Raw genomic sequence first — 72089 nt, forward strand, 5'->3', positions numbered from 1 at the left:
TTTTTAAAAGGATCTTCCTCAAGATTCTCAACCACCCATTCATCCAGAATAATGTCAGGAATGTCATCAATAGGGGTGTTTGGATCATGCAGAATGGGTTGGTCATCTTTCTCATGAATGGTCAAATTGGCATTGACATCACTAGGGACATAGGGTTCTATATGATCATTAGCTAAAGCTTATGATTTAATAGTAACTTTAGTTCCATACCTAGTCCTAAAAAACATATGTGACTAGTCAATTGACCTTGAGATTTTGACTAGTACGAGGCCTGGTAGGGAGCTTGGAAAGGAATTTGGTAAGGTGGTTGAGTTTGGGCTTTCTTGATATTAACCAACTCATTAACAAAATTTTGCCGTCTTTTGTAGGTTAGCGTTTTTCTCCTTAATACTTATTATCTCCTGCAAATGACTAGGGACAACATGCTCCTAAGCTATAACTTGAGCATTATATGCTATAAATGAAGGTACATCAGCTATAACAGGTGGAACTACAGGGATAATGGGTTGTATATCAGCAAAAAGTAACATGGGAGGCCTAGGTGCTATCTTCCCTGCTTGAATAAGACTTTCTCAACCCTAACAACAACATCAAATGCTACTGGTAAAGTATTTCCCCCCCTAGACTGTATCATGAGTGAAATATCACTATTCAAAGCCTTTAGGTAAAACAAAAAAGCATAATCATTAGATGGTTTTACTGATGCTGGAATCTGATTCCAAGTCCTTTGAAACTGGTAGTTGAAATCCATCACATGTTCATGTGGAGCTCTTTTGATGGTAGTGAGCTACTCCACCAATGAAAGATGATCTAACTTGTCTTCAAAATGCCGATTTAAAAGTTGTCCTAGCTCATCCCACATAACTATTGAGTTCACAAGCAGGCCCCTAAAACACTGAAGGGATTTCCCTTTGAAAGAGGCTGCCAAAAGCCTCAAAGCAACATTTTTTGCAATAATGTGATGCACTCCACACAAGGAAGCCACATCCCTAATAAGTTCAATAGTTGTTGTTTGATCCTCTCTAGGGAAAAATGGCAAACTCTTAAGTGCTACAACTGGTATGTCATCATGTTGAACCAAATTTAAAGGACTACCCTAATTAAAAGGGACAAATGGATGAACCCTAGGGGGTTGATTAAGAGCCATATTTGGTGTATTCTGACTAGAAGAACTTGCAAACAGTGGATTGTTATAAGCTGTAATAATAGGGTAAGAATTAGAATTAACATGCAGCACACCAACTGCTGGATTTAGAACTTTGTTAGCTACCCTAGCTCTCCTTTTTGGGGGTGATAGCTAGGTATGATTGACTGAGGCTACACTTTGCCTAGTTTGGTATTTTCAAATAAGCTAGGAAGGTTGGACTACTAAAATACCAAAGATTTGAGTCGCCAGGTGTGAAAAATAATTTGTTGTTGCACACACCAAGACAACACACAATGGCCTTCTATAAACTATAAAGTCCAACAGTCCCACTGGGCATGCCAAACACTGTTGTCACATGGATTTGAACCTGATGCAAGCTTGAAATTCTTGCAATCCAGTGACACGTTGGACTGCTCTTAGGGTGTGGGTATCCTATTATGAGAGAAGATCTCTAGATTATAGGCCGGCTTCCTATTTGATCACCTAAAAAACTTAATTGAATTTCTAAGAAAAGGGAAGAAGGATATGCATAAAATGAAACTATAGATAAAAAGGTGATCCACCAATGACTAAAATTGACTTGCAAATGCTTACAAACCTCACAAAATAATTAGATAATGAATCTTTGTAATCTCACAACTCAAATATGCATGCTTGCAAAAATGATAAATATGAAAGGTTTAAACTTTTATATGTTTGCAGGAGGAAAATACTGATATTTTCACAACTTCAAATATTAAAATAACAACACATTCACTAACCTGCACTATAACATGTTGTATATGATCATAACACTGAGGCAACACGATGAAAAAAAGGATTCTATAAAAAATCACAAAAATTCACTCTAAGAACTCACACACAATGCTTGAACAACACAAATCTGAGAAGGAAAATGGACTTCTTTATTGATCAATAGGAGGTATTTGCATTACAAATCTTGAAAACTCATAAGAAATGAGTTACAAGAGCATGCATATCTTCTGCTACCCAATCTCCAAACTCCAGAACTCTCAAAAAAAAAGTGAAAAACAATGACTTATACAAAATCTTGCAAAAATTCAAAATTTGAATTTTTTGGCTCCAAGATGGATCAGTTGTCATCAAATCTAAGCCTTTCCTCAAAATCAAGGGCTTAAGTGAGAGAGAAACTCCTCCAAAACTACAAAAAGAGTAGCCAGATTGAACACAACTTCATGTCATTTCACGCTGAGTTCACCTGGACGGATAGTTTACAACTTGCACACCTTCTTATCGGGTTATTGACGTAGCGTAAAAAGACTCCCGCTGATATTTGATGGTGCGCTCCCAAAAGTGTGATATTTGATGGCACGCTCCCAATAGTATGATATCCAATGGCGCACTCCCAACAGTATACTTTCCTATTGGGTTACCGAGCAACACAAAAACTAGTCTTGCCGATACCTGATGGCGTGCTTTGCCACACTCCGACTCGCTCCAATCCACTAGTGACCTCATCAGGATATCGGGGTAGGTGGAAAATGCTTCCACTGATATCCGATAGCTCCTTTTTGGCCTTATGTAAACTTATCAGGCATTGGGGTAGGGTGAAACTGGTTGTTTTGATAGCCGATAGTAGCACTCCACATAATTCTTTGTTGGGCCCCACCATTTGGTTTGTTCTCGTATCTGGCTAGCCACCATCTAACTTGCCATGTGTCCACCATCTCACCTTAGGCCAGACCCACTACTGGATTTACTCTTTCTTTGTTGCTGATCCATGATAGGTAACTATTGACCATATTTGCATTGTGGAACAATGATAACCATTGGATTGGCTCCAACCTGTTCGCTCCTTAACTCATTGTCCATCCATGCCATGTCAACCTCTGTTTCACCCATGGATCCACCTAATCACCACTTGGTCCTGCCACTAGATCTGGGCCTGCCTTAGTTCTTCTATGCTCTATCACGTGGCATATCTCGATTCATTCTGAGCCCACCTAGACGGCCACCTGATCTGCCACCTTGCTAGTGGCTATGTCGCAGCGATAACTGGGCATGCAACTTTTCCTTGTACCTTAGCAATAGATGTCAGATCATTCTTGATCACGGTTGATCTCTCTTAATTTGCTCGACCTTAAGCCTCTCTGAGTGGCTCTCTCTTATGCCACAGTGTCACCATGTGTCAGCCACTGGTTCACTCACGGGTCCATATTGTCTACCATCTTGACCTCCATCTCAACCTGCCACGTCGCTAGTCGCTATGTCACAGGGGATAACTATCGAGCATCTTCATCTTGTGGTATAGCGATGGCCGTTGATCTTCCTTCAAACCGCTCAATCCTTAGCACCTGATTCGCTCACCTTTTCAGCATGTGCTTTATTGCCAAGTCATGGAGATAACTAGTGAGCTTCTTTCTATAGTGGTATAGCGACCGCTGTTAGATCTCTCACATCACCATTGATCTTTCTTGATCTACATGCCCATTAACCCCAGCTGATCTGCTCCCCTCTACTGCATGTCACCATGTGGCACCCTCTGGTTCGCCCATGAGATCTGCCTAGGCACCACCTGTTTGTCGGGTCTGCCACGCATCAGCCTATGACCTACTCGCAGATCCACCTAGACTGTCATGTCGCTAGTGGTTTTGTTGGATATCATTCTTTCAGCCAAACTACTCTCTCGACAAATAGTTTTCATGTCTCATCGAAAGTGCATTTTCATTGATGCCTCTTATTTCGATGAACCCGATGCCTTCGGCAAAACTTTTTAGTGATTCATTGCGGCCAAGGTCTGCTTCATATTCATTTTGATGACATGCCACCTATTTTGTCGCGTTATCACCACTAGACCTTCCACCTCTTCTACCAACTGTGTCATGTGTTAGTCTGTGATTTGCCACCTAATCCACCTGAGCACGGCCTCATCCACCACCTCAATGCCACCAAACCCACTATTTTACTTTGGTTTGTTCAGAATCAATCTTTCAGACAAACTTCCTCCTTCGGTGACTATAGTTTCATTGATACCTCTTATTTCGACAAAACTGATGCCTTTGGTGAATCTATTTAGAGATCCATTGATGCCAAGATCTCTTCAATAGGTCACTCTTTGGTTTGACTGCACATCTAGCTGGCCACCATCTGAGGGCCACCTCATCAGTTGCTAAGTCACGGAGATTCACAGTTGAGCACTTTCACGTAGCGGTATAGCGATGGCTGTCAGATCCTTTGCAACCTGCTCGCTTGTTAATTTTCCCTTTTACTGCAAAATTTGGCCACTTTGAGATGCACACACATGTGGAGGGCCCACCAATGCTAAGTTGCAACTTGTCAAAATCCCTTAAGCTTTGACACTAAGGATATATGGGCCCTTGCATATAAATGTGATAAATTTCCTCCGTGCGGCCAATGTGGGATAAATGGTCTATGCCTAGGCCTTCCCATCAAGTCATTGGGATAACATGAAACCACTCCCCTTTAGTTGATGACAACATTCCATGCTCCAAACTACTCATCAGGTCATCTTGTTGATCGGGGTAGGTCGTACCGATAAGGCAAAAATTCAAAAAACAACTGCAAAGAAACACCCATCTCCATCAGCATGATGGGCTCAACCCTTGTGGGAGCCACATTTTATGCCACATGCTATAATTCAATGAACAAAAGTTATTTTCCCTATGTCTGCACATGAAGCAAACAAGTTAGACAAAAACATGTATTCTTTTCATACTTAGCACTTGTTTCTCCTTTGGAGGCATATTGATCTGATATCTCCTGCATCTTTCTGCCATGAAAATGATATTGCAATCTTTTGTCTTTCTTTTCAAGTAATCATGAATGCAATTTAGCAGAATAAATATGCACCTTCTTGCTCATGTAAAATATCACAACTCTACCTGATTGAGCTAGTAGCAAAAATAGGTAACAGGAACTTCACACCCCTTGGAGAACCCATTGAATCCGCACTGAAGAAGTTGATAAAGAGAAATTCTATAAATTTACTAGAAGCTAGGGCATATGAACTAGGTCCATTTAAGACTTCTTGGTGGAATGACAATGACTTCTGCAAATATCACCATAATAAGGGCCACAAGAAAGCTTCCTGCTACAAATTGAAGAACCTCATCCAAGATCTCATAAATCAAGATAAGGTTATAGTGGATAATAAAGAAACAAAAATAAATCATACCATTTTCAAAGATCCTTTTGTCAAACATGACAAGAGAAAGGCTTCCAGTTCTAATACACAAGACAATTCAACCAATTATACCAACATAGCATTTGACTATGCCATTAACACACTAAATGAAGGACATGAAATGGTAGCTATAATGACAGTGAATCCTAGAAGAAGAGATTGTGCCATCATTACAAGAAGATTGAAAGTAACATTGCAAGGAGTACCACCAAACCAGCCTTCAATAGCTAGCAACTATAATATGGTGGAACAATTAAAGAAAACTCCAGCCCAAATTTCATTATTTGAGTTGTTGCGCATATCACCAGCCCATAAAGCAGTCCTGGATAAAACCTTACAAGATTTAGTTTTTGCTAGGGACATTGATGAGAACACATTTCAATCAATGGTGGGAAACTTGTTATCCTCAAAGGTCACATTCACTGAATGGGATGTTCCTGCAAACTGACTCATGCATAATGATCCGTTGCCCTTAGAAGCTTTCATTGACCGATAAGAGGTTTGAAGAGTACTAATAGATGGTGGTGCGGGCCTCAACATTTGCACTCTACATTTGATCAAAGATCTAGGATATTTTGAATATTATATTGACTCTACTAAGAGAATCAATATAAAAGCCTATGATGATGATGAACACCCTTCCAAAGGTATGGTGACTTTACCAGTACAAGTGGGACCGACTATAACAAATATCACCTTCCAAGTACTAGATAGAGAACTGGGGTACAATATGTTGTTAGGTCGCCCATGGATACATACAATGCAAGCAGTACCATCAACCACCAATGTCTAAAGTTCCCATATAATGGTATAGAGATCACTATCCATGGTGACCTGAACCCTTTTCAAGATTGTAATCATTTAAGGGCAAGCTCAGACAATCAAGTACCGAACAATCAGGAAGCTCCTATTCACCTACAAATGGAAACATTATCAATTAAAGAAACAGAGAAAAATACACCAACTACATCTTCTTTGCATATTAAAGATGTTAGTAATGGAGAATATTCCATTTCAAGCACATCAGATGGCACAATCATCATTTTCTCCAAAGTCCTTTGGGAAGCCTCAGAACACAACAATGAAACAAGATAAAGGCAAAGAAATACTAAAATATTCAAATTCTTGTTCCTTCATTGAATGGGGAGGTCTATAAGAAGAATATTTAAATGAAGATATTAATCACTAAATATATAGAGAGGAGGATGACATGGTAGTAACCAGGATACCTCTACATCAATATGGAAATGACTTCAAGATGTTACAAAAACATGGATAAGATGGCACCACAGGATTAGGGCTACAAAAGCAAAGAATATTAGAACCTGTTTTGCCAAATGAAAAACCAAAGAATCAAGGCTTGGGATATAAATATGTGCCACCAATTACATAAGCTAGACAATGAACATTGGATATATTGAACAGGCCAAAGGTACCCTCAGATTTCATACTTATAAGCCAAATAGATTTCTTTCCACCTCAGAAAAGAAAGAAACTACCAACATCACCTATCATAGAATAAGATGATGAAGACATGAGGCAACTTTTGTAGGAACCTAACATAGAGACAACTAGTAGTATAGTACATGAATCATCTACACAAGTAAACATGGCAAAAGATACAAGCTTAACACCAGCAGATGAACCAAATCCTTGGTTATTGTCAATACTCTTGTCAAGAGAAACAACTTCAACACCTCCATTTGAATCAGATGAAGAAAGAATGCAAAGACTAATACCAGGCTTAAGAAGGGAATCCATAATGAAAAGGAGCCCTACTCATTTACTAGAACAAGAGCAGATAAGTGGTATAGGAATCATAAAGTTAAATGTACATAGAAAGCATCACAAATTCTCATGAATATGAATTTCCATCTGACAATGAAGACAACTCGTCACTAATATATGATGAAGAAAAAATAGATCATAATCAAGTATGTATGATATCTAGATCCTCTAAAATGACAAGAGACAAATATTTACCCCTCATACATCCATGTTTGATTGACTTGGGGCAAGAAGGAGAGCCATAATTAGATTGGTTCCAAAATGACGAAGCTATAGCCGAATTCTTAGGTGCAAGGGATGGATTCCCTTATAATGATCACAAAGATGGCTATGTAGTAGATCTAGACAGAACTACATATTTTCGAGAGGCAAGCTCTTCTCTTAATCATGATACTGATGATAAAGTTGAACACATAATAACTACCCTACCCATTGGTAAAGAACGATCAACATTACTGGTAGAAGAAACTGAGGAAATCAACATCGGTGATGTTGAGAAGGTTCATAACATTCACCTAGTAAAATCCCTTGATCCAGTGGAAAAAGAGAAATTTATCAACTTCTTTAAGCAAAGACCCATAAATTTTGCATGTTCTTATGAAGATATGCCTGGATTAGACCCAGAATTAGTCTTACATCACTTGCCTTTACTTCCAGGGGTAAAGCCATACAAACAAAAGCTCAAGAAAATGCACCCTCACATAGCCTTGTTAGTAAAAAATGAGTTACAAAAATTGTTAGATGTGGGTTTCATCAGACCTATAGACTATGCTTAATGGATTTCAAATCTAGTCCCGGTATCCAAGCATACTGGAGGTATCAGGATCTACACCAACTTCAGAGATCTTAACAAGGCTTGTCCCAAAGATGACTTTCCGCTCCCTAATATAGACATCATGGTGGACTTAACAAATGGAAGTGAAATACTATCACTCATGGATGGTTTTTTTGGTTACAATCAAATCAAAATTGCACCAGAAGATCAACCAAAGACAACATTTACTTGCACATGGGGAACCTATTGCTGGAATGTGATGTCATTTGGCCTTAAGAATGTATGTTCCACTTATCAAACATCAATGACCACCTTGTTTCATGATATGATACACACAATAATGGAAGATTATGTAGATGACTTGCTAGAAAAATCCAAAACAAGGGATAGTCACTTAAGCATATTGGCTAAGATCTTTGATAGAATGGAGCAATACAATGTAATACTAAATCCAAAAAAATGTGTCTTTGGGGTAACCTCTGGTAAACTCTTGGGACTCATTATATCCAATCGCAGAATTGAGATAGATCTAGAGAAAGTTAAAGCTATTTTAGACATGCCATCACCTGCTACACTCAAATAACTTAGAATTCTACAAGGGAGATTACAATCCATAAGGTGCTTCATAGCCTAATTGGTAGAAAAGTGCCAACTGTTTCAACTTCTTCTAAAGAAAGATGTTACATTTAAATGGACACCACAATGCCAAGAGGCATTGGAAAAATTAAAAGAATATCTATTGTCCACTCCAATATTGGTTCCGCTAGTACATGGGAAACCATTACTACTATACATAGCTGCAACAAATTCTTCCTTAGGCGCTCTCCTAGCACAACATGATGAACAAGGAAAAGAGAGAGCCGTGTACTACATTAGTAGAACACTCATTGGATATGAACTCAACTACACACATATAGAAAGAGTGTGTCTTGCAGTAGTCTTTGCATCACAAAAACTGAGACATTATATGTTGAGTCATAAAATATAGTTGGTTACACAATTTGATCCACTCAAATACTTGATGAATAGAGCAAAACTAACTAGAAGACTTGCTAAATGGGTCATGATACTCAGTGAATTAGACATTGAATACATTAGTAGAAAGGATATAAAGGGACAAATCATAGAAGACCAACTTGTAGAAGAACCTTTACAAGACAACCATCCAATGGTGATAGATTTTCCAGATGAATGAGTATTTGTACTATCAACACAGACACAATGGAGATTATTCTTTCATGGTTCACATACAAATCATAGAGCGGGAGAAAGAATTATATTCATAACTCCTCAAGGAGATTCAATTCCCAAATCATTTAGAATTAGCTTCCCTTGTACCAATAACATTGTTGAATACAAAGCCCTGATGGTAGGACTACACACTACACCACAATGGAATATCAAAGATCTACAAGTCTTTGGAGACTCAAAACTCATCATTAATCAAGTCAAAGATGATTATAATATAAAATATGATAAGTTACAACCATACAAACAATTGGTAGAAGAATACAAGAAACACTTCACCAACATCACATTTGAATAGATTCTGAGAGTGCAAAATAGGGTAGCAAATGCAATGGCAATAGTAGGATCTCTCTTAGATATGCCAAATGATGGAGATCACTTTTAATTTCAAGTGGAACAACTCATTGTCTCCATGGTACAAAGATATATACGCATACCTGATAACTCAATGATGAACGATGAGTACCAAACTAGTACTGAGAGGGGGGGGGGTGAATCAGTACAGGCACAAACAAAAAACTTCTCCTGAACTGGTTTGATTGCAGACTATAAACTACTGGCAATCTCCAACACCGGTCCAAACTAGACTACTGCCGGTTAAACATAGTGTAGCTATGAAAGACATATACCAATCAATCTTCTTAGCTTTCCACACAACCTACTCCCTTATTTCCACTTTGTCCTTATGCATATACAGATAATCTATCATCAAAAATATAATAACTTGCTAGATCAACATGATTCACTGCTTGATAGAAAACAACAAAGCATCACATGAAAAAGACATCACATATGACACACATATTTTTCACATGGAAACCCAACTGAGAAAAAACATGGTGGGGATGAATACCCACAAGCTATTTTTGACCTCTTTAGAAGTCCACTCTGTTAGGAGCCTAGTCTGGTTAAAGATTGTTACAACCAGTTCTGTTAGGAACCGATCCTATTAGGGATCACTCGGTTAAGGGATGGCTAGAATACTTAGTTAAGGGTTAAACCTTGTTAGAGGATTTTATGAACTTAATGGCTTTGAGTCACCATGTTAAAGGATTTACAACAAGCTAGTTAAAGCTACCCGGTCAAGGGATTTTCCAACTGTTGAATTAGTTAAAGATCAATAGGTATTACAATGATCTGGTAATAGCACTCAATGCCAATGCAGATCTGCTTTAGTTCCTTCCTTCTACACACATACTAGGCAGGTATCAATCCTCTTATCTGGTCTGGCAAGAATCATGTATCTCTACACTTATATATACACACAACATTTGCCAACAACTTTAACATGAAACACAACATCGACCTTATAGAACATAGATAGGTCGGCAACATAAACCCTAAACCCTAAACACTTAGTGTAAAGCGGAAAAATCGCGATCGAACCCTAGTTGCTCTCCCCTCTTCCAACTCCAAGGAGAGAGAAGGGAGGTTCGCTAGGATTCGATGGTTTTCACTTAGGGGGGAGACTTTACATTCAAAAGAGGGGTTGAAACCTACAAGATCCAATCCCACGCAATGCAAGGTTGGATGCTAAATGAATTTCAAGGGTTAAGACAGCAAGGCTACCCTCTTTTGTAAAGAATGTGCATAGGAGAATTAAGCTAGGAATGCATAGAAAGTGACAAAGATTCACTTATAAACTGAGATAGGAATATAGTATGAAGCTGCGGACCTGGAATTAGCAGTAAAATGTCGATATGGCGCTGTCCTGCAAATTTGAGCAAAAGTTGTGGGGACGATGGCGCCTGGCTCCACGGTCCTCCGAAAAATCCGCGAAACGAAAGGAGATCTGTTCATCTCTGCACAAGGATTCCAGATCTTCAATTTCAGCCGCGTACCTGCAACCTACACACAGAAAAGTGAAGACGATTGGGGGGTTAGGGATTAGGGGTTTGCCTTTAGGTCAAACCTCAGTTTTGGAATTAACCAAGAAATGAGCAAGAGCTGTAAATGTAAATGACTATAAAACAAGTACTAATACCTTGTTCTAAGGATGTTTGTATCCTTATGTGCGAAGGTTTAGATGTTGTATGTTGTATGTTGTAGTAGTATGTGATCTCCTCTTCAATGGTTGAATCCTTGTCTTGAATGCAACACTTAGCCTTGAATGGAGACTTAGAAGGAATGCTTGAATGCTTGAATGCTTGAGTATAGTTTCCACGCTTTGTACACATATCTCCTTTTCTTCTCTTACAAATGAGAGAGAAAAATGTAGTTTATATACTTGTCAATTAGGGCTGATAGACTGATTTTCCCGACCTTAGGCCGACTAGGAAAGTTAATTTCCAAATTGCAAACAAAAAGACCCGAGACCCCTTAGGAGACCGGGCCCAAAATAGGACCCAGGGACCAGGGCGCTGGGCGCCCTGGTCCTAAGGGACCAGGGCACTGGGCGCTCTGGTCCCACCTCCCGGGACATCAGGGTGCAAGGAGGTTCAGGCCAGGGTACTTGAAAAATGCAGTTTTTGGTTTCGTGAGCAAGTTTCGGGGTCTCCATTCAGGTTGCGTGTTGCGTCGCCATCGTGAAGACTGAAGTGCAGTCGAAATTGCAAGTGTCGCAATTTTAGGACGCTACATTTAGCCCCCACTTTAGCGGGAGTATGTATGCTCATACTTCCGGTAAAGTACAAGGAAACAACATTGAAAAACTTTCACCACGTCAAGGAGGCAAGACACACCAAGCCCCCAGTGGACTAAGGATCTTACGACTTCGATTGACAAAGTAAAAGGGAAGATCACGAAGGAGAACCATGACTGTCAGTAGTAAGGTTCCCTCACTATGAGTCATGCAAGAAAGATATCAAGAATTTTCAAGGCAAAGCTAAATTTGCCAAGAAATTCCCAAGTATCTTGAAAAGATATGAACGGGATGTATGCCCCCCTACGTTAAAGCGATCGCACACGCCTCACCGGGGGTGATTGTTTTAACGTAGTGATACACATAAGAACGAGAAAGGAAAGGAGCACGTTATCGCAAGGATTTAGCCCCCAAGTGTGAGATAAGCCCAAGGATAATAGACACAAAACACAAAGCACAAGGTGACTTCGCTTTCCTTAGGGTCAGTATGCTGTATGATAAGTCATGTATATATCATATGTATGTATGCATAATTGTTCTTCATTCCCCAATCAAGGAAGGTCACCTAGAAGAAGGGAACACATGTGTCTTTTGAGTCAACATGAGAGAGATCGAGAGATCTCAATGCTTTGCATCGTCCTCAAGTAGACAACACTAAGGACAACAAATAGAAGAATGAGAATAACATATAGAAGAAGTAACACAAGAGAGGAGGAGAGAATCTGCTATGCTAATGTAACTAGTCTAGCACGTCATCTACCCCCCGATCTTGCTGATCAATGTTTTGGGAAGGCAGGGAACACGCTAGAGGAGGAACATTCAACACGGCAGATGGAGCTATCACAAGATCCAAACAAGGGCTATGTTCATGTTCCGAGCCACATTGTTCTTGTCTAGGAGCTAGGATAAGTGCTTTAGAAAATTCATTAGATAAATGGTTATCAACATCAACAAGTTCATATTCACTATCAGAAGCAAGAGAAGTGATATTTTCATCATGAATAACATTTTCATCTATATCATCATCAAGATTTATAAAAATAGGATCTTTAACTCGCACAGGATCAAGACCATCATGTATCTTATGTTTAGGAGATTTAGGCTCAATGTCCGGCTGAGGAGAAAATGGAATAATGCTCGTTGAAGGTGTTTTTGGAGATTTCAAAGTTTGAGAAGCAGCTGCTTGAGCTCTAAGACGACGCTTTTGTCGGCGTTCATGTGCAGAACGATTTCGTCTAGTCTTAGTAGGAAGTGAAGACGATTGAGGAGGAGGAATGTTCTCATCCCTATCACTTGGGTGTTTAGGTTGTGGTCTCTTAGGCTGGATAATAGGAGAAGAAGAAAGTCTCTTCTCTCTATAAAAGGAAGGAGGAGGAACTGCTCCATATAAAGGAGGAATTTTTGGTTTAGGAAGGAGACCAAGTCCATCATGACTAGGAGGTATAGGTCTACTTGTAGGAAGTTTATTAGACATAGTCACATCCATAGGGATGGGTTGGGAATCTTCTTGAGGAAAGACATTAGTTTTATCTTTCAAAGGAAGCACTTCCTTCTCAAGAATGATAGGAATGTCAAGTTTAGGTGTTCTAGGTTCACTTAAAGATAGGATCATATCTGTTTTCCACTTTTGATAAGATTTGAAAAGATGATCACTTCGCGGAGGAAGGGATTGGAATTGTTTAGGCCAAAAGTAATCAAGAGGAACACTAGAGGTTCTTTCAGCTGGTTTAAAGAGGCTATGATTGACAGTAACAACTTCACCATTATGGGGAAATTTCAAACACTTATGAATAGGAGAAGCAATAGCTTTCATGGAAGATAGCCAAGGATAGCCCAGCTTCACATGAAATTGTTCGGAAGATGGAATAATAGCAAAGTTCACATCAAGGGATTTGTTATGGACCTCAATAGGCAATGTAATAGAACCAATTGCAGGAGAAGAAAATGCATCAAATAGTTTCACAATCACATCTGTTTAGTCATAAATCACTTGATTCAATTGCAAAGTAAAAAGAAATTCTTCAGTAATAACATTAACCATGCACGAAGGATCAATAAGCACTCCACGGCAAGGTGTATTCTTGACTTTTGCAACTATGTATAAAGGACCATCAGGTTCCCTAATGGTTTCACTGGAATCAAATGTGATGGAAGGTTCTTTAGGGTTTTCTTGCTGCTCTACAAAGTTAATCACATTTGGAGTCATAGACACAAGACCATCAGATGAAAGAGAGGAATCATTAGTCTCAACCGCATTAGAGGTATGAGAAGGTAATGGATCAGTGAAAATCTGAAGATTTTGATTAGGAGGAGCTACAGATGTATTGCCTTTATCATTCACTCCAGAAACAGAAATAGTATTATTATCAATCAAATCTTGAATTTTACCCTTTAAAGAAAAACATTTTTCAGTATCATGCCCAGGCTGACGATGAAATTGACAAAAGGCTTTGTTATCAAAATAAGGTGAAGTAATCTTTGCAGGATCAATTTGTCTTATAGGAGGAAGAGTAAGCACATTTTGTTCCAATAATTTATTCATAATACTATGCAATGATTCATTCAAAGGAGTATACTTTCTTTATTTCTTGAAAAATTTAGAAATAGGAGGCACACCTGATGCTGCATTCACATTGTTGTTGATGATGTTTTCATTGAATTTGATGGAGTCTCTATTTGGTTTAAACTTCCCAAATGGTTGTTGACTGCTATCACCCTTATCACTCGGAGCCATAGGATGTGATTGTTCCATTTGACTCACAGTCAGTTGATAATTGTGAAGAGTGGCACACAACTGTTGGAAAGAAGTAAACTCAGAAAATAGAAGTTTTTCTCGAATATCTTTTTGTAAATTAGAAATAAAGATTCTTTGAATATCATTGTCAGGCACTGGAAAAGAAATTTGAGCATACAAATGCTTATATCTACCAATGAAATCAGTCACTTTTTCTTTAACACCTTGTTTACAATGCATTAAATCAATCAAAGTAACTTTAGGACTTATATTGTTTTGAAATTGTTGAATGAAAGCATTTGCAAGTTGTTCGAAAGAAGTAATAGAATAGGAAGGCAACGAGCCATACCATTGTAGGGCTTTGTCTCTTAATGTTCTCGTAAACAATTTTGCAAGCAACCTTGGGTCATAAGCAAAATCAGTACATATTGTTTGAAAAGTCTTAACATGTGTTAGAGGATCACCTTTACCATTATAAAGTTCCAAATGTGGAATTTCAACATGTTTAGGGGGAATAGCTCGAACAATGTCAAGAGAAAGTGGGCTCACAACATCAAATCTGGGCACACTAAACTTAGATTGATTCATAGAGGCAATTTGTTGCTGTAAAGAAGAGATAGTTTGTGCAAGATTGTTAATGGTCGCTTCAGTCGAAGAGTTCATATTAGATGTGTTAGATTGAGATGGAGGTGTTATGTTATTGAAAGGAGGTAAAGAGTAAGGTGGTGGGACCCTATGATAATTAGTCATAGGAGATGATTGGACAGGAGGAACACTACAAGGAGGAATGGAATGATTAAATGAATTGCCCCCTTGCGTCATGTTCATTTGTGAAGATGTAATAGGAACACTCATTGAAGGAGTGAATGAAGAAGTCAGATTGAATGAAGGAAGAGGGTTAATTGAAAAGGAAGGATTGCCCCCATGACTAGTGATCACAGGAGGAATGTCTTGTGTAGAAGTAGCCATTATGTTTGATGTAAAGGTAGGTATGCTAGCAATAGAAGTCATCAAAGGAATAGAATGATTGACTTGTGTAGGAGGTTGTGTATAACCTAAAGTTTCGGCACAACTCTTCATAGGCATCACGTTCGAATTCACAATGTGTGAAATACCACGCAAAATATCAATTCCATTCTTATCACTTTGAAGCATACATTTTAGACCCTCAATTAAAGGAAGAGCTTGGCTATCAGGGTACTCATGAGACATCCATTGGTGAAAATCGTCAAATTGGTTATCCAATTTCGAAATTTGTTCTTCAGAAACCTCATGGAGAGCTTCTTCATCATTAGGAGGATTAGAGGAATTACCCATGTCCTCGTTAAAAAGGCTATTCAAATTAGGTTCCATCTCCTCAGTAGTGTAACGGGAATAGTGTAAGTAGGACTTATTGTTGTAAAACTCATGCACTAGAGAAGGAGAGAAAATTTTGATTTTAGAGGTAGCAATTTTCAGTAAAATCAGCCAATCTTCTGGATTTAAGCTGTTAAATGCAATCACAACAGTCTCCCGAAATTTTGGAAAAAATGTCCGGGACCATGGCGCTCGGAGTGCAAAACGGTCCTTGCAACTTTTTTCGAAATTTGCAGGGATGAAAGGTATGATGATTTTAGAGCTAATCTAAAAAAATTGAGTGATTTTACGATCTGTAGATAGGCCAAATTAAAGTTGCAATCTCAAAATTGAACCCTACCCAGATTGTCGAAAAATGCAAAATTTGAATTTTGAAAAAGAGAGGGAAACTAAAATTTTGAATTTTATGATTTTAGAGGGAATGTCAAGAGCAATGCAAATTTTGAAATTCAAAAATTGACTCAATTTCATGCAAAATTCAATTTTGAAAGCGGAAATCAAAGTTGTTGTAATTAAGCACTTAATTTCAAAAGTCACAAAATGCAAGAATTTGAATAAAGCACTGAAATTTTTAATGAATGCAAACACACTTTTCAGATTTAGGACAGTAAGAACACAATTTTGACACAAAATTTCAGTTTCAATGATTTTTGAATGTTTAAAAGTCTTAATCCAAGCAATCACAAGACCAACTTTGACTGTAATTTTGAAGGTGTTAAAATTGATAAAATCAGCCAAAATTCTGGATTTTAGCAGAAAAATACAGTAAGATCTCGCTCCCAAAATTTCGGAAAAAATGTCGGGGACGATGGCGCTCGGCGCCACGGTCCTCGCAACTTTTTTCCAAATTTTCAGGGATGAAAGATATTGTGATTTTATTGCGGAATCCAAAGTTACAGCTGATTTGGAGATGTTTTGATCAGTGAAATTGTCGAACAAAGGTTGAATCAAGAGGGTTTCAAAAATTAGGGTTTTGACACTTAACCACTTAATTTTCAAAATTAAAGCATAGATATGAATTGATAATTTGTAATAGAAGGACAGATCTGAAACAAGCATTAACAATTAAAAATTTCACAAGTTTAATTACTAAAAAGAAATTTTAGGGTTTTTATGCAATCACCTCTAAAATTTTGCAAAAGATCAAACATGGAAATGTAATCAATTTTTTCAGATCTAAGCATGAAAAATCAGAAAGGATGTTCACGTCGGGTTCACCAAAATGTAAAGCGGAAAAATCGCGATCGAACCCTAGTTGCTCTCCCCTCTTCCAACTCCAAGGAGAGAGAAGGGAGGTTCGCTAGGATTCGATGGTTTTCACTTAGGGGGGAGACTTTACATTCAAAAGAGGGGTTGAAACCCACAAGATCCAATCCCACGCAATGCAAGATTGGATGCTAAATGAATTTCAAGGGTTAAGACAGCAAGGCTACCCTCTTTTGTAAAGAATGTGCATAGGAGAATTAAGCTAGGAATGCATAGAAAGTGACAAAGATTCGCTTATAAACTGAGATAGGAATACAGTATGAAGCTGCGGACCTGGAATTAGCAGTAAAATGTCGATACGGCACTATCCTGCAAATTTGAGCAAAAGTTGTCAGGACGATGGCGCCCGGCGCCACGGTCCTCCGAAAAATCCGGGAAACGAAAGGGGATCTGTTCGTCTCTACACAAGGATTCCAGATCTTCAATTTCAGCCGCGTACCTGCAACCTACACACAGAAAAGTGAAGATGATTGGGGGGTTAGGGATTAGGGGTTTTCCTTTAGGTCAAACCCCGGTTTTGGAATTAACCAAGAAATGAGCAAGAGCTGTAAATGTAAATGACTGTAAAACAAGTACTAATACCTTGTTCTAAGGATGTTTGTATCCTTATGTGCGAAGGTTTAGATGTTGTATGTTGTATGTTGTAGTAGTATGTGATCTCCTCTTCAATGGTTGAATCCTTGTCTTGAATGCAACACTTAGCCTTGAATGGAGACTTAGAAGGAATGCTTGAATGCTTGAATGCTTGAGTATAGTTTCCACGCTTTGTACACATATCTCCTTTTCTTCTCTTACAAATGAGAGAGAAAAATGTAGTTTATATACTTGTCAATTAGGGTTGATAGACTGATTTTCCCGACCTTAGGCCGACCAGGAAAGTTAATTTCCAAATTGCAAACAAAAAGACCCGAGACCCCTTAGGAGACCGGGCCCAAAATAGGACCCAGGGACCAGGGCGCTGGGCGCCATGGTCCTAGGGACCAGGGCGCCGGGTGCCCTGGTCCTAAGGGACCAGGGCGCTGGGCGCTCTGGTCCCACCTCCCAGGACATCAGGGTGCAAGGAGGTTCAGGCCAGGGTACTTGAAAAATGCAGTTTTTGGTGTCGTGAGCAAGTTTCGGGGTCTCCATTCAGGTTGCGTGTTGCGTTGCCATCGTGAAGACCGAAATGCAGTGAAAATTGCAAGTGTCACAATTTTAGGACACTACACTTAGGTTAAGCAATTGATCGGTTCAATCCTGACCATTGAGCCCTTTGCATTTGAATACAATGGTCTTGAATAGATCTCAAGACATTCTCCATTGTTTGTTCTTCACCGCTTCATGGAGGTGATAACCCATCACGCATTCTCCACTATTTGCAAAGACTTCACACATTCCCGAGGTAGATAGGATCAGTCTCCTTCATGCAAGATCCTTCACATGCACAAGGCTGATGTGGCAACACGATGTGATCTCCATTGCAATGCTAACTCATCACACAATATCATCAGTTGAATCACACAGGCTTGGAACACTTCAACCAGAGACCCTGAAGCTAAGACTACCAATCGGTAGTCCTACCACATTCTATACCGGTTCTCATCCCGACATATCGATTCTGGTTCACAACATCATACCGTTCACTTGGACAAGCATACCACTTCACTTATTGCACATATACTGGTTTACACCACCATACCGGTTCTCTTTGCCAGTTGCTTAACTTCAATATACTGGTTCACTTCTCAGCATATTGACATCAATGACAACATACAATATCACCATGTCATCATACTCTTGCACATATGCCAACAATCTCCCCCTTTGGCATTGATGGCAATATACAAAGATATCACTCATCATCACATCTTCTCCCTATTGCTACAGATATCTTCCTCACTTCACATCTTCTCCCCCTTTGACAACAATGCCAAAGTGGAGGCACAAGCTTCCCTGTTCCACTATGTTGCTCCCCCTGAGGAGTAGCATCCTTCAACACATCAATCATGAAAAAGATTAGATACCATGACCCATAGTCAATAGTTCCTTTTAGATATCTAAGAATCCACTTGACTGCTACCAAGTGGGATTCTCTTGGGCTTTGCTGAAACCAAGCAGTAATACCCACTGCATGTGCAATGTCCGGTCCGCTATGCACTACATAATGCAACTTACCAATCATTGATCGGTATTCCTTCTCATTTACTAGTGCTGAGTCATCTTCTTTCGATAGTTTACAACCGGTCACCATTGGTGTACCAACCGGTTTACTGTCTTCCATGCCAAAGGTCCTCAACACCTCTTTGACATACTTGGACTAAGTAATAAAGATTCCATCTTTCATTTGTTGAATCTACAGTCCAATGAAGAACTTAATCTCCCCTATGAGTGACATCTCAAATTCCTTCTTCATCTCATCGACAAAATAATGACTCATCTTGTCATCTCCTCCAAAGATGATGTCATCAACAAATACTTCACAGATCAGAATTTGATCTCCTTCTGATTTCAAGTAGATATGTCTATCTTCACTTGTTCTTTCAAATCCAATCTTCACAAGATGGGAGTGCAAGTGTTCATACCAAGCTCTAGGTGCCTGCTTTAGTCCATACAAGGCTTTATGTAGCCTACACACCATGTCACTATCTTCTGATAGGGAAAAACCATCTGGTTGCTCTATATACACCTCCTCTTCAAGTATTCCATTTAGGAATGCAAATTTTACATCTATTTGGTATACCTTGAATCCTTTAAAAGCTGCATATGCAAGAAGCATATGAACTCCTTCCAATCTGGCTACTAGAGCAAAGGTTTCTCCATAGTCTTCTCCTTCTTCTTGAGCATACCCCTTACACATCAGTCTAGCTTTATTTCTTATCACTGTCCCATCTTCATTCAACTTATTTCTGAAAACCCATTTGGTACCAATGACATTTTTATGCTTCGGTCTAGGTACCAAGGACCATGTACCATTCTTTTCTATCTAATCAAGTTCCTCTTCCATTTCCTTGATCCAATCTTCATCTTTATGTGCCTCTTTGAATGATTTAGGCTCAAATTTAGAGATCATACATGAGTTTTCTCTAACCTTTCTTCTTGTAAGGATTCCTACATCCTTGTCTCCTATGATTTGCTTTGGATCATGATTGAGTTTGACATACCTAGGTATATTCTTAACAGATTCCTCTTGCTTTTCTTCATCATCCTCATCTTCATCAGCATCTATGGGTGTAGTAGCATAGTTGCTGGTACTGGGAAAATTTGCAACCAATTCCTAGAAGGTTACTATCGGTTCATCTCCTACATGCTCTCTGCTAGTTTCCTCAGATTTCTTAGAGTTTTCATCAACCCTAACATTGATGCTTTCAACAATTCTCTAAGTCCTATTGTTGAAACATTTGAGAGCTTTTCTCTTAGTAGAATACCCTAAGAATATTCCCTCATCACATTTAGCATCAAACTTGCTTTAATGTTCACTCCTCTTGATGTAACATTTACTACCAAACACTCTAAAGTAGCTTACCACTAGTGTCTTACCAGTCCAATACTCATAAGGAGTCTTATCCTTTCCCTTTTTGATGAGTACCCAGTTCATTGTGTAGACTGTAGTGCTCACCGCTTCTCTCCAAAAGGTGTGAGCAACTTTTCCTTGGATCAACATAGTTCTAGCTGCTTTAACCATAGTCCGATTGTTCCTCTCTGCTAAGCCATTCTGCCATGGAGTCCGAGGGGCAGACATTTGCCTCTTGATGCCATTCTCTTCACAATATTTGTTGAATTCACTAGAACTGGATTCCCCTCCTTGATCAGTTCTAAGGCATTTGATTCTTCTACCACTTTCCTTTTCTACCAGTGCTTTGAAGGCTTTGAACTTTCCAAAAGCTTCAGATTTATCCTTCAAGAATGTGACCCAGATCATTCTTGAGCAATCATCTATTAGAATCATAAAATACCTATCTCCCTGCACACTCCTAGTTTTCATAGGACCACACAAATCAGTATGCACAAGATCAAGTAAATTGTCAGCAGTGAAAGATTTACCTTTGAAGGTTGAGGAAGACATTTTCCCCAGTTGACACTCTCTACACAAAGGATTTTCCAGTTTTCTCAGCATAGGTAATCCTCTATTTGCCTTGGTCTTACTGGCCTTCACAATGTTATCAAAGTTTACATGTCAGAGTCTCCTATGCCATATCCAACTATCATCAAACTTAGCCATAAGATATGTACTTATATTTGCATTCAGCTGAAATAAGTTACCTTTGGTCTGCATACTGATGGTCATCAGTCCACCATTCTTTCCTTTGATTTTTCAGACTCCATTTTTGAATTCCAGAGTGATTCCACCATCATTCAGCTAGGCAACACTCAATAGATTGTGTTTGAGACCTTCCACCCAATATACATTGTCAGAACTGCTCTTTCCATTTAGAGAGATGGACCCTCTGCCTTTGACCATACATGGTGCATCATTACCAAAATGAACCACACCACCATCATACTCTTCCAGGGATATAAACTTGCTCCGGTCACCAGTCATATGGTGAGAGCAACCACTGTCAATAATCCACTCATTGAAATTATCAAAGCGGGAGACAAGAGCCTTTTTGTCTGACACATCCTCCTTGACTGCAACAAACACAATATCTTCATTTTCTTCATCTTCTGATTCCTCATCTGTGACACCTTCATCAACTGCTACAAAATAGTTTCTTCAGTTTCCTCCTTTGAATTTCTTGAACCTTTCCGGTTTGTCCTTGCTATCACCATTAGGACAGTTTATAGTGATGTGTCCTATCCAGTTACAAGAAAAGCATTTCAAAGGAAGCTTACCTCTATATTTGCCAATTCCCTTGGGAAGTCTCTTGGCAAGAAGAGCTTCAAATTCCATTAGAATCTCCTCATTATCCATTTCTCTGCTCTATCTTGGTTCATCATTGGTGCTTGCTTCTTTTCCTTTTCTGAATGGTGTAGCAGATGCTCTAAAAGCTGATTCAGTCTTCTAAACACTTCCATCAAAACTATTTAGCTCATAGGCTATCAATTTTGCAATGATGGAGTCTAGGGATACCTTAGTCTTGTCTATTGATCTCAACTCCTGAATAGCAACAACCCTTATTGCATAGACCAGTAATAAGGATCTCAAAACTTTGCTGACAACAATGGAATCTTCCATTTTACCACCTGCACTCTTGATATCACCGATAATGGTTTTGATTTGTATTCCATATTGTTGAATGGTCTCCCCTTCAACCATCTACATGTCTTCAAACTTCCCTCTAAGGCTTTCTTCCTTAGCTTCTTTTACATGCTCATCATCGCCATAGATATTTTCAAGAGTATCCCATACTTCTTTGAGATTGTCTTTATCCTAGACATCAATAAACTCAATGTTAGATAAGCTACTGATTAGGGCTTCCATGACTTTCCCATTCTCCTGAATCTCTCTCTTTTGGTCATCAGTGAGAGTACCAGTAGGGATAACATACACGTTCTCAACATAGCTCCAATGTTGAGTACCCATGCTTCTAATGTATATCATCATTCTATCCTTCCATATTTTAAAGTTATCTCTGTTGAACTTTGGACCTTCCCTCTTCATCATTACAATAGGATCTTTCCCTCAAGCGGTTAAGCTTACAACATAGAGGACCTAGAGGATGCTCTGATACCAATTGATAACTCAATGACGAATGGTGAGTACCAAATTGGTACTGAGAGGGGGGGGGGGTGAATCAGTACAGACACAAACAAAAAACTTCTCCTGAACTGGTTTGATTGCAGACTGTAAACTACTGGAAATCTCCAACATTAGTCCAAACCAGACTACTACCAGTTAAACACAGTGTAGCTATGAAAGACATGAACCAGTCAATCTTCTTAGCTTTCCACACAACCTACTCCCTTATTTCCACTTTGTCCTTATGCATATACAGATAATCTATCATCAGAAATATAATAACTTGTTAGATCAACATGAGTCACTGCTTGACAAAAAACAACAAAGCATCACATGAAAAAGACATCACATATGACACACATATTTTTCACGTGGAAACCCAACTAGGAAAAACCACGGTGGGGATGAATACCCACAAGCTATTTTTGAACTCTTTAGAAGTTTGCTTTGTTAGGAGCCTAGTCTGGTTAAAGATTGTTACAACAGGTTCTGTTAGGAACCGATTCTGTTAGGGATCACCCGGTTAAGGGATTGCTAGAATACTCGGTTAAGGGTTAAACCCTATTAGAGGTTACCTTGGTAGAGGATTTTATGAACTCAATGGCTTTGAGTCACCCTGTTAAAGGATTTACAGCAAGCTGGTTAAAGCTACCCAGTTAAGGGATTTTCCAAGTGTTGAAGTAGTTAAAGATCAACAGGTATTACAATGATCTGGTAATAGCACTCAAAGCCAATGCAGATCCACTTTAGTTCCTTCCTTCTGCACACACACTAGGCAGGTATTAATCCTCTTATCTGGTCTGGCAAGAATCACGTATCTCTGCACTTAGATACACACACAACATTTGCCAACAACTTTTACATGAAACACAACATCGACCTTATAGAACACGGATAGGTTGACAACATAAACCCTAAACCCTAAACACTTAGGTTAAGCAATTGACCGGTTCAATCCTGACCATTAAGAAATTTTCATTTGAATACAACGGTCTTGAACAGATCTCAAGACATTCTCCATCATTTGTTCTTCACCGCTTCATGGAGGCGATAACCCATCACACATTCTCCATCATTTGCAAAGACTTCGCACATTCCCGAGGTAGATAGGTTTAGTCTCCTTCATGCAAGATCCTTCACGTGCACAAGGTTGATATGGCAACATGATGTGATCTCCATTGCAATGCTAACTCATCACACAATGTCATCGGTTGAATCACATAGGCTTGGAACACTTCAACCCGAAACCCTAAAGCTAAGACTACCAATCGGTAGTCCTACCACATTTTGTACCGGTTCTCATCCCAACATATCGGTTCTAGTTCACAACATCATACCGGTTCACTTGGACAAGCATATCACTTCACTTATTGCACATATACCGGTTTACACCACCATACCGGTTCTCTTTGCCAGTTTCTTAACTTTAATATACTGGTTCACTTCTCAACATATTGACATCAATGACAACATACAATATCACCATGTCTTCATACTCTTGCACATATGCCAACAATACCTACATGATCAATATATACCCCCAGATCTTTCATGAAATCAAAGAAAATAACTCATACGACAATCATCAAAACATGCAATCATTGCTGATACTTTATACAAGAAAAGTATAGGCAACACCTTACTCAGATGCTTTGATATGGAGGAGACACAAATTTCCTTAGAAGAAGTTCATGATGGAATATGTGGCACACATTCTTCTGGACCTGCTCTAGCAAAAACACTCTTACGAATAGGATACTATTTCCTTACAATGGAAAAGGATGCTTACAAGTATGTCCAAAGATACAAGCAATGCCAAATACATGGGAATCTCATTCATGCACCTGCTCAAGATCTTCAGCCAATATCATCACCAAGGCCATTTTCACAATGGGGATTAGATCTTGTAGGGAAAATAAATCCTACCTCTTCCAATGGACATAAGTTTATTCTCACCACTATAGAATATTTCATGAAATGGGTTGAAGCAATCTCGATGATTTTCACAACAGGAAAACAAATAGCAAAATTTATCCTGAATTATATCATTTGCAGGTATGGGGTACCCATGTGCATCATGACTGATAACCGATGACCCTTTAAAAATAAATAATTGAGTGAGCTTTGTGAACAATTATAGATCCAACAACATTTTGCAACACCTTACTATCCCCAAAGCAATGGTCAAGATGAAGCAATAAACAAAACTATTTTGAAAATCTTAAAGAAAGTTGTCAATGATAGTGGATGAGATTGGCATCTCGAACTAAATCCATCTCTATGGGATTATCAAACTAGTATACGTATGACAATTGGTACAACACCATTCTCTTTGGTTTATGGTGCAAAAGCCATTTTACCTATTGAAGTAGAATTGTCATCCCTAAGAGTCTCTCTAAAAAACATCATCTCAGAAGAAAACCATAGTGTCACACATTTGGAAGAATTAGAATTCCTAGATGAAAATTGACAAAGTGCTCTAAACCATTTACAAGGCTACCAAAACATAATGAGAATAAGCTACAACAAATGAGTCAACCCACATTGCTTTGAAATAGGAGATATTATTCTTAAAGAAAATCAAAGAAACCTTGTTGAACATGAAAAACTAGGAAAGTTTGAAGCTAACTGGTTAGGTCCGTTTGTTATAACAAAAGTAATTGGAAATGACACTTATCATTTGCAAACAATGGAGGGAGATTCACTCCCTGATCCCATTAACAGTATGCACCTAAAAAGATATTACATCTAAGGGTAGTTTCATTTCAATTCCAGTACCGCATTTGCATATCTCTTTACTGCATTGCATATGTTGCATTAATAAAATAGGGTGATTATTTGAATCATTCACCTATCTGCACTGAAAGGAATGAAAGTTGTCTCATTTCCTACATACTTGTTCATGAAGTCTTTAGGAGGTATCTAGTCATTCATCTTCAATGTCACATTGTGATTACGCTTTATCCTTGGTTGGGTAGAAGGTTCCTTATCAAGTCTTGTTACCAAAAATCTATCAATTGCTATCTCACACATTAATCAAAAGCTCTAAGTCATTACAAATACCTAGTTGGTCATGTGGTTAGTGAAAAATCCAATATTTTGCTTCAACGTCGCTATAATTGTCATACCCAAGTAGGTTTCATTACTTACAAGTCAAGGCAAGAAAATAAAAGAAAAAAGTGTTATGTCAATCTCAAGACAAAACAAGCAAAAAAAAATGATATATTACTAAAATATCATGCATACAAATGTGACAAAAGAGAAAGCTTAACTCCATCATTGCTATGGACACCTATTGGCAATGGAGCAATGTTTGAGAGATTAAAGTGCATAACCTCGTCAGGGCCCTAAAAGCTTGCTGGCAGCGAGGCTCTATCCAGGTTGCTTTTGAAGCCAGAATAACTCACGTACCTAGCCACATAAGATTCGAAGGGTCTTTAATGGTTATAAGAGTCAGAATGAACTCAAATGCACACACATGAGCAAAAGAAGATGAAAGTTTCAAGAATTGATGGAGAAGTTTTCCATGCCCCCATTCATAAATATTGGTTACATAGTGTGTTAAGTTGGATGGTCTAAGTCTTTTGATAATGGATTGAACTCCTATCTCTGAAATGTTTCACACCTTTAATCTAATTAGTGCATTTCAGAATGAAAGACACACACACTCATCCTTGTTTGAATATGAATTGCATTTTTGTCATGCATCCTACATTAGCATAACTCATATCAAAAATTCATTGTCTCCATCACATTATGCATCATCATGTTATCATCATAGGTCTGCATAATTGGGGGCATAATTGAAGAAATAAAAACCATTTGAAAAAATGATCTTGAAAAAATAAAAAACATTCGAAAAATGATCCTGAAAAAACCAAAAACATTCACAAAACTATCATGAAAAAATCAATAACATTCAAAAAATGATCCCGAAAAAACCAAAAACATTCACAAAATGATCCTGAAAAAATCTAAACATTCAAAAAATGATCCTAAGAAAATAAAAAACATTCGAAAAATGATCCTGAAAAAATAAAAAACATTCACAAAATGATCCTAAAAAATAAAAAACATTCAAAACATGATCCTGAAAAAAATAAAAAACATTCACAAAATGATCTTGAAAAAATAAAAAACATTCGAAAAATGATCTTGGAAAAATTAAAAATCAGAAAAAATCAAAATCACAACAAAAACATTAAAATACGATCCTGAAAAAAGAACAAAAACATTGAGAAAATACCAATAATCCTAAACATCAGAACATCTCTTTGAAAACAATAAAATACCAATTGTAAAACTTGCAATAAATTGTCTCACAAGAATCAAACACCCCATGTCCAGCAAACACTTCGCACGAAGTTAAACAAAGGATACAACTAGCTTGTCAAAACGTTTGAAATCACACTGATCAACTGTCTAATCTATCGATTTATCAAACTATCAACGTGATCAACATCTTGTCTTAAACATAATTGGTACACTTGAAACCAGACAAATCAGTCTTATACGGGGTTCAAAACTTCTAAAACTAGACATTATCAAAATCATACCAAACATATCAAAGAAAAGGCACAATCAGTCTCAATACTGAGTTTTGTCTATTTTGGTTGACTCTTTTTATCAAATTGGTGAAGATCATTGCTTTTAGCTATTCAAGGATGTCCAAAAGTGACTAGAGGAGCCATGACGAGCGTGATTCTTTTCTTTGTTTGTTGTTTATGGTTTGAACCGATGAAGTTCAGGGGAAATTGCTCTAGTGGGTGTCTGTGATAGGAGCATTCAACTAGTGAATGCCACATATACCTCAACCCCTAGTGTAATTTCCAGAATGGAGGGTTCATTCCTTGTCTGTTATGTGTTTGTTTCTTTGCAATGAGATATCTATACATCTTGGTTCCTTATACCCTGGTGTAAAAAGATCCATTGTTACATAATAAGGCTCAATGATGATAATGCATTGCACCACGAATAAAGCAATGAAGAATTTCTCATTAAAATTTCTATCATATCATCCATTATTACATGAAAATATGGCTTACAAAGATTGATTCAGTTGATTGATTATCTTTTCTAAATCTAACAATTAACAATTCTTCTAAGATCTTCAACATGTATTTTGACATACAAAAATATATAAGCATCGTCACATTGCATGTTCATTACCATTTCATACTCATAGTAAAATTTTCATCAACAATTATGCATCACAACATAAAGCTACATCAAATCACTGCATGCTATCACATTCATATTGCATTCATCATCACAACAAAAAATTGCATGAAGTTCACAATCAAAAAGCTCATCAAGAATGCATATCATATATAAATCATATAAAAATGTGTCAAAATACATCACATCATCAAAATCAACATCCAATCTCTCAACCTATACTGCCTCTATGAGTAGGAGCATCTCGACTAGCTCCATCCTGTCCCGACGATGCTCTAGGTGGACCCATCACTCCCCCACTACTAGTCTCTCGAGAAGTAGATAGACTCAATCTTCTCCCCATGAAAGCACCAAAACTAGGTTCCCTCTGACCCTTAGGGATGGCTCTCTCATAAACATGCCAATGATAAATAGCCTCCTGTGCTATAGAAAAATATCTATCTGCTTGGCTATGTGCCTCCATCACTAGCCCAAATAACTGATCATATGCATCCATAGTGATCTGAGACTGCCTAATTGCCTCATCCCTCTCCCACTATAATAGATCTCTATTAGCAGCTATCCGATCCCTCTCCATAGTCAAATCCTCCATTGCATGCTGATATTGATCCCTCCATCCACCGCTATCGCAAAGTAGTGACCAAATCCTCTAAACGCACCTGATCTCTCAATCCATCCTCATCTCCTCTATCCACACCTACAGACCCTGCAGCTTGGGGCATCTCCACATCATAACTATCATCCCTGCCCTCATCTCCATCACTGCTCGATGATCCTGATCTTGACTCATCACTATCATCAGAACTACTCATGGATGCAGTCTCTCCACCAATATCCACATCCTCCCTATCACTATCCACCTGCCTTGCGACCACTACTATCAAATCTATACCTCCTCCACCCCTACCTCCTCTACCTCTACCTCCACCTCTACCTCCTCCATCCCTACCTCCTCCACCTCTAACTCCTCCACCCCTATCCTCTCCACCTCTCCCTTTAGGACCCCTGCCATGTCTAATCTTCTAAGCACCAATCAGAACTATCGAATTTGTCAGAGGTATAGGCCTATGATGTATCCACCGTACACTATATTGTGGTGTGGACCCTAGATCCACTACACCAAGTTGCCATCCCCACAAAATAGGAGCAAGCACATCAAACTCATCAATAGAAACATGAGGGTGTATACAAGCACCCCAATCACCAACCTCTCAAGTAGTGTGTGCAAAATAAGTTGTCATGTTTGGAATACCATGTACTTCCCCAAATTGTCTGTGCACATGGCTAGGAAGATGCATACCAATAACCCTGTGACTACCAACATCTTGATCAATATGATATCTCTGCTGTTGACAAAAAGGAAGATGTTGAGCATCATCAGTCTAACTAGAACAAGTAAGATAAGGTCTCCATGAGAAGTACTGTAAGATATCAATTTGATGATGCCAATACAAGATGTTACCCGATTCCCTATGCCTCACACCAATAGTATATCCATAAGCATATGGCTGATCTGGCTCTAAATCTATACATAACACAGGATGGAAAATAGCAATGTGTTCCCAAGCCCATGTCTGAAGCAAAGTAATACCACATCCAACTGATTTCTACTGCAAGTAAACAACCCCATCCATCTGATGATACAAAGTCACAAGAAGACAAGGACCCCAAGAAAACAAACATCTATTAATAATCATATCATGTATAACATGTCCCCATCCAACAAGAAAACCATGGGCATGTCTATCAGGAATCAATAATCCAACAACAGTACAAGCAAGCACAACGATGAGATCATCATAATCAAAATCATCCCAATGAATATCATAATGACCACGGATATGTAGATCCTGCTCCTCACACTCGAACAATGTACACAAAGCTGAAATACCATCATCAGGATCATAAGTAACTTGCCTACCAGATATTGGAATGTGTAAAATATGCCACACATCCAAAAGTGTGATAGATGCCTCACCAGTCGGTAGATGAAAATAACATGTCTCTGAATGCCACCGCTCAACCAAAGTATTAATCATAGCCCTATTGGTCATAACCTCAGGCAAATGCACAATATAACATAATCCAACCTGTCGTAACAAAGCAGTTTCCTCTGCATCCAACTCATGATGTTGATCAAGACTATCTGGCCATGTCCCCTTAGCAAGAAGTACTAGATAATGTGCCTACATTTGGAAAATATTAAAATGAGTCAACTACGTCATCAAAATTATCAGGACGCATAAACTGAAGAAAGAAGGGCTTTTATTATCAATTGTGATTCAATATAATCATATGCGAAGCAAAACAAGAAAATGCAACATATTTATGCCAAATGCGACATGAAATAATCATATGTGATACAAAACATTCAATTGTGATATAATTTTGTCAAGTGCGAGATAAAGTTAACAACTATGACATAAAATATCAAATGTGATGTGTTAAACTCAGTTGTGACATAATAAAGTCAATTGCGGCAATATCGATACTCAATTGTGACATACATGAAACATGACACACCAAAAAATGATTAAAAAATTACAAAATACAGACAAAAAACAAGCACAAAGCTAGGCAACTCACCATGCCACCAATGTCAGGAGGTCTTTGATAAGATTGCACTCACTCGGATAAATGCAACCTCACTCTATGACCTGCCATTTTGCTCCAAGGATGCCAGAAGCTCTAATATCTCTAAGAAATTCTTTTAAAACAAAAAATTAGAAATGAGCTCAAACCCATACCAACTTTCAATTTATAAGTTCAAAATTAGGGTTTCTTAACATAAATGCCCGTGGACCCCTCCAGCATCAACACAGTGTTAGACATAGAAAACAAGATCGAAACTCTTTCAAACCTCATATTATCACTATCTAGCATATTTCCAAAAAACTGGTCTTCGATCCAAAATTTTCCAACAACTTTTTCTGAGGGGGCATTATACCTTAGCATCACTGAGGCATATTGGGGCAAAATTTTTCATTTTCTTTGAAACAACATCGTTTCAACATAGTCTTAAAGAGGGGCAAATGTAGACACCTAAAAATGTCTCATTAATTCTACACTAATTATTCATCTATTTAGTTAAGTAATTCTTTAATTATTTGATTAAACTAACTATTTTTTCTAATTATCGCCCTTCAACACCTTTAATTATTCTATTTCTATTCTCACATCATTTAATCAGTTAACCTTATCTCAATTATTAATTAAATATTAATTAATTAATTATGACTTTTTCCTTAGTTAAATAATATTTATTATTTAATTAATTCTATTTATTAAGTGTAAATAATTTCATTTAAATTATTTAAATTAATTAACTTATTCTTCCAAATCCCCAAATTATAATTCCAATTAATTCCATCTAATTTCATTTCATTTCTCCCAAATTCGAATTTAATATCATTTCATCTAATTTCATATTTCCAAATTCACATTTTCCCCAAATCTGAATTTCAATTAATTTCATGTGCATTTCAGCATTCGAATGACCAAATTCAAATCCAAATTGAAAATGAAAATCAAATTCAATTTCAAATTCCTACAATACATGCTAAAATCAGAACTGATTAATCAAATCAGTTGTCTAATCAGTTAACTCATCAATCATCCTTTTTAACTCTCAATCACCTTTTTATGACTAATCCATCTTTTCAGTTCACTAATCAATCAAGTGAGTTGACTAATCAATCAATCAAGTTCACTCTTAATTCAATCCAGTTGACTAATCAATCAATTGAGTTAACTGATCAATCTAAATCAATTATCTATCACTCAACAGTTGACTTCTATTTCTCACCCCCTTTGTGTTGAAAATCTATAAATTCAACCTCTTTTCATCAATTCAATCTAGCTTTTTCTAGAATCACAGTCTTCAAAACATTTGCATGCAGGAAATTGGTGCAATACCTAAGAGCCATCAACCACACAAATTGGAGAAGAACAATGGAAACAGAAGTGGAGAATAGGGAGTTTTAATTAGTTTAAATTTCTTATTTCCTTCATTTATTTCATTGAATTGTGTTTAGAATCGGTTTAATTAGTTAAGGATTCTTGTGATTCATCCTTTAAGTCTAATTAGCCTCAGTTTCATGATGATTTCAAGCATTATGACACAAAGGAATGTGTTAAAACTTCCCCAAATCAAAACAATTGACCCATCCAAGACAAATTTAGCTTACTTTGATGCTAAATCTTTTTGTCAATATCATTGTCAGCCTGGACGTGATACTGAGAAGTGTTTTTCATTGAGAAGTAAGATTCAAGAATTGATTTATAACAATACTATGTCTATGGCAGGTGTGAATGATAAAGGAAACAAGTTCGTAGCTCCTCCTAATCAGAACCTTCAAATTTTCGCTGATCCTTGACCACCCCATTCCACTAATATAATTGAGACTGGTCATCTTACTTTCTCTCCCAATTATGTTGGCCTTGGAACTAATAATGTGGTGAACCTTGTAGATCAACAAGAACCTCCTAAGGATTTGTACATAACATTTGATTCTAGTGAGACCATTAAGGCACCCGATGGCACATTATACATATGTGAAAAAGTCAAAGGTGTACCTTTTAGAGGGGTTCTTATTGATCTTACTTGCATGGTTAATGTGATAACTGAAGAATTTCTTTTCACTTTGCAATTTCATCAAGTGGTATATGATGATACTGATGTGATAGTTAAAATATTTTATGGCTTTTCTTGTCCTACTATTGGGTCTATAACACTTATTGATGTTGGCACTAAATGCTTAGATGTTAAATTTGTTATCATTCCTACATCCAATCAATTTCATGTGAAGTTGGGACATCCTTGGATCTCTGCCATGAAAGCGATCTCTACTATTCATAAGTGTTTGAAATTTCCTCATAATGGTGAAATCATAACTGTTAATAATAGTATATTTCAACCTCCAATGAGACATGGAAATGTTTTTCTTGATTACTTTTGGTCCGAACAATTCAAGCCTCTTCAACCTAGAAGCGATACTCTCTTTAGATCATATCAAAATTGGAAAAATGAAATGATTTTGTCATTGAGTAAACCTATAAATCCAATGCTTAGCATTCCTATCGATGATCATATACCCCTTCTTGAGGATAAGATTATTCTTCCTCCTAAGGAAAGAAATAATCTTCTTCCCAAGGGAGCACCTATTCCTTCTCCTAAAGAGAAGACTATCCTTTCTCCTAAGAAAATAGATATTCTTCTTCCTAAAGAAAAGTCTACTCCTTCTCCTATGGATGAGTCCACTCTTCCTCCCAAAAGTAGAAAAACTCTTCTTCCCAAACAAAAAACTATTCTGCCTAAGGTTAGACCTATCCCTCCTCCTCATGATGGACTTGGTCTCCTTCCTACACCTCCCAAACCTCCTTTATATGGTGTGGTTCCTCCTCCATATTATAGAGATAAGCAACTGGCCTCTCCTATTTCCCAACTTAAAATACCTCAACCCATTCATCCTTCCCTAAAAGAAGAGATGAAGCCCATACCTAATGAGCCTAACTCTTATCAACCTTTAGCTAAAACTAGATGAAACCATTGTGCAAGAGAATGCTGACGAAGATGTCATACTAAAGCTCATGAATTTGTTTCCCAAACCATTTCTTCTCCTTAAACACCAATAGTTGACATAATTCCATTTTCTCCTAAACAAGATGTTCAACCTAATTCTCCAAGACACAAAATTCTTAAAACACATGATGGTTCAAGTTCTATTCCTATTAGAGCTCCTATTCTTACTAATGTCGATGAAGAAATAGGTAAGAATGTTCTTAATGATGAAAATGCTGATCCTAATATTTATGATGATGAATATGAATATGTTGGTGTTGACAATGACTTATCTATAAAAAATTTAAAAGCATTAACCCTAGCTCCTAGTAACAAATAAAGTGACTTGGCATTAGAGCATGGTCCTTGTTTTGAACTTGCGATAGCTCCATCTACTATACTCAATGTGGCTCCTCTTGCATGTTGTCCACCATACCAAAAGAATGATCAACAATATTGGGGGGAGGATGACACACTTGATTAGCTTCATTAGCACTATAGATTCTCTCTCTCTCTCTCTCTCTCTCTCTTGCTTATTTATGGAATTCTTCTATTTGTTCTTCTCATTCTTCTATTTTTTGTCCCCAGTGTTGTCTACTTGAGAATGATGCAAAGTGTTGAGATCTCTTTTAGTCTCTCCCATGTTGACTCAAAAGACACATGTGTTCCCTTCTTCCATCATGGTTTCCTCTCTTTGGGGGATGAGGATGATTCTATGCATATACATATACATATACATGATATACATGAGTCATCATAAATAGCATACTGACTCCAAAGCTAGGTGGAACCACCTCATGTTTTGTGTTCATTATCCTTTTATTTATCCTCTCTTGGGGGCTAAATTATTGCAATAACATACTTGTCTTATTGGGGGCTCTCTTTTGATACTTTAAGTTACTTAGCGAACTTTGTCTTTTCTTTGTAATTTTGTTGGCAATTGACACTCATCTGGTGACTTTTGGTAGTTTCTTATTGGTCTAGGGTTGTCATTGATGGAAACTCTTCTTGGAGATTCGATTTGGCGGTTGTGATTTCTCTTATCCGGAAGAAGGAGTTGACCGGTAGGTAGTTAACTGGTAATTTAGGGCTATCTCAGTAATGTTTTGGTTTGGAAATATTTCTGATGATTGTGGTGATTTTGGTGGTTGATTTCATGTTCTCGATGAGGGGGAAGATCCTTAGGAAGAATGTGATCATACTCTTTTAGTTTGGTGCTATGTTTTGTTAAATATTGAAGCCAACTTGAAGCTACACATTACACTTCTTGAATCCAACTTGAAGGAGATTATTTTTGTTAATACTAGATATATAAGATTGATTTGGTGATTGGTTTTTGGTTTATTACTATTGCGGAAATCATTTTTGGTGCGATTGAGCACAGTTTCATGTGTGGATTTGGTTTACAAACAATCTGGTAGCTGAATGAGATAGAAATAGAGTATTTACTGAGCAAGGACAGTTAGAGATCTAGTGCCTAACAGAACTCATTCATGCATTGTCAGATGCTACTTCAGAGTTCATTTTATTACATTTCCTCATTGTAATCAAATTGTAAGTCAGTGAGACTTCCCTGAAGGTTTTAGACTTTCGGGTTATTGTAATTGAGTAGTGAGCCTGAATGCAAGTGCATTCCCCATCTATGTAATATTTATGTACTCCTGGCCATAGTATATGAATATTGTGGGTTCTAGTCCCACCGTGGTTTTTCCCTTTGTAGGTTTCCACGTAAGATTTTTGGTGTTGTGCATCTGTGGCTTATTTATTATTTGCTTGTGTTCTTTTTTGTTATGCATTGCTAACCGGTGGATAAATAATAAGTTTGTGGATTTAATTTCTGACAGATCACTGATTCACCCCCCTCTCACTGATCCCTGATTCTAACAATTGGTATCAAAGCCTAGTTCCTTTGATGAAGCTTAACCACTTGAGGAAGATCTGAGAGATTGATTCAATGGATTTTGGTTTTCAAAGACAACTCAATGTGGCCCTTGAGGAGCTTGATGCAGCTGGAAATGAGATATGTACCTTGAAGAAGAACCTAAATGCCAATGATAATTTCATTAGTGAGATGAAGGATCAAGAAAGTATATGTAGAGAGAAGAGGAAGGAATTAATGGACAAGTTGAAGGAGAAAGAAGATCAGATCATGGAAAACCAGGATAAAGTTGATGAAGTTAACAAGCTTGAGAGAGAGAATTCTACTTTGAAGAATGAGATACATTCCATTGTGATGAGGCTAACTAAGGAGATTGAGGACTAGAAGAAGAATGAAGAGAATCTGGAATAATCATTGAAGGAAAGAGTTGATGAATGCTTCAGCCTTACCTATGAGAATGATCAATTGAAGCTTGAGTTGACATAATCAAGGAATAATGGTCAAGAACTTGAAAGACAGATTGCTACCTTTAGGGATGAACTTGCTACTTCTAATGAATACAAAGAAAAATTCAAAGCTAGTTCAACAAGGCTTGATGAGATGTTGGAAAGTCAGAGACATTGAAAGGACATGCGAGGTTTAGGATTTGAGAAAGGTGAATCCTCTGGATCTGGACAAGGAAATGCAAAAGTTGATCAGAAGAAGAGCAAGAATTCTCTGGTAAGACAACCTAATTCTCATAAATTCAATGGTAGATTCTTTACTTGCAATAAATTTGGTCATATGGTAAGTCAGTGCAGAAGTAGGATGAATAATGGAATGATGAACAACATGAATAATGTTCCTACCTTTACCAATTAGTGTTTCATATGCAACAACTTTGGTCATACGTCAAATATGTGTAGAGTAGTAATGAATAACTTTCAAAAAAAGAGATGTTATGCTTGTGGAATGTTTGGAAATAATTATAATTAGTGTAAGACAAGACCAAATCAGATGAAAATTAAACCTATACAGAATAATGTTGTTTGCAGAGCATGTAACAAAACTAGTCACATTGAAACGTACTATCGAAGAAAGAACAATACTCCAGTTAACAAGAACAAATCAGTAAAAAGGGAAAGGTAAAGGTTGATGAGATCAGAGATCAGCATAAGAAGATGTGGGTAAAGAAAGATGAATCTAAGGAAGATAATGGATCTGTACCTGAATCCGGTGCATAACCCTCATTCGGTAACTAGGGATTTTAGCCTTAAGGGGAGGCAAATTCATGCAAATATTATAGTACCCCTTATGAGATCTATATTCAGTGGATTACAGATGATAGGAATTGAATTTCAATTGATATCTAAGATTCAGATGACTGATTTCGGCATTCGGTAGCTTAACTAGCCATCTGATTGGATATTTGAGTTGCATTTATTCCAAAGAGAAATTAGGGTTTGTGAAGTTAAAAGGGAAAATGAAAGAGTTATTCTTCACTTTGTGAATAGTATTTTCAAGTTTTTGAACAAGGCGACCAAGAGTTCCAGGTGATCAAAGAGCTAAAAGAGATCTGTCAAGTGATCTAGGGCATTCGTTAGTCCATTGAGGTATTTCTTGAAGAGCATTTTTAAGCTTGAATTTTTTAAATTTTGAAATGGCATCCTCTTCTTCCATTGCTAGACCACTAGTTGTTGAGGTCAAGGATAGAATTCATCTTGTGTTTAAGAAGCATCCTTACAAATTCATGGAGGCTGACCCGGTTGGATCTTTCTCTTCTGTTCCACATGGAGTTCTGCATGTAGATGATATAAGGGCATATATTCACTGTGAGATCGAAGAAACTGACACTGAAGATATTTTGGATCTCTATATTGACAGTATCATGGATGAAATTGGTAACCCCAAGCCAAATTTTGTACAGTTGTAGAGAAAGGGTTTTACATAGTTCGTGAACTTTCCATCATTCAATGAAAATGAATGGGTGAGGAATGTGTTGAGAAAAATTCATGTAGAGTTTATATGGCTTGACCAACCCTATAAGATCACTTTAGAGGAAATTGGGGTTGTAACTTGTTTGAATCAAACCAATTACAAGCCAAGGCTTCAGAAGGTCACAAACCCTATGGTCAACAAGTTAACCGATGCAGAATTTGATGGGCATTCGATGAAGGTCAACACAATCAAGGACGGTGATGTAAAGTTTGTTGAAATGGTCATTGGTTATAAGGTATATCAATCTAACTGACTAAATTTAGTATCCGGCATAGCCATCCATGCAACCAATCAGACAGTTAAAGAAGATGCTCATTATGACCTATATAGTGTTCTGCTAGAGGAATTGATGATAAATTTGAAGAAAATTAAGCAAGACAAAAAATATGTTTTCAAATTTGGTTCCTTGGTTATCTGTCTGGCACTTTAGTTCTTCAATCAAATTCCCAGAAGTGGTGGCTCAAAAGATAAAGTAGGGTCTTGATAATATTGGGAATAGGGACAATCAAAATGCTACATTGTGGGCATTCTTCAAGACTTTTTAGGACAAGATGAAGCAAAGAATTAGAATCCCCAAGGAAATTGTCAAGAAATATGAGGGGACAATCTATTTTATGGTGAATAAAGATGAATGTCTCATGGAGGTAGTTGAGCCCCGGATAGTGTGGATCATGCCTATGGGATATGAGGTTGATGCAAGAACTTTAGATTCCTACACACAACACCTATTGAATGCTATAGTAGACTACAAAGAAGAAAGGTTCAAAACTTGCAAAAGAAAATCAATGGAACTGCACACCAAGTTCAGTGAACTGGCAAGGAAAAGGAAGGTGGCTAAGATAGTGGAGGAAATCCTTGTTGAGGAAGGTCACCCTTGGGATAAATTTAGAGCCATAATAGCTAAGAGAGATGCAAAACAAAAGACAAAGAAACAAAAGATTGCACCAACTCTAGTCAGAGAAAAGGTGACAAGGTCTTCTCTTGCTTCGGTGAAGACATCTTCGACTGAATCAGAACCCTTTGGTTCATCTACTAAGGGCAAGGGTGTTCTGAGGAAGAAGAAGGAAACCTAGAGAGAGTATGTTGTAGTTTCCTTGGAGGCATTTGAAACCAAGTCAGATGTAGACATTCCAAAGGCCCCAAAGAAAGGAGAATTTGCAAGGGTGGTCCAGAAACCTCAATCTGGTGCTAAGAAGAAAGGGCTGAAGGAGAACAAGACAAAGTCTGATCCTATTCCTATAAGAAAGCCTAAGTGAGGAAGAAAGATAAATTATGACTTGGATGAGGCAATTGAATCCAGTAAAATGGAGACCACCCAGACCAGGTATCATATTATTCCTCTTTTGTCTACTCAATAGTTAATAGATGAAATTATTAAAGATGGAAATTTGAAGAATATTTTTGTATATTATGAAAATATGGATGATAAGGATAAAAGGTAGATTGAGGAAGTTGTAGTTTTGTATATGGATGTAATTAGTAAATTTTTAAATGAATTAGAAAAATACCTTTCGAAAGATCAATACAGTATAATTGATGCTAGAAGAAAATCCGCAAGCCAGATGGATAGAGAAATAAAGGAAAGTGAACTAGTCAATCAATGCACCAATATCACTATTGAAGAAATAGATAGATTGATTTTGCAAGAAAATAAAAAGGAAACCAGGACCAAACATAGGGTAAACAACCTGATGGTTGGCAGAGTAGAGGAAATAAGGAGAGAAACCATTGAAATCTGGAAAAGGTTTCTCACTGAGAACTAGCTAGTAGAATATGATTCACATGATGTAGCCACTTAGTCAGAGAATCCTCTGGTGCATGATGTAAATAAGGAGGAAGACACTCAGTATGTTGCAGAGCAACAAATTTTGGATTATGTAGAGGTTGAGGTAGATAAGGGAAATGAAAAATTAGTTGAGGCAGAGGTTGGCGCACCAATTGGTGACACCGGTGCACATAAGGCACCTATAGAGGATAAAGGTAGTGCATGGTAGGAGGATGATAAAAAGGATGAGGAAAATAGGAAGAATAGATCAAAGGGAAGGCCAAAGTAATAGAAACTCCAATCCTTATGGCAATTGACACTTCCAAAATACAAATCCAAGTGAATTTTCCTCAATTTAACATCAGTTTTGACAAGCCCTTCAATCAAATGTCTCCAACATAAAGGATGATTGATATTGCTTCTCTTTAAGCTCAAGATAGTTAGGATTTTGTGCAATCTAAATCAGAAGAGAAGAGACTCATTGAGAAAATAGTTTTAGTTTTAGAATAGGTGGTATTAGAACTACAACTCAATACTGATACCAGTTCATTAAGTAAGCTTCAACACCTAATAGATCACGTATCCTCTCAGTTTGATTCTTTGAACAAGGGGTCAGCTACGTAGGATATGGAGAAATCTAAAGATGCCAAAGTTCAAGCATTTTTGCAAATGATTAGCAATGATAAGGCCTAGTTTGATAAAGAATTAAAACTAATTGATGAGGCCTTAATGGAAGGCGGTAAGATTTATAAGTCTTGTCTAGCTTTGACAAATTTTTCCACTGAAATAGACAAGCAAATAGATAATTGTAGAGGTCATTTAGCTCAGATTTCTCAGGCTTATGACCCTACGGCTAACTTAAGCGGTAGTATTGAAGGCCAATCTTTGACTCTTATGGAGCAAATTAGTAATTTGAGAAGGAAAAGGAGAAAATGGTTAGGTGGACAGGTGAACTTCGGAACCTAATTGGTCCCCGGTTAGACACCTTAGTGTACCATAAGATGGACTGTATTCAAAATATGTCTTAGGAGACTCCAACTGAGTTTGTGGCAATAGTATTCCATTCTTATGTTTTGAATGGTTTTGTTTCAATTTTGGAGAAATTGCGGGCAGGTTGGAACACCTATTTTTTGTTCCTTAAGGTTGCATATGCAGATGTACTTAAATATGTATCATCTGGTGTGTATATATGTACAAAATATTTTTCCACACACCCTATCTTTGGCATTGCTATCAAAGGGGGAGAGATAAGGTGAAAATTGTATAGGCTGATTATGTAAGGAGTGTATAGTTTCGGTGATGCAAAGTTTTGGATTGTTGATCTAAGGGGGAGCCTCAAAATTCTTTCATTCTTGATCCGGTGTACAGGTTTTATAGGTTTCAACACTAAGCCATTTTACATGAGTGTTGCCATCAATTCCAAAGGGGGATATTGTTGGCAATTGACACTCATCTGATGACTTTTGGTAGTTGCTTATTGGTCTAGGGTTGTCATTGATGGCAACTCTTCATCTCAGTAATATTTTGGTTCGAAAAGATTTCTGATGATTGCAGTGATTTTGGTGGTTGATTTTGTATTCTCGGTGACTAGGAAGCATATGATCATACTCTTTTGGTCCAGTGCTATGTTTTATTACAGATTGAAGCCGACTTGAAGGAGATAATTTTTGTTAAGACCGGATATACAGGATTGATTTGGTGATTGGTTTTTGGTCTATTACTAGTGCAGCAATTAGTTTTGGTGCGATCGAGTGCAATTTCACGTGCACATTTGGTTCACATACAATCCAGTAGCTGACTGAGACAAAAATAGAGTATTTGTTGAGCAAGGACAGTTAGAGATCTAGTCCTTAACCGAAACTCATTCATTGATTGTTTGATGCTACTTCAAAGTTTATTTTTATACATTTCCTCATTGTAATCAAATTCTAAGTCAGTGAGACTTCCCTGAAGGTTGTAGCTTTCTGGGTTATTGTAATTGAATAGTGAGCTCTAGGCAGTGAGCCTGAATGCAAGTGCATTCCCCATCTATGTAATATTTATGTACTCCTAGACATAGTATATGAATATTGTGGGTTCCAGTCCCATCGTGGTTTTTCCCTTTCCAGGTTTCCATGTAAAAATTCCGATGTTGTGGATTTGAAGTTTAATTATTGCTTGCTTGTGTTCTTTTTTGTTATGTATTTCTAACAAGTGGATAAAGAATAAGTTTATGGATTTGATTTTCAAAGATCACTGATTCACCCCCCCCTCTCAGTGATCCCTAATTCTAACAATTTTTTGGTATTCTTTTCATGACTCATAGTAAGAGAACCTTACTATTTTTAGTCATGGTTCTCTCTATATCTTAGGATCTTCTCTTTTACCTTATCATTGAAATTGTAAGATCCTAAAGTCCACTGGGGGCTTGGTGAATCTTGCCTCCTTGATGTGGTGAAAGTCTTTCAATCTGAATTCCTTGTACTTTACCAAAAGTATTTGTGTAAGCTCATACCCCCGCTAAAGTGGGGGCTAAAATTAACATTCTAAAATTGCACCCCTTGCAATTTTTGAGTGCATTTGGGTCTTTGCCTTAGTTTTTGCGCCCCTCGACCTAATCGGAGACTTGAATATGCTCATACAAGTCAAAACCTACATTTTACTCAGCTGTGCACTCAAAAGACATCTTGATCCTACCCCAAAATAGGGTAGGACTAGGGTATGGCACCCTAGGATCTACTAGGAGCAGGGCGTGGTGCCCTAGGATCCACTAAAGGGGACCTACCTTGGGGTCCCTCCCTTTTTCCTATCTCAAATTTGAAGCGGGAAAATTCACCCTATGTGGGCTCAAGTTAGAAAACTAGTCAATTAATTCCACTGGCAAGTATATAAGAGGGCTTTTCCCTCTGATTTGACATCATCACACATGATCTATCAATCTATTACATCAAGCGTTCAATCATTCAAGAGCAATTGAGCATTTTTAGTCTTCTTTCAAGATTTGGAGCAACAATAGAGTCAAGATTTCAAGCATTTAAGAGGAGATCATTATTCCACTTCATGAAATCATAATTCCATGTGGAGGCAAGAAAACTTCATAAGGAGGTATAAACATTTCATTTTCAAGCAATTCAACATCTCCTCAAAGTGGAGGATTTCTACTTTTATTCCTTTTATTTACATTATTTCAACCACTTGGATAATTCCAAAACTGGGGTTTGACCTGAAGGCAAACCCCTATTCCCAACATATTTCCCTTTCTTTCTATGTGCAGGAAATAGGTGTGCAGTAGTACTTCTGGAATTAATTTTTATTTGTAGAGATGGAAAAACCCTTTTCAACGTGTCGAAAGTTCAAAGGACCAAGTGGAGGGAACCCTTGTCCCAACACATGATCCTTGCAACTTTTTCCCAATTTCATATAGAAGCTCCGAATCATCTCAAACTTCTCAAATCCAGGTGCATGACTGAATCTCAAACCTGTAGCTCATTGTTTTCGCATAGTTTGTCTTCATTGTCAGCACTTTGCCTTAATTCAATCAATCAACTTACAAAAGAGGGTGAATTGTATTCCAATCACAACCAATGTACTTATTATTCAATCCTTGCATCCTTTGGGATTGGATCCAGTAGATTCATCCCCCTCTTTTGAATGTAAAGTTTCCCCAAGTGAAAATTGAGCTTAGTAAATTCCCACTCTTCTAAGTGGAGGATTGGTTAAGCCCCCAATTTTGGACTTTACAGACACAAGTGTAGGATATCTTACCATAATTTAATTGTGCACCACAATTGAATGGATTAATAATATATGAGTTAAAAAATGACTCATGTTAAAGGCTAAATGATGCATTTGACTAAAAATATAAAAAATCTTGTAGATGATAAATGTAGTGACATAAGTGGTAATATTCTAGCACATATTTAGTATAATCACTAACATGATGCATAAAATGGATGTAGGAGGTATGAATACCATTGTACAATTGAAATTTGTCCTAACTCACTCACATTGAGGTGGTCTTTGGATGAGGACAAGAAGTTGTTCCTAGGAGTAGTCAAACTATATCATTTCATGTTTGTACCTTATACTCAAGCTAACAGAGGAATGTTGGTTGTACTACCAGAGAGATTATATAGTGAGATGATCTTATCTCACTTGTTTAAAGGAGAGGCCACTATCACTTAGGAAGATGTGTCAAAGATATTCAAGATCCCTATCCATGGAGAGCATGTGGTTTATAATGCTAGCACTAGAGAGTTTGCATTGTTACAATTATTTTTTATCATCATCTAGTAATAGAGGATTATGAGATCATATTAGATACATGATGGATATTTATGAGTGGTTACTTCTTGCATTAGCATTAGTGATTTTAGTGGTTCTATTATTGGATATGTGAGGTGATGGTTTACACATCAGATGGAATACAATTTTTTATTAGATGATGATCAAGGGGACAATTTTTTCTTGGGGTCAATGTGTTCTTACTATAGTATACCATCAATTGCATGATCTAGGTTACAAAATGTGATATTTAATCAACTATGTTGTGACTCTTCTACATGTTTGGGCATATGAGCACATCATGATTATGAGCCTAGTGTGTGATAGTGCTAGAGGTACAAGGCTGGCCTATGTTTATTATTATACAAGATTAGTCACTCAACAACAATTGGGCCATGTAGAGTACTAGAGGCATGAACTTTACATGTTGTATAGATACTATGAGGAATTAGATTTGTTGGTGCTCACAATTAATTACTTGATTATCTTTATAAAGTTGCTATATTTAATGCTCAAGCTTCTCAGATTAGTGGCCAATGAATAGGAGACAATGGCTTGTTCTTCTCTACACTTTAGCCTTTTATAGATGTAGGGGGTAACCCTTGTATCAATATTTGCTAATACTTACCCTTATATACTAAGATATTGACTAAATAAAAAAATGCTTACACTTGTATTAAGGTTTGAATGAATTTATTTCAAATTAGCTAGATCCTCAACAAGTTATCTTATTTATAACCTTGAACATGGAGCAACTTAAAGAAATTAACAAAAAATTAAAATGTTTTGATTTTAGGATTTTGAGAATCTATGTCTATGAAAAAAACATATCATTAGATCAGTGCCTCTCTAGGGCAGCAAAGTCAAATTTCAAATGGAAGTGCTTTCTTCCAACAAGAAAACTTGCTATTTAAATGACTAATAATATTAGTATCATTACATTAGAATAATATATCCAAGAAAGGGTATTATCTACAATTTTTCTTAAGGATCCTTTAACATAACACACATTCCCCCATATCTTATCCAAGGCATGTTTTTAATCAATTACTTGAATAGTAGCAATAAACAAGATACACCATAGAAAAATGTATATTGATAAGATTAGAAATCATTGGTATCTTTACTTAAAATGAACATGTTCATTTTCAAGGAGAAGATTAAAAACAATACACACATAAAGAGTTTTTCATATAAGCTTCAATCTAAACAAAAAAATTCATACAAAACTACATGAAAGTCACATGCAAAAGTAATTATGCAACACTAAATGACACTTATCTTTGTTGGATATCTTCAAAGTCACAATTTTTTTAATTATATATAGTTTGATTCCTCTTAAAATTTGGATATTCAAGATTTTCTAGATCCTTTACAATATTACAATTTCATCTTTATATAGAAAAAGCACAAAATATGTCTACCTAATACCTAATTGTTACTATTTATTAAGTTGTCATTAGTTTTATGTCCAAAGTCATTCTATATACTCTAGTCGGTTATTACTACCGAAGTATTCAGTCGGTTATAGAAGAAAGAAGTCACAGAGTAACATTCTATGACTACTGAGTAGAAAAAATGGTATACCGAGTTCATACTCACCGAGTAAAATGTGTTACCAGATTCATTGAACCTAGACACATATGGGAAACGTGTTAATAAGATCAAGGAACAAGAAACTGTTAACACATTGGAAATTGCACTTATAGATTTTATATGATTTTGAGGACATCTATCCAATGAAATAATTTTGTATGGTTATTCATTTAATAAATCTTGTTTGTAAGATCGAAGCATGAACAAGATCACCGTTACAAGAGATCTATTTATGCAACATGAATTGAGGATCAATATATGTGTGTGAAGAAAGACATATGTGAAAAGAAAAATCATGGGAAAGCACTGAGTGTTATGACTGTTACAATTGACAGAGATACACAGAGGTCACCGAGAAGGATTTTAGAGAAAAGTCAAGGAACAAAGTAAACAGAAAGGTTTATCGAGTTAATTTATGATTTACCAAGGTATGCTATAAGCAAGGTAATTTCTTATTGAGCACATAGAATCTGCTATAACATTTCAGATGTGAAGCTGCAGATATTTTGTAAGATTTTGATTGTAATATTTTGAGTTGTAAGAGAAACCTTTAACAGGGTAAAAGAGTCTAACAAAGTCTATAAATTGTAAAACCTTTAATCAGGTGCATCATTTAGAATAAGTGTTGTAAAATCCTTTAGCAAGGTAGATCTAAATATCTTGATACTCCTAACAGGGTAAGCTATCAGAAATAGCTAAACATGTAGCTCTAACCAAGCAACCTTTATTATTGCAGTAGTGAAGTTGTGGGTGTCATCCCCACTGCAGTTTTTCTCTTTAACCAAGAGTTTCTACGTAACCAAAATATATGTGTTATGGAGTGAATCATGTATGATTGTTATTTATTTGTTTTAGCATTATATTATGTTACGGCAGTTTTTGGTTTATGCTTAACAGTAAAGTTATTGTTGAAGAAAAGATTTGAAGTACTGATTAACCCCTCCCCTCTCAGTACATTAGCTTTCCATATTGGGCCTAACAATTGGTATTAGAGCTTTAATCTTGGAAAAGGGTTTAACTACCTAAAGAGAAAGATCTTGTCAATGGAAGGCTACAAACAATCTTGGAGAATTGTGAATCTTCAAAATGAATTGGATCATGCTAATCAAGTGATTGCAGACATGTAGAAACAAATACAAAGATCACTGAAAGTTAGAAGAAGATTGTCTGATGATTTGCAGGACTTTCAAGAGCTAGTGGAACAAATTGAGACATCATCTGAGAATAGTATATTTGAAGAGACTGAAGAAATGATTAGAGAATTGAAAGAAAAGAACAAAGCACTGACTGATTAGCTAAAAGCAATGAAAAGAGAACATGAACATTTCAGCACACAAATGACTGAAAATCTTGATGCATTGAGGACAGCCAAGGATAACATAAGAGATATAGAAAGAGAAAAACAACAACTTGAAGCATTAGTATCTGAAAAGAATGATGAAATCACAAGGATGACTGGAATTCAACAAAATCTATCTAATCAATTGGGTTATGCACATCATGAAGCAAATCTGAAAGAAAATGAGAATCAAGTATTGAAACTTGAAATATCAAGGTTGACCGATGAACTTGAAATAGAGAAGAAATCCAAAGAAACACTGAAGAAAAGTTATGAAGCATCAAGGATGTTGGATGAGCAACTAACTACATGAAGACCCAACAAAGATGCAGGACTCGGTTACAAAGGAAAAGACTCTACCGAGAAAGAAATCCACATCACCGAGAGAGGAGAATCATCAAAACAAGCTAGAAACAATAAGAACATCAAAGGAAAGAAGCCTATTTGCAACTACTATGGAAAACAAGGACATACTACCAACTTGTGCCAAATCAGAAAAGGTAAGCAACCGAATGTCACTAGGTCTAATGTTTATTGCTACAATTCCAATAAGTATGGTCACACATCTAATCAATGTAGGAAATCAATGTAGGACAAATTCTGCTAGCAATTATCAAAAGGCAAAATTCAAAGGGTTTTGTAAAAATAGCAATAGATATGGACACAATAATGAGAAGTGTTGGTTTAAGTAGAAAAACTATATGTGGTCTGCACACCAAGCAAATACTAGAGGCTACCGAACTCACATGGATCTTGACCGATAGTATACTGCAGTACCATGGGATTATAATACAAGGATATGGTGTGAATGCTATGGAAGATATGGACATATAAGTGCCAACTGCTTTATAAGGTTTGGAATGAACAACCAAAGATCATGGAGAAATCTGGGTATGGCATGTTTTCAATGTCACAAGGTTGGACACTTGGCTAGAGATTGTAGAGATCAATGTAGAGGAGAAACTGAAGAAATAAAAAGAAAATTCCAGATGATTTAGAAAAAGAAGGAAATTGTGTCAAATGAAGAAAGCACCTTACCTACCGAGTTAGGTGCATCTATTCCAAATTAATCGGTAAAGGTATGAAGGGACTGAATTCTTTCAAAGTTAAATCTTAAACAGTTCCTATTTTATCATGTACTTAATTCCAAAATCTGCATAGCTAAGATGCATTAGCAAGTTAAAAATTCTATCAAGTCTTTTGGAAGCCTATCAAGTCAGTAAATGCAGAAAGTCTGGCTACTCGGTAAAAGCATAAAAAGGAAGTTAAATTGGTTTAGTGGAACCAAGTGCATTTAATGTTTTATGACCTAACTGCACAGAGCCCAATAAGGTAAAATGTGCACTTAAAGCTTTTTGTATGGTCATTTTACAATTACCAAGTTTTTAGAAAGCAGAGCGAAGCGATTCAAAGGCGATCAAATCTCTTCCGAAGTGAAATTCAAGGTATTTATATCAATCACAATGCACTGTCAAGCAAGTTAACCGATCATATCAGTTGTGAATATTTGTTTTATATTTACTAAGTGGAAAGCATCTGCTGGTTAAAATATTTCAGCCCCTGAGGCTCTTTCATTAGTGATTATCCAAAGTTTGTAATGACTCCTAAAATTTAGAAACCCTTTGTTGAGAACATTGAGAAGCCCTCACTAAAATACTCACTACCTCCCAAAGTAGCATCTGAACTGGATGATAAAACTGCATTTTCACTCATTTCGGATAGGGTTTTATTAGTTGAGGATGTCAGATTCTTCACCAAGTGTCATGTTGAGGAACTAGGTCACACAGATATCAAGGACACGTATGATGAATTGTGTACCGATAGAAAACTGGATAGCAAGTTTGAACATATTAAAATCAAGGGATTGACTGAAGCCCTAACCTACCCATGAGTCTTCAAACCCCAATGGGTTAAATTTGTTTTGAGTAGAGTCCATGATGAATTTATGTGGTTAGAGGAGCAACCATTCAAGATCACCAAGGAAATCATCCACTTGATCACTGGTTACCCTATTTTTTACCATGCCCGAGCTCAGAAAATGATTTCACAGAAGGAACTGATCACTTTAACTGGAGTTGAATCTGATTGCAGAGGTCTATAACTAAACAATGTCATAGATGGAGAGCTGAAGTTTGCAATTAGAGTCATAGGTTATTGTTTCTTTCAATCGGCAAGGGAAAACAGTGTACCCTATGCTGCTATTGATTTAGACTATAAAATTGTGAAGAAAGGTATGAAGATTGATCTATGCGAAGTGTTGTTGAAAAATCTATTTGAAAATCTCAACACCATAAGGAAGTCGAAGAAGAACAACTCGGCAAACACACTAAAGTTTGGATCACTTTTGGTATGCATGTTTTTCTATTTTGAGAAATTCTTTCCATCAGTCGGTAATGTAGTTTGGGAGCTACACCAACCAATCACCCATCAAATCAATGACTTCATCAAGCAACTATGTGATGACTTCAATGAGATTATGGATGATTATTTTAGCAAGTTTCAAGAAAAGATGCATAACAGGTACAGGATACCACCCCAGTTAGTGGAAAAATATAAGGACAATATATGTTTTGAAGTGGACACCGACTACTGCTATGTCAATGCGGTAGAACCGAGAACTCAATCTTTGTTGCCTATGGGTTATGAGATTGATTTTGACATTACACAATAGCAGATAGATGCTTTTCTTGCACTACCAAGGCATGCTACCAAGATCAGATATGGTACATATGAAGAAGTTAAAGAAAAAGTCAAAATGAGCATTGTAGTACCAAAGGCTACAAGGAAAGCAACAAAATGATTAAAGCATTAACAGAGAAATTTGGAGAAGGTTCTTCCTCCACTCCTATCAAGAGCATTCAATTCATCATCAAGGAGGAATATGAAGCCCAAGAAGAAGCTATTACATTGAGCATTGAGTTGCCAAAAGGCAAAATTTTGAAAAGGAAGAAATAGGATACATCACAGGTATCACCAACTCCTCCAGTGAAGCGCCCCAATACTAGATCATCTGCAGTATCACCGAGTAAGAAATAGAAAAATGTTGTAGTTCCAAAGGTAACAAAAACTTATAAGAAGTCTACTCAGAGACTCATTTTAAATAAAGAGTCAAGTGACACCGAATTTGAAGACAAAAATAAATTTCAGATTGTCAAAAGCAAAAAGGAAGATGTACATAGTGTTGATAATTTTTGTGCCAATTTGAAACAATATGGTGGATTTGGAGCATTTAGGTATGTCAAATATGACTCTTGGACAGAAGAAAAAAAAAGGCAAATAGAAGAGTTAGTTGTATGTACACTTCTTAAATTCTGATTAGTCCCATTGGAAGTAGCTAATTCTCTTCCAAAAGCATTGTAATTACACATTGATAACAGGTGGAAATATGCTATGGACTCAAAAAAGAAGATGAGAGAAAGAAGTCTTGTACATCGCTTTCTAGACATGTCAGTAGATGAGATAAGTGAACATCTGAAAAACTACCAGACAAACTTCCTAGTCAAGCAAAGAGCCTTGAAACTGATGAATGGCCTTTATCTTGAAGTAGAGGAAGAGACAAAAGAAAAATGGCAATAAATTTTTCGAATCAAGAGTGCTGATGAGCAAGGTGAAGTTGAAATAGTAGTTATCACCAAGCAAGATCCCATTGAAACTATACAACCTAATGAGGATGTCATGGTTACCAAGGAACAGGAATAGGAAATGATAGAAGGGAATTCTTATGCCAAACTTGTATGAAGTGAGTTAGTTTTGGAACAAGTCAAGTCCTATCCTCTGGTAAGTCAACATGTTTCAACTGAGACACCTCAGGATACTGAACAAGGAAAAGAGGGTCACCAGTCTACAAAAGGACAAGCTACTTCTCAGGCCACCAGGGAATAGACTTCTCAAGCCCCTTCAAGTACTGACAATGTTACAACTAAGACCTTGAGCAAGGATTCACCAAAGGCTACATCTAAGGCTAAAGAAATCGACAAAAGTGTTGCCTCTACCAAGAAACCTACTGAGGGTGAACAAGCCTCCCAAGCCATTGTATTAGTTCAACCAGTGAAAGCCTCCTCCTCTAAAGAAAAGAAAATGAAAAAGCATAGTTTCATGTTAGATTTGTCAAAACCGATTGTGTTGTCGAATGTAGACATATCCAAATTAAAAGGGCAAGAACTTATTGAATTCGGTGAACTATGCAAAGCCAAAGCAGAATAAGAGAAAAAAATGGCTATACAAAAGAAAAACAGAGTACTTTAGAAGGTCAAAGCACTCTTAACAGAAATGCTACCTGAAGCTACAGTGACAAAAGATGTAGCCATCCATATTCAACTAGATGAACTCCTCACTAAAATAGAAGCATCTAGAGGAGACGCATCTGAATACCTAAGCAAATTGAAGGACAAAGAGCTCACTACAAAAATGATTGGAGAGGTATAGAAAGCCATTGCTATCGGTAAAGTAAAACTTGTCAAATTTATTGCTGAGTTGTCCCCTCAACTCAAGCACATTCTTTATTTATTTCAGAAACTCTATATATTTTCTTTATTCATTAAAGATATCAAGAATAAAACAAAAGTGATTGAGAAAGAGATCACTGATATCTCCAATAAATTGACCACTGAGCCAAATTCTATTCAAAATTTCTATACCAAGTTACAAATGCTCATGGCTTAATGATTGGAACTTAGGAATGAAGAGCACAAAATAAGGATGGAAATTATGACTCTTCAAACCTTATTCATCCCACACTTGTCCTCCATCCAAGAACAGATCAACAAGGCTACCTCCTTATCCACTTAGCCTGAGGGAAGCACTTTAGATGGTCTGATTTCACTATTAGCTAATATTACAGCTCAGAATTCACTCATGGATAGTATCAAGGATGCACTCTCTACTGCTCTCACCGATGCAAGAACAAAGTATAAATCCATTTTTGATGAGTTGCCTCCACCGAATGGTAACTAGTTTTGATGTTTGTCAAAAAGGGGGAGTATAGTGTATACAAGAGGGGTATACCGAGAAGATCAGCATACTCGAGTATATAGATAATTTTGACAGGGGGAGCAGTGATCACCGAGTAGTGATCATCGAGTAGTGAACCGAGTAGTGAATATAGAATATTGATCGCAGGGCATGCATAATCAAAATTATGTACAGTATATTGATAAGGGGAGTATATCTGAGCATACTATTTTATTGACAATTGTATATACTGTCAGTATAGTCAAATTTTGTAAGTATATAGATTTTTTGAGTTATGACTTTGAAAGAAGCTTTGTCAAACATTTCAAAACTAATGTCAAAAGGGGAGATTGTTACTATTTACTAAGTTGTCATTAGTTTTAAGTCCAAATTCATTCTATATACTCTAGTTGGTTATTACTACCGAAATATTTAGTCGGTATACACAGAGCAGTCAGTCATAGAAGAAAGAAGTCACAGAGTTTAGTATACACCGAGCTGTCTACCAAGTAACGTTGTATGACTACCGAGCAGAAAAAATGGTATACCGAGTTCATACACACTGAGTAAAACGTGTTACCAGATTCATGAACCTAGACACATATGGGAAACATGTTACAAAGATCGAGGAACAAGAAACCATTAACACATTGGAAATTGCACTTATAGATTTTATATGATTTTGAGGACATCTATCCAATGAAATAATTTTGTATGGTTATTCATTTAATGAATCATGTTTGTAAGATCGAAGCATGAACAAGATCACCGTTACAAGAGATCTATTTATACAACATGAATTGAGGATCAATATATGTGTGTGAAGAAAGACATATGTGAAAAGAAAAATCATGGGAAAGCATTGAGTGTTATGACTATTACAATTGATAGAGATACACAGAGGTCACTGAGAAGGATTTCAGAGAACAGTCAAGGAACAAAGTAAACAGAAAGGTTTACCGAGTTAATTTATGATTTACCGAGGTATGTTATAAGAAAGGTAATTTCTTATTGAGCACATAGAATCTTCTATAACATTTTAGATGTGAAGTTGCAGATATTTTGTAAGATTTTGATTGTAATATTTTGAGTTGTAAGAGAAACCTTTAATAGGGTAAAAGACTCTAAAAAAGTCTATAAATTGTAAATCCTTTAACCAGGTGCAGCATTTAGAATAAGTGTGGTAAAATCCTTTAGCAAGGTAGATCTAAAGATCTTGATACTCCTAACAGGGTAAGCTATCAGAAATAGCTATACATGTAGCTCTAACCGAGCAACCTTTATTATTGTAGTAGTGAAGTTGTGGGTGTCATCCCCACTGCAGTTTTTCTCTCTAACCAAGAGTTTGTGCGTAACCAAAATATATGTGTTATGGAGTGAATCATGTATGATTGTTATTTATTTTTTTTAGCATTAGATTATGTTACAGTAGTTTTTGGTTTATGCTTAACAGTAAAGTTATTGTTGAAGAAAAGATTTGAATTACTAATTCACCCCTCCCCTCTCAGTACATTAGCTTTCCATATTGGGCCTAACACTAATGATAACTTTCTATAATATTTTGACTTTTCATTTACAAAATTTACTTGGGAAGTTGTGCCCATAAAATATTTGATTCTATAATTTAAAATGTATCACTTTATCACATGCTTGTTGTTGCAAAGCTCCAGATTTGACACTTGATCCATTTGCATAAGCCAAGAATGTTGCACTACTTCAAAATTGTGAAACCCTAGGTCATCTTATTAGATTGAAAATTTAATTTTAACTAAAATCTAATGATCAATTGAAATGAAAATATGCATAAAACGTCATATCTATCTTCTCATGCTCCATATATCTTCTCATCAAGAAATTGGAAATCTAGAATGCTAGCAATATTTTTGTTGATAGCAGGGCAACAACAATGTGGGAAAATTGAGAGGGCAGGTGAATCAGTTTTCACCAAACTCAACCAAATTAACAACAACTTCTAATCTAATTAGTAACACCAATATCAAAGATAAACATGACATCAACAACACACATAACACATGGATTTTTGACATGGAAAACCTGGTTAAGGGAAAAACCATGGTGGGAACCTACCCACAGTAAGAAGATACTCTATAGTAGTATGTGAAAATATTACAATGGGGAATGCACATGCATTTAGGTACACTTCCTAGAGCTCACTACTCAAATTCAAGAAGGGCTATAACCTTACAGAGATTGGACAACAATATAGATTACACAAACTCAAAGAATAGTATCTCCAAATGCCTAATTACAGTTCCAGTTAAGCACACTATCTACACAACAAATCTTCTCTTCTCTTTCACACTTTAAAATGATAGATTCACTTGATTGCACACATTATATACTCTTAGATGATAAACACAACCACATACAAACAACTTACATGATTACAATACTTATTTATATAGATCATCAACCTTAACCTTAAGGTCGGTTCAAAATAAGACCTAATTACAAATTACATCACATGATACATACATCCATAACCAAACCAATAAAATGTCATCAAGGACATAGCATGGATCCAAATCAAATCATCAAACACACACAATCGCTAAATAATTCACCAAGATCATCTGCAATACGCTACACCACCGAATATGTCATATAGCATGAAGAATACCACTAGACAAATAAAGTCTTTAATAACATGCACCATGATCAACATAGACCACCAAAATGCATAGGACATGATTAGAGAAAATCAATAAGAAATGTGAATTCGACTGCAATCACTACAACAGCTCGGATAACAAAAATCATCATTATCACCATAATCAGAGCTCAAGAACATCAACTAGCAAATTGAAAGATACGCTTTCAAAGTTCCAAATCATGAACCACCCAATCTGAGTGGTGCAGGAGCACCCTTCAAAGGGCTCCCACCATTTTTTTTAATTATGTTCTTGCTTCTTTATGAAGCCATTGTATATACAATAAGAGCCATGTGCTCATTGGTCCTAGTTAGGGTCCTAGTTTGGTCTTAGGGTCATAAGTCAAGATTGATATTTTCTTGAAAATAGAGGGTATGTGTGCCTTTGAGGTGTTTAGGGGTCCTTATTATCATGGTGGTGTCCTTAGGTTAGCCCAATGTGGGTCTAGGAGTCAAGAAAAGCAACATTGAGAAAGTTGCTCAAAAGTTGCAAAAGTTGCATGACAACTTTTAAAAGTTGTCAAGCAACTTTTCCACCTAGAGGTCAAAATCTTTAGGTTAGCATGGAAAACCCTAATATGGGCACATAGACCAAGGAAAGGGTAGTATAAGTAGTTTCAAACCCTAAGTTAATGGGTTGGATGTCATTTATTGTACGACCAAAGCAAAGTGACTTGATTGTGACTGCAATTTTGTTGCCAGTCGGCACAAATGGAGTAAAGAAAGATCATTAATGGATTGATTTGAAAGAAAAAATATGTGGAGTGTCTTCTATGGTGTAAATAATTTAATTTTGAGAATATAGATTAGGTTTTTGTTTGGCAAGTGTGGTGTGTTTGTAAATCTTTTGTAAATTGCTTCTCACTGTCTAGTTTTGGACTGGTTTGAATAAATGGGTTCATAACTCGATTCCCCATTGTGGAATCACCATGAAACCATGGGGAATGAGAGTAAAGAACCTATACTATACTTAAAACCAAGAAGGGCCCTTGAAAATGAAAGGAGGCCATCTAAAGACCCACTCCTAGGCAAGACTAAATAGTGCCCTGCTAGGAAGGGTTAAGTTGCAGAGGTCTTGGAGAGCAAGGAAGGTCAGAGGAGGAGGCACACTTTGGAGGAGTTGTAGAGGGATGAGAGGAGAACCATTTGTGTGAAGGAGGAGCTTCCAAAAATCTAGACAAGGTGGCAAGAGCACTAAACCTACACTGTGACCCTGGCAGGCCTAAAAACCCTCCTAAAAACCCTTAAAAACCTTAAAATCTACCTAAGGCATTGTACGGACACTTGGAGGCCTAAAACCTAGAAAATCCTTGAGTCCTTGCCAAATGAATAGTAGGTCTTTCAGGAAGTTTCACAAGAAAGTGCATCATTTGTAAGAGGAATCCCTAAAGGACCGGGTAGGAGGCCTAATTGGTCACAATCCTTGTAGCCTTATTTTGTAGGCAAAACACAAAATAGTGAAATCGGTAAGGGGTTGAAAGCTTGAAACCTCTTGGGGGAACATGAATAGGTGGAAAAACCATGTATTAGACCTGACCTATCCTTGCTAAGACCTAGGAAGGTGTGAAGCAAGCCAAACCCTTATTAGCCTAAGTAAGGGTTCTTGAATCTCATGAGTAGGTGAGACCTTAGGAGTAGTTTTTCAACTTGTTGGTGGGTGGATTGGGCAAGGTCAGGGGAGTCCACAAGAAGGGGAAGTCCTAGAGACCCTAGGGTGTGGTTAAAACACCTAGTGATCCAAGGAAAGGATCCAAGAGCATAGACTAGGCTAGTCTATCCCAAGCTCCATCCCATCAGATTGGTATCAGAGCAAGTTAAAGATTTGGTGGATCGTGTATGTCTCTGTACTCTGGTGAATCAGCAGTGGAAAGAACAATGGTCACTAATGCAAAGCTGGCTAGGGAGGTAGAAGAGCAGAAGGAGAAGAATAGACTCCTTGAAGAAGCTATGAGCGAGATAAGGGATAAGCTGAAGGAAGTGGTGGATCAGAGGACACAAGGACCTTGGGGTGAAGACACCAAGGATAAGGGCAAGAAAACTATAGACATAGATGACATTATACCTAAACCAGATCCCTTGTTCAATGAAGAACCATTTGTAAAGGCTATTAAGGCTTTGAACACCAAAGCATTTGAAGGATTGCCACATTTCAGTGGAAGGATGGACATTGACACTGTCATGGAATGGATTGAGGGCATGGAAAACCATTTTGAGTGTGAGGGAGTGACAAAGGCTCAAAAGGTCAAGGTTGCCAAATCAAGATTAAGGGGAGTAGCTTTGACATGGTGGAAGTACTTGCAAGAAGAGAGAGTTCATGTGGGGAAGCTACCTATTGCCAATTGGAAGGCCATGGTGAGTAAGATCAAAGAGAAATACTTACCAGAGGATTATGAAGTCCAACTTCATAAGAAGAGATAGGGATTGAAGCAAAAAGACCTTGATGTAACCTCCTACACCGAAGAATTTCAAAAACTATGTCTTAGATCCAAAGTCCAAGAAGATGAACCTATCAAGGTGGCTAGGTATCTAAGTGGCCTAAAGTGGAACATTCAAGAGGAGATAAGCCTATGGACTCCTACTACTATTCAAAAATGTCATCAGCTTGCAATCAAGGCGGAAGAGAGGAACAAAAGGAAAGGAGACTCCAATAATAGGGGTAGAGGCAGAGGTAGAGATCAGATGAATCACTGAGGTGGTTACCAAAGCAAGGCAAATGAGCAGAGGAACCAAGGAGAAGCCAAGTTGACTAAGCATAGTAGTGAAGCCAATCTTAGAGGGGGCCATCCTAGAGGAAGAGGTGCACAAGGTGGTCCAAGTAGGGGTAGAGGTACCAGTAGAGGTAACTCCTACTTTGTAACTATGAAATGTTACAACTGTGGTCAATTGGGACACCCGGCCTATAGATGCCCTGACAAGCCTACCTCATCAAACAGTGGAAAGAGGGTTGCTTATGCACATGAAGACTCTTCAAGAAGAAAGACACCTAAGGTGGACCATATTGAATTAGAGATTGGAGAAAATCTAATGTTCAATAGGCTCTTGATAAGACAACCAGTCAAGAATGAACCTAAGCATAGGAGAGCATTGTTTAGGGTGAGATGCAAGATCCTTGGTAAAGTTTGCAAGGTGATAGTGGATTCAGGGTCAACTGATAACATAATATCAGAGGAGGCAACCAAGAAGTTGAAACTCACAAGAATACTCCACACTAACCCATATAAGGTGACATGGTTGAACCATGGGCAGAGTGTGCTTGTCAATGAATAGACTTGGGTGGAGTTTTCTATTGGAGGATACAAGGATAAGATCCTTTGTGATGTGTTACCCATGGATGCCTGTCACCTATTGCTAGGTAGACCCTAGCAATTTTATAGGAAGGTGATCTATGATGCAGAGGAGAACTCCATTTCCATTAAGAAGGATAGCAAGACCTTTAAGATTTAGTCTTTGACATAGAATGAAGAGGGAACTTCAAGAACACCTAGTGTCTTATTGGCTACTGGTAAAGAGTTCTTAAACTTGCTACATGAGGAGGAAATAGTGAGGTGTACTATCTTTGTGAAGCCAAAGAAGGAAGAAGACAAGTTGCAGGAAGAGGTACCCAAGGAGGTGAAGAAAATGTTACAAGAGTATAAGGACATAGTGAGTGATGGAGCACCTACAACACTCCCACCAAGAAGGTATATAAACCATCAAATAGACTTTGTTCCCAGTGCATCCCTACCTAATAAAGCTGCATATAAGCTCACACCTAACCAAAACAAGGAGGTGGCAAGGCAAGTGTAGGAGTTATTGGAACAAGGACTGATTAAGAAGAGCATTAGCCCATGTGCAATCCCTGTAGTGCTAGCATTAAAGAAGGGAGGCAAGTGGAGACTTTGCACTGATTCAAGGGCAATCAATAGGATTACCATAAGGTATAGGTTTCCTATTCCTAGAATAGAGGATTTGATGGATTGTTTAGGAGGTGCTATGTATTTTACCAAGTTGGACCTTAAAAGTGGTTATCATCATATTAGAATCAAGGAGGGAGATGAGTGGAAGACTGCTTTCAGGACCACAGAAGGATTGTATGAATGGCTTGTGATGCCATTTGGACTCACCAATGCTCCAAGAACCTTCATGAGGTTGATGAATGAGGTGTTAAAAGACTTCACAAGCAGGTTTGTGGTGGTGTACCTAGATGACATTCTCATCTATAGCAGAACCAAAGAGGAGCACCTTGAGCATTTGAGGTTAGTCTTAGAGAGGTTGCATGAGGAGAAGTTTTCCATCAACCTAGAGAAGTGTGACTTCTTGAAGCAGGAGCTTGTCTACTTAGGATTTGTGGTGTCTAAGGGAACCTTGAAGATGGATCCAAGCAAAGTGGAGGCAATCTTGAATTGGCCTGCACCTAGAACAGGGACTGAAGTTAGGAGTTTCCATGGTTTAGGTCAATTCTATAGGAAGTTTGTGAGGAACTTTAGTGGCATATGTGCACCAGTCCTTGACACCATAAAAGGAGGCCTTAAAACTAAGTTTAAATGGACTAAGCAGGCTGACAAAGCATTTCAATTATTGAAGCAAGAAGTAGCCACAAAACCTATCCTACTCCTACCTACTTTTGACAAGATATTCACATTGGAGTGTGATGCAAGTGGAATTGCAGTAGGGGGTGTATTGAGTCAAGAGGGAAGACCTGTGGCATTTTTCAGTGAGAAGCTCAATGAAGCAAAGAAGAAGTACTCAGCCTATGACCTAGAGTTGTATGCATTAGTGCAGTCTCTTAAAAAATGGAGGCATTACTTACTTCCTAAAGAATTTGTGGTGTTCACAAACAACCAGGCTTTGAGTTATATTAACACTCAAGAGAAGATTAGCAATAGACATCTGAAATGGATGGAATACCTCCAATCCTTCACCTTCACCATCAAGCATAAAAAGGGGCAACTTAACAAGGTGGCAGATGCTTTAAGCGGGAAGTTGTTGATAGTTCAAGAACTACAGTTGCAGAGCATAGGAATAGAAGGTTTCAAGGACCTCTATGAAGGAGATGAAGACTTCTCATCAGCTTACAAGGTTTGCAAGGAGTTTGAGAACTATTTCCATGGTGAGTATGCATATTACACTCTCTAAAATGGTCTCTTGTTCAAAGGTAATCAGTTGTGTGTGCCTAGAGGATCCATGAGGGAAAACCTCATCCAAGAAAAACACAATGGTAGTTTAAGTGGACACTTTGGAGTCAACAAAACCTTGGATCTAGTACAGAGGTACTACTATTGGCCGAAGTTGCCAAGAGATGTGAAAAGGTATGTGGAGAAATGTGGTGTATTCCAAAGAGAAAAAGGAGGATCAAGCAATGTTGGTCTCTATCAACCATTGCTGCTCCAAAATAGGCCTTGGGAATGTCTAAGCATGGAATTTGTAGTAGGACTCCCCAAGACAAAGATAGGTATGTGTAGACACCTAAAAATGGTCAATGCTTGCGGAGTCATACTTTAACATTCGCGCATTGCCTTATTTTAGGGTTTTTGCGTCGCATTAACATTCCTCCTATGTCACGCACTTGGTCTTTATCATTTGTGAGTATCGAGTCCTTCTTCTGCATTCTTCATTTGTCTCGCTTTTGAATTAGGTCTTGTCGACAACAATCTTTAATCATGATTTTGGTTAATCTTATCCTGTCACATCTATGTGCGTATTCATTTGTCATCATTTTGGACATCGTCAATCCTAATTAGGGTTTTGTCCTCTTATCAATCTTGTCATCTTGCGATCGATTTGTCATTGATCATTGTCATTTTCAAACTTATTATCTTGCGATCGATTTGTCATTGATCCTTGTCCTTTGATCAATTTGTCATCAATCTTGTCATCTTGTGATCTATTTTGTCATCGATCCTTTTCTTCTTGTCAATTTTGTCATTTTGAGATCGATTTGTCATCGGTCATCATCTTTCTCAATTTGGATCAATTAGTCATTGTTCCTCGTCAATTGGAACATTTATCAATCACATCGTTTATCAGCATTGGTCTTTTATCAAGTCAGAATCATGATCAAATCGAATTGATATTGATTATCCTTTGTCAAGACCTAATTATCATCCTTGCATTTCTAATTCATCTTTTAGGGTTTCATGATTTTATTCATTTAACCCTATTTGTCATTTCTCCCTCTAGGTTAAATAATTTATTTATTTATCCTAAGTCTTCTTGTCACAATTAAATGTTTAATTTAATTGGCTAACTAATTATTCTTCTTTTTGTGAATTAATTAATAAATGAAAAATTATTAATTCATTCACTAATTTCCTAATTCCTAATTTCCTCATTTTTCTAATTTCTTAAATTCCTATTTTCCAATTTTCTAATTTTCCTAATTTCTATTTCATCTATTTTTCAATTTCCTCCTATTTTCCTCCTAATTTCATGGGAATGACATTTCAATTTGTCATAATTTGTCATAATTGACAATCAATCAATTTTGACATGGAAAGTTGTCATAATTTTGTCATGAATTATCAATCAATCAATTTTGCATAGAAAGTGCAAATTTGTCATAATTTGTCATAATTGACATTATTGATTTGCAATTTCCATTTGAATCTCTTCATGCTAATTTGATCTTTTCTCCAATTTATCTATAAATTGGATGAATTTCTTCAATCCTAATCTAATAATCACATTATTGAATGAATCACTTTGTCAAATCAATCACGCTTCGAGTATTCTTGAGCAATCATCTTGTCTACTTGCTTTCATCTCATGTGTATGCACTAGTAGGTGAGATCCACAACAAAGCTATTTGAGGGAGAAAGAAGGACAATGGAGCCACATGAAGGAGACATTCAAATCTGTATTTGGTTTGCTTAGCTTTTAATCTTGAATATTTTGCTTTCATGTCTTTATTGGATGTAATTAGGATTGATCATTGCATTTGAGCTTTTGTGATTGAGCTAGACTAATATTGATATTTGCTTTGATGATTTCCGATTTCCTAGCTACAGTATGGACAACATCTGTGTGGTAGTAGATAGATTTTCCAAGATGAGCCATTTCATTCCATGTAAAACTACACATGATGCTAGCTATGTTGCACATCTCTTCTTTAAGGAGATTGTGAGGATTCATGGACTCCCTTTAAGCATTGTTTCAGACAAGGATAGTAAGTTCATGGGCCCTTATTGGCAAAAATTATGGAGGAGACTTGGAACTAACCTCTCATTTAGCTTAGCTTACCATCTACAAACTGATGGTTAGACTGAAGTCATCAATAGGGTGTTAGGCAACTTGTTGAGGTGTCTAACTAAGGAATATAGATAGACATGGGACCTAATCATTCCTCAAGTAGAGTATGCATATAATGACTGTGTAAATAGGACCACTGGAAGAAGTCCTTTTGAGGTTGTCTATGGTAGACATCCAAGAGGAGTGTGTGAACTCAGGGAACTTGGTTCCATGGAGATGAAGAGTGGCCAAGCAGAGGACTTCACTCAAACCATCAAGGAAGTCCAAGAGCAAGTCAAGAAAGCCATACTTGAATCCACTCAAAAACTAAAGGCCAAAATGGATGAAAAAAGGAGAGAGGTTCAGTTCAAGGTTGGTGACTTTGTGATGGTCCATTTGAGAAAATCTAGAATGCAAAGTGGTAAGCCTACCAAACTGAAAATGAAGAGGGTAGGACCTTGTAGAATTCTGGAAAACTATGGTGAGAATGCTTATAAGGTTGAACTTCCCTCAAACTTAGCAATTTCACCAGTCTTCAATGTTGTTGATCTGATCATGTACAAGGGTGAGATAGAAGGGCAGACTGAGAACCAAGCCAAGGTACTACAAGACTTGGATGTGAATGCCTTACCTCAAGTGAAGAAGCCTATAGCAGATGAGATTTTGGAGTCAAGGGTGAAGAAGTCTACTAGACACTAGGTCTACATGGAGCACTTGGTGAAATGGGCAGGTCAACCTGTGTTTGAAGCTACTTGGGTGGAGGAGAGCAAGTTCAAGAAGCTTGGCATTGATCTGGCTCTTCTCACTCCCCTAATTCCTTAGCTTGTTGTAGAGGGGGAGTATGGTGTAGGAGCACCCTTCAAAGGGCTCCCAACATTTATTTTTCATTGTGTTCTTGCTTCTTTATGAAGCCATTGTATATACAATAAGAGCCATGTGCTCATTGGTCCTAGTTAGGGTCCTAGTTAGGGTCCTAGTTTGGTCTTAGGGTCATAAGTCAAGATTGAGATTTTCTTGAAAATAGAGGGTATGTGTGCCTTTGAGGTGTTTATGGGTCCTTAGGTTAGCCCAATGTGGGTCTAGGAGTCAAGAAAAGCAACACTGAGAAAGTTGCTCAAAAGTTGCAAAAGTTGCATGACAACTTTTAAAAGTTGTCAAGCAACTTTTCCACCTAGAGGTCAAAATCTTTAGGTTAGCATGGACAACCCTAATATGGGAACATAGATTGAGGAAAGGGTAGTATAATTAGTTGCAAACCCTAAGTTAATGGGTTGGATGTCAGTTATTGTATGGCCAAAGAAAAGTGACTTGACTGTGACTGCAATTTTGTTTCCAATCGACACAAATGGACTAAAGAAAGATCATTAATGGATTGATTTGCAAGAAAAACTATGTGGAGTGTCTTCTACAATGTAAATAATTTCATTTTGAGCATATAGATTAGGTTTTTGTTTGGCAAGTGTGGTGTGCTTGTAAATCTTTTGTAAATTGCTTCTCACTATCTAGTTTTGGACTGGTTTGAATAAATGGGTTCATAACTCCATTCCCCATTGTGGAATCACCATGAAACCATGGGGAATGAGAGTATAGACCTTGTACTACACTTGAAAGCAAGAAGGGCCCTTGAAAATGCAAGGAGGCCATCTAAAGACCCACTCCTAGGTGAGACAGAACAGTGCCCGGCTAGGAAGGGTTAAGTTGCAGAGGTCTTGGAGAGCAAGGAAGGTCAGAGGAGGAGTTGTAGAGGGATGAGAGGAGCACCATTTCTATGAAGGAGGAGCTTCCACCAATCCAGACAAGGTGGCAAGAGCACCAAACCTACACTGTGACCCTGGCAAGCCTAAAAACCCTCCTAAAAACCTTAAAATCTACCTAAGGCAGTGTATGGACACTTGGAGGCCTAGAACCTAGAAAATCCTTGAGTCCTTTCCAAATGAATAGTACGTCTTTTAGGAAGTTTCACAAGCAAGTGCATCATTTGTAAGAGGAAGCCCTAAAGGACTGGGTAGGAGGCCTAATTGGTTACAATCCTTATAGCCCTATTTTGTAGGCAAAACACAAAATAGTGAAATTGGTAAGGGGTTGAAAGCTTGAAACCTCTTGGGGGCACATGAATGGGTGGAAAAACCATGTATTAGACCTGACCTATCCTTACTAAGACCTAGGAAGGTGTGGAGCAAGACAAACCCTTATTAGCCTAAGTAAGGGTTCTTGAATCTCATGAGTAGGTGAGACCTTAGGAGTAGTTTTTCAACTTGTTGGTGGGTGGATTGGGAAACGTCAAGGGATTCCACAAGTAGGGGAAGTCCTAAAGACCCTAGGGTGTGGTTAGAACACCTAGTGATCCAAGGAAAGGATCTAAGAGCATAGACTAGGCTAGTCTATCCCAAGCCCCATCCCATCACAGAGGACACAAATGAACGTCCCAAACATTCTCCAAAATCTGCAAATCAATATATAATTATTTCAGAGCAATATGGATCAAATATCAACCAGAGTTATGGTATTTCCGCAACACAAAATACTGAAAAAACCAGTCACTATACCAGATCTCATAACTTGACCAAATCACCACATAGCATCATGAAACTCATACTGAATCAACTAAACAAAAATATATCAAAACCTAATAAACCACCTTAGCACATGTGCAATAGATCACCAAAAACAACTCTCTACAATACAACAATTCTCTGCAACATAGGAATATGTTGACATCAATGACAACAACATATCCCAACAATTGTAATATCCAAAAATATCCCCCTTTGGCATTGATGGCAACATATTAATGTGAAAAACAATCAATGCAAAGAAATAAATCAACAACCAATATCTCCCCCTAATATCATAAGGATAAGCTCCCCTTTAGATAGACAACTCTAAAAATATTTCAAGGTATTTCATGCGCTCTTCTCCCCCTTTGACAACAATGCCAAAGATACATATAGATCATTAATTCTCTCATACATATCTCCCTCTAAGAAGGAAAATCTCTCCCTATTAGGACAAACTCACAAATCTGAATAATTGAATCATACACTAACTACTCCCCAGGAGCAGCAACACACACTCATCAATCCAAATAACAGAATAATACAATGAAGTTCATTGAATTGATGCAACACAATGCATCTAGTTCTCAGCAAGAGGGGAAATCACCCCTAACTTCTCTCTTAGAAATACAAATGTCTCTGCAGGCAAAGGCTTAGTGAAAATATCTATAATCTATTCCTTTGTAGGTACATACTCCAATCTGACTTCCTTATCATTGACTTTCTCTCTCAAAAAATAAAACTTGATTGATATATGATTTATCTTAGAATGCAACACTGGATTCTTATAAATATTGATAGCACTAGAATTGTCACAATATATAACAATAGGATCATCATAAACAACTCTAATATCTTTCAACATCTACTTCATCCAAATAACTTGAGTACAATTGCTAGCATCGACAATATATTCAGCTTCTGTAGTACATAAAGAAATGGCATCTTGTTTCTTGTCCAAGCAACCAACTTCTTTCCCAAAAATAATGCTTCACTGGTAGTTCTCTTTCGGTCATCAATATCACCTACCCAATCAGCATCAGTATGAGCATTTAAAGTGAAATCATCTTTCTTTGGATACCATAGACCATAATGAACTATTCCCTTCAAATATTTGAATATCCTCTTTATAGCAATAACATGACTTTCCTTAGGATCAGCTTGAAATATTGCAACAAGACATACAACATTCATAATGTCAGGTCTAGTCCAAGTCAAATATAGCAGTCCACCAATCATAGATCTATAAAAGGTCTAGTTAGCCTTCAGAGATTTGTCATCTTTTTTCATCTTACATCCAATCACCATAGGAGTTCAACCAGGTTTGGAATCAACTAACCCAAATTTCTTCAACAATTCCTTCACATACTTAGATTGAGATATGAAAATTCCTTTATCAATCTGTGTAATTTGTAATCCCAAAAAGAATTTTGTCTCACCTATCATAGACATCTCAAATTCTATTTGCATATCATCAGCAAATTTCTTACTCAAATCATCATCTCCTCCAAAAATAATGTCATCAACAAAGACTTCAACTATAGAAATATTATCATTATCAATCTTGAAGTACAAATTACTATCAAGAGTACCTTTACAGAATCCCAACTTCATCAAATACAAGTCCAATCTGGCATACTGTGCTCTAGGGTCTTTTTAAGTCCATATAATACTTTCTTCAATCTTCATACTATGTCTTCTTCATTTGTCAATAAAAATCCATCTGATTTCTCAATGTAGACTTCCTCTTCCAATTCACCATTCAAAAAGGCTCACTTCACATTGATCTGATATACCTTGGATTTCTTATGAGCAGCATATGCAAGAAATAGTCTACCAACTTCAATTCTAGCTATTGGAGCAAAAGTATCCTCAAAATCAATTCCTTCCATTTGTGAATATCCCTTACATACCAGTCTTGCTTTGTTTCTAACAAATTATCCATCTTCATTCAACTTATTCAAGAGCACCCATTTAGTACCAATCAAATTCTTGCCATTGGGTCTCAGAACAAGCTCCCATGTTTTGTTCTTCTCAATCTAATCTAATTCTTCTTCCATAGCTTTTACCCAATTTTCATGTTTACAAGCTTCACAAACATCTTTAGGCTCAATCTTAGAAATTAAACATGTCTCTTCACTAGAAGTTCTTCTCCTACTCATCAAACCTTTATTTTTATCACCAATAATATGAGTCTCTAAATGATTTAGTCTTACATACCTCTGGGTCTTATGATTATTCTAATTTTCTGGCTCTTGAACTTCTTCACCAGAAGTAGCATAAACATTCACTATCTCTACATCTACCAGATCACTCTGTATCATGCTCTTAGTCTGAACTTTCTTTGCAGTAGTATCCTAATCATCAAACTCATATCCACATGCTCTGATTTGCTTCTCATGATTCTCATCAACCTTCACATTTTCACTTTCCACTATCTTTCGCAGTCTCTTGTTATAACACCGATAGTATTTTCTCTTAGTAGAATATCCCAAAAATATTCCTTCGTCGCATCTTGCATCAAATTTACTTATATCCTCATCTCTTTTGGTATAACATTTTCTTCCAAAGATTCTAAAATATCTAACTGTAGGAACATGAGCAAACCATAGCTCATAATGGGTGTTACCGGAATCACATTTTATATGCATCTATTTGAATGTGTATATAGTAGTGCTAACAAATTTTGTCCAATAGATATGCAAAACATTTGTTTCAATCATCATATTTCTAGCAACATCCAGAACTATTATGTTCTTCCTTTCAACAACTTCATTCTACTAAGGAGTTCTCAGAGCAGATATTTTTTTTTGATTCCATGCTCTTCACAAAAGGAATTAAACTCACCGCAAAGGTGAATTATCCTCCTTTGTCAGACCTTAGAAACTTCATCTTCAATCATGTTTGTGTCTCCCCTTTAGCTTTGAATATTTTTAACTTCTCCAATGCTTTAGATTTCTCCCTTAGAAAAGTGACCCACATCATCCAAGAATATCATCAATCAGTAGCATAAAGTATCTGTCACCCTACAAGCTTCTCACTCTAGAAGGTCCGCATAAATTAGTATGCATAAGATGTATATAGTTTTCTCTTGAATGAAATTATTGTTTGCTTTCCCAATTGACATTCTTTACATACTAGATTAGCAGGCTTCATAATCTTAGGAAGATCTCTAACAACTTGAGTAGAACTAATCTTAATCATGCAGTCAAAGTTAACATGACACATTCTCCTATGCCACAACCAACTGTCATCAATCTGAGAAATCAAACAACTTTTCTCACCAACATTTAGATGAAAGATATTATGTTTAGTTTTAATACCTGATGCAATCTCTATACTGGAGATATTCAAGATCTTACATTTCCCATTCTTAAATTGCAAATCATATCCATTATCAACCATCTGTCCAACACTCAAAATATTATGCTTCAAACCTTCAACATATAAAATATCATTAGTATTATGCTTACCATTAAGAGAAATAGAACCTCTACCATGGATTACACAAGATTTATTGTCTCCAAAAACTCACTATACTGCCACCATACTTCTTCATATTCACAAATTTACCTCTATCACCTGTCATATGATGTGAACAACCACTATCAATCACCCATTCATCTTTCTCATCAATCTTAGCAGCCATAGCCTTCTCTTCAATAATACAACTTGTAGAATCAACAGATACCAGATCATCTTCCTTGATAGTGTTGGTTCCCAAATCAACAAATTCTGACTTCTAAAGAAATTTCCACTAACTTATCAACAAACTCAGAATGGTACTTGGCCAATAAACAAGAATCGGTTGGAAACTGAGGTCTTCTACACTTCATCCTCTACAAAACCTAGGTGGGTTCCCCTATATAGTGACTGAGAAATTCTCAACTCTTTAGACTTGTGACACCATAAGACAAAGAAGATTTCTCAATGAAAATATACCGAGAAAATATGGATAAACATTTAGTTATGGCTCTAACCTTGGTTTATGCCAATCTTGTACACATTGAGACTAGTTCTAAACTAATCACTACTCCTAATGCAGAAAAGTAAAAGACAAAAATATAAAAGGTGAAATAAGAATGATCCTAAATAAATAGTATGACCAGTGCCTATTCAAAAGGGAATACAGAATCAAAAACCAAATTCAGTGGTAACCAACATCATGTTATCAACATTAATACTCAATGTTAAACATACATGACTTGCATTAAATGTTTAAACTAAAAAAACATTCACACTCTTTTATGTAGATATTGCAATGCTCAAGAAAAACTTTAATTCATTTGCTTAAAATGAAACCCATCAAGAAAACACACATTCTTCATTGGAGAAGACAAGCTAAAAATGTTATTAGCACCTTAACTCATACGCTACAACAAAAGAAATAAGTCATAAAATGAATGTTATCTTTATTGATTTTCAAAATAAGATTGATACATTCATGATAGCTAGTTAGTCAACTAAAATTGGAAAAATACTAATTATCTATGTATTACTCTTAAGATTTCTCGGTACATACAAGTCAAAGTTTTAGAATCCTTCTTCTTGGCCCTAAATTCCCTTTTATAACACAAGGGACAAAAACAAGCTTCAGACCAAAGTAGACACAAGTCAAAATTCAATGGCATTTTAATTTTTCCTAGGGCTTTTGTCCTTGACTTTCTGCATGCAATCTTATTTCATGCATTAAATGAAGGCAGTTGAGAAGGCATCATCCTTGGAGTTGGGGTTACGAATCTACAAAAAGTGTTCTTACATCAATACTTTAATATATACTCCTGTCAGGGTCAAAAAGTGCAGCTTGGTGCTTGGTGGAAGGTATCTTAGAGACCATTTATTGATGGTTGAGTGCTCTTATCAATCTCCCAAAATGGATAACCTGCACAAAAATTTTAGGAGAAACAAAAATAGAAAGGTTCTGACTAGTCCTCTTCTTTAGGCTGGTCATCTACCAGAGAACAGTACTTTTTATGCAATGTGTCTATTTCATCAGCTGGCCAATCAAAGGCCATTAAGCATTGCAGCTTACTCATTGCCTCTTTTTTTTATAGGTTGGCATAGTTGCAGCTTCCAAAGTAAATCTATGATACATCAAATCATTTTCCATGATTTTATCAATGATATGTATCTTTTTAGGCGAGATCTATAGCCAATGAATTCAAAACTGCATTAATGCAATCTTAGAATCCTTTCTTCCATACATACAAGTCTTTGATTCATCCTTCCCCCATCAAAATAGAAAGAATATCCCACTTTTGTAGCCATTGAAAGGAGTCAATCATGCCCATTTGTACCTTCTTCTCCTCTTCTATGTAAGGCAACTCCTTAATCAATAAGTTATAACTTTTCCAAGTTATCCCCACAATTTGGGGTGGAGAAGCCACATTCTTGAATGCCAATAGGACTTCCTTTAGAGTTTGACTCTTAGGTAGCCAAGCAATCCTGATAAGCTGAAAGAATGAAATAATTTCATCTAGTTGGATGAGAAGTTGTGATGCCAAAGAATAAGAGGTGTGCTCCTCATTCAAATTTTCAATAACTTTATTAGAAATCTGCAAAGCTTTTCTAGTTTCAAAATAATTCCTCTAAGCTTCATCCTTAGAAATTTGTAATTATTTATTCATTTTCTCCAATTCTTCAGGCCTTATACCTCCTGAAGATTCTACAGTCATTTTATTTATTTTGTTCCTGAATGCAACATTTTTAATCCCCAAAATTCAAGGTGCTAACTTCATGGATAAGTTCAGGCCAATCAACTTATGCAACTATTTTTTAAAAGATAATTTCCAAGGTCCTAAAATCCAGACTCCTGAAAGTCCTTCCTTCTTTGATTAGTCATTAGAAAAGTGGTTTTGTGCTAGGAAGAAAAATTCTTGATTCCATCATAACTATCCATGAGAATATCCATTCCCTTATTATGGCTAAGAAACAGGGTTTTATCCTCAAGCTTGACCTATCTAAGGCCTATGACCGGGTTGATTGGTCTTTCCTCATGAAGGTCCTTTTGACTTTTGTCTTCTCTAAAAAATGTGTGGACCTCTTCAAGAAGCCCATCTCCTCTACCTCCTTTGTTGTTATTGTTAACAGATCTCCCTCCTTCTTTCAAGCCTCCAAAGGACCGAGGCAAGGGGACCCCATTTCCCCTATCCTCTTCATTATTATGGCTTAATGTTTTGGTAGTTCTATGGAAAGTATGGTGACTAGAGGTATTTTTAAAGGTCTCCGGCCTTCCTCAGCTGATCATACTTGCTCCCACCAACAATTTATGGATGACACCATTGTTATGGGGGATTCAAGCATTTCGGAAGCTAGAATCCTAAAGGACACCCTTTGTAAGTTCGCTTCTGCTTCTAGCCAGCTTATCAACTGGGTTAAAAGTGAAGTTTTTTTCATCAACACTCCTAAGAAAAGACAACATAGAATTAGCAAAATTCTGGAATGTCAGACTGTTGATCTTCCTGCTACTTATCTTGGTCTCCCCCTGGGAATTGCTCCACCTGATTCCTTTTGGAGTTCTCTGGTGGGTAAATTTCAAAGAAAGCTTGCTAGTTGGAAAGGAGCTCTCTCAAGTTAGGCTGGCAAGCTTCAACTTCTTAAAGCATCCCTTCAAAGCATTCTTATTTATGCCCTTAGCCTCTTTAGAATTCCAGTTAAGTATGTTGATGCTATTGAGAAAATTCAAAAAAATATTCTTTGGTCAGGGGTTGAGGAAAACAAAAGAATAACATTAGTGGCTTGGGACAAGGTTTACAGATCGAAAAGTAAAGGTGGTCTAGGCCTAAGAAGAATCTAGACCCTCAATGAAGCTCTTTTGTCTAAACAGGTTTGGAGACTGTTCCACTCTGATAGTGAATGGTGTAAAATTTGGAGAAGTAAGTATCCTCTTTTGTCTTCTTCTTTTGTCTCTTTTATCAATTCTGATTTTAGTATTAATGGGTCCCATATTTGGAATCATGCCTCTAAGTGTAAAGACAACATTGCTAAAGGGGTGAAATGGAGAGTTGGTAATGATAGGAAAGTTAAATTTTGGGAGGACCCCTGGTTACTTGATAAGCTATTGATTGAAATCCCTGATTGGGCCCCTTTTTCTACCCCCTGTATTAGAGTCTTTGGCTCCTTGGTTGAGGGGTATTGGATAGGTTATAAATGGTAGAACATTGAAAGTATCCACCCTGACCTTATCAATCTTAAGAAACACCTATCTTCTACTTGGTTGAACAATGAGGAAGATTCTCTTATTTGGAAATATGAACCTAAAGGCAACATTATTGTCTCTTCAATGTGTGGTGTTCTTTCCCCTACCCCCTTAGAGAATCCCTTTTGGTCTAAAGCCTGGATAAAGGGTCTTATCCCTATGGTCATTTTTTTCTATTGGACAATCCTTCAAAACAAAATTTTGACCTTAGATAATCTTAAGATAAGAGGTTTTTCTTTCCCAAATAGGTGTACTTTATGTCTTGAGGAGGAAGAGTCTGTGGACCATTTGGCTATCCACTGTTCCTTTACTATTTCAATTTGGGAAAGATCTTATGAATTTTTGTATGGCATGGGTGTTTCCTAACTCTATCTAAGAATTGTTCCATTCATGGAGTTATCATTGGTCTAACCCCACTTTGAGATCTTTGTGGTAGCTATCTCTCCCTCACATCCTGTGGGGGATCTGGAAAGAAAGGAACAATCACATCTTTAGGGACACTTCTCTCACCCTGCCTGTTCTTTTCCAAAAAATTCAAAGGGCTATTGTGGATAACATTAGGATCATTGGGGATCCTTGCAATTCAGCCAACCCCTTGGAAATTCACATTTTCAACTCCTGGAATCTAAAGAGTGCTGGTAGTACTGATCCCAAACAAAACAAGAGACTAGAAGCTAGATGGTACTCTCCCCCTCATGGTTGGCTCAAAATCAACTTCGACAGAGCTGCCAAAGGAAATCCTAGCCCACCGGGATGTGGTGCAATTCTCAGAGATGAAAATGGCAATTGTAAGGAAATGATTGTTGTTCCTATAGGCTGCCAAACTAACCACATGGCAGAAGCTATGGCTGCTCTCCAAGGTATTCTCGTGGCAAAAAGATGGAGCTGTCCCTATATTTGGATTGAGGGGGACTCTAATAACATCATCAAGTGCCTAAAAGGAACTTATAAGCCTTCATGGACTATAAACAAAATAATAAAGGCTGCTAGAGATCTCATCAACACCTTCAAGAAATGCTTTATTTCCCACATTTATCATGAAGCTAGTGGTCGAACTATCTGGGCAGCCAACATGGTAGTCAATCACAACAATATGGTTACCTGGAAGGGTGGAGAGGTCTCCCCAATGACATCAGATCAATCATTTTCATGGATCGATACAATAGTACCCCAAAGATCATAAATGGACAAAATAATGATTAAATGGATTAATAGGAGGGCTATGAGTAATTA

The 72089-nt window shown here is 37.1% G+C and overlaps 1 protein-coding gene across 1 annotated transcript; it reads right to left on the reverse strand.

Annotated features, from left to right (window-relative positions):
* Positions 1–29504: 29504 nt before the first annotated feature.
* Positions 29505–36566, reverse strand: LOC131876593 (serine/threonine-protein phosphatase 7 long form homolog). Its single transcript, XM_059222032.1, has 2 exons — positions 36543–36566; positions 29505–30083 (listed from the first exon to the last, which is right to left on the reverse strand). Exons 1-2 carry the CDS (start codon positions 36564–36566, stop codon positions 29505–29507), a joined length of 603 nt encoding a protein of 200 aa, XP_059078015.1.
* Positions 36567–72089: the final 35523 nt, after the last annotated feature.

This window comes from Cryptomeria japonica, chromosome 6 (assembly GCF_030272615.1).
Source record: "Cryptomeria japonica chromosome 6, Sugi_1.0, whole genome shotgun sequence".
Classification (NCBI taxonomy): domain Eukaryota; kingdom Viridiplantae; phylum Streptophyta; class Pinopsida; order Cupressales; family Cupressaceae; genus Cryptomeria; species Cryptomeria japonica.

Excerpts from the sequence above, each read along its gene's own strand:
- LOC131876593 (XM_059222032.1), bottom strand. The coding sequence starts at position 36,566 with ATGAGGGTTATGCACCGGATTCAG. Across the intron at positions 30,084-36,542 it reads GGGTTATGCACCGGATTCAG|GCACATTATCTAGTACTTCT; the intron begins GTACAGATCCAT and ends TTCCAAATGTAG.